The sequence below is a fragment of the Sebastes umbrosus genome, chromosome 18, assembly GCF_015220745.1.
Source record: "Sebastes umbrosus isolate fSebUmb1 chromosome 18, fSebUmb1.pri, whole genome shotgun sequence".
NCBI classification, from domain to species: Eukaryota; Metazoa; Chordata; class Actinopteri; order Perciformes; family Sebastidae; genus Sebastes; species Sebastes umbrosus.
In genome coordinates, this window is record NC_051286.1 from 15,272,388 (window position 1) to 15,344,476 (window position 72,089).

The 72,089-nt window shown below is 40.3% G+C and overlaps 3 protein-coding genes and 3 non-coding genes across 13 annotated transcripts in view; 5 read left to right on the top strand and 1 right to left on the bottom strand.

Moving 5' to 3' along the window:
* Positions 1-621: 621 nt before the first annotated feature.
* Positions 622-6,675, top strand: rps12 (ribosomal protein S12). The gene is made up of 6 exons (XM_037751687.1): positions 622-725; positions 852-900; positions 4,341-4,463; positions 4,669-4,771; positions 5,213-5,314; positions 6,587-6,675. Exons 2-6 carry the CDS (start codon positions 878-880, stop codon positions 6,647-6,649), a joined length of 414 nt encoding a protein of 137 aa, XP_037607615.1. The 5' UTR covers positions 622-725; positions 852-877; the 3' UTR covers positions 6,650-6,675.
* On the top strand, positions 4,170-4,246 carry LOC119477621. Its single transcript, XR_005204277.1, has one exon. It is a non-coding gene; the product is annotated as a small nucleolar RNA SNORD101 (small nucleolar RNA).
* Positions 4,518-4,600, top strand: LOC119477624. Its single transcript, XR_005204280.1, has one exon. It is a non-coding gene; the product is annotated as a small nucleolar RNA SNORD100 (small nucleolar RNA).
* LOC119477625 lies at positions 4,984-5,067 on the top strand. The gene has a single exon (XR_005204281.1). It is a non-coding gene; the product is annotated as a small nucleolar RNA SNORD100 (small nucleolar RNA).
* Positions 6,676-7,084: 409 nt separating the features above from the next.
* On the bottom strand, positions 7,085-60,635 carry eya4 (EYA transcriptional coactivator and phosphatase 4). 8 transcript variants are annotated; one of them, XM_037751642.1, is made up of 20 exons: positions 60,261-60,634; positions 54,736-54,796; positions 33,617-33,666; positions 30,723-30,844; positions 26,207-26,290; positions 25,532-25,609; positions 24,800-24,866; positions 24,533-24,675; positions 22,930-23,073; positions 22,636-22,718; positions 21,475-21,649; positions 19,064-19,200; positions 18,794-18,877; positions 14,948-15,037; positions 14,284-14,342; positions 13,839-13,999; positions 12,531-12,645; positions 12,178-12,299; positions 9,821-9,921; positions 7,085-7,958 (listed from the first exon to the last, which is right to left on the bottom strand). In XM_037751642.1, exons 2-20 carry the CDS (start codon positions 54,766-54,768, stop codon positions 7,878-7,880), a joined length of 1,929 nt encoding a protein of 642 aa, XP_037607570.1. In that variant the 5' UTR covers positions 54,769-54,796; positions 60,261-60,634; the 3' UTR covers positions 7,085-7,877. The 8 variants fall into 8 exon arrangements, with proteins under 8 accessions (XP_037607570.1, XP_037607572.1, XP_037607571.1 ...); XM_037751644.1 differs by having other exon boundaries at positions 9,774-9,921; XM_037751643.1 differs by lacking the exon at positions 9,821-9,921 and adding an exon at positions 10,004-10,104.
* Positions 60,636-71,560: 10,925 nt separating this feature from the next.
* Positions 71,561-72,089, top strand: part of LOC119477156 (zinc-binding protein A33-like) — a 4,351-nt gene continuing 3,822 nt past the window's right edge. The window contains exon 1 of the mRNA XM_037751066.1: positions 71,561-72,089. This exon is cut by the window's right edge and continues 122 nt beyond it. Coding sequence (XP_037606994.1) covers positions 71,807-72,089 — 283 coding nt within the window. The 5' untranslated portion in view covers positions 71,561-71,806.

The window sequence follows — 72,089 nt, forward strand, 5'->3', positions numbered from 1 at the left end:
CCTACTCGTTTTTGGACACTATTACTCTTGTTTTGTTTGTTATTATTTTGTATCTGTTTTGATTTATGTTTATGTTCGAAATAAAGTCTTTCATTCTTTCATTTATTCACAATGATAAACGGAAACATTTAAATTTGAATCATGTTAAGATAAGATGAGATAATTATTTGTTTGTCCGGCAGCGGGGACATTTGCAATGTTATTGAATGTTAATACCAGTTATATACCTTTAAACAGAGGGTGATGTTAATCAAATTGCATTTGGACTCAACTTGACAGCATTTATAGCCTACACATTTCAAGTAATTGATCTTATAAGCTTTCAGAAAATGAACAGTAGCAAGTCTGGCAGAGTCCTAATAAATCCAGACATTCATAATTACCAGTCTAAGTGTGAGAAGAAGTGAGAAAGGGGTAGGGAAATATAAGTTTTACTTCTACCTACTCCTTTTCGGACACTATTACTCTTTTTTTGTTTGTTATTATCTGTTTTTATTTATTTTATGTTCGAAATAAAGTCTTTCATTCATTCATCTTATATATTGAGTTTTTTTGGGTACTCTTTCACACTTATATTGCATGTATTTATTCATATGCTTATTTGAAACTACAACAGGCAGATCATTGGACGCCACTGTGTAGCACAGATGGGGTCCTTTGTGTTGATAAAGCAATGACGCTGGGTTGTGACGTCCTCTTTAACCGCTACCCGAGAGGAGGAAAGGGTGCGTTTCTCTCCTCAACCGGCTACAATCTACCGGATTAATCAAACATCTCAATACATAAAGTCATTCTAGTGAGCTGTGTGTGTTGGATAATAACTCTGCTGTCATTTCTGTTCTTTATTGCAGAACTTTAAGTCCAACATCCATCATTAATGTCAACCATGGCCGAGGAAGGGTGAGCATGACGCCTTTACTTTGTCCACTCGGGGTAAAAACGGATTTATAACTAACAAAACGCTGCTGACTCTCTGTGAACACACGTGGTGGTGGTGCTATAACTTTATGGTTATTCTAAATAGATTATCTGTCGCCCTAAATGCCTGCTGCGGTGATGATATTCAGGTTGTTATTCTGCATGAGGCCGAGCTGCATGTTGATGGGCCACTTCATGTAGCTGCCTGTGTAGCACTGCAGCAATCAGGTGCAAGAGGGCTAGGGGTAAATGCTTGTGTGCAAAGTTGTGCTTGCTTCTGCTCTGCTCTCTTGCTGTGCTAAGTCATTTGCATTGAATATTGCAAAAAGTAATGATGTAAACAACCATAGATTAACTTGTAGCTATTGAAATGAATGAGGACAAAAGGCAGAATTGTAATAGTCTGTGTGTCTAGAGCAGGGGTGTCAAACTCCTTTTAGTTCATTGGCCACATACAGTCAATTTGATCTCAAGTGGGCCGGACCAGTAAAACCATTGCATTATAAATAACACCTCCAAAGTTTTCCCTTTCTTTTAGTGTAAAGACGTACAAGTACATTCCTGAAATGTTCACAATTAATGACCAAAATCCATTTACAAAAGAGATGGACGGTCGGTTACGACTAAAAATGAATTTATCTCTCTGTTCTCCCTGCATGTTTTTGTATTTTCATCATGATGAGTCCAAGAGAGACGCCACATATTATATTTCTTGAGCACTGAAAGGTGCTGTGAACACACCAAGCACACCGGCTTCCCATTTACCTCTGTGAAGAAAGATGAACTGGTCCGTTTTTCTTGGAAAACCCGACATTCTGAGTCCGTTTTACTCCTTTTTGACAAAGATATTTTCCATCGGCGGCTCCTGCATGAAGAGTAGCCTACGCTTGATAGCGTTGTGTCATGTAGCCTGTACGTGAGCATGTGGGATCTGTAATAGCATATCCAGCATAGGGCTTGCTACTGTTATTAGGACAGCGACGGAATTAATGACTTCTCTGCACACTTTGCAAAGTCATGTGGGCCAGATTGGACCCTTAGGCGGGCCGGTTCTGGCCCTCGGGCCGTATGTTTGACACCCCTGGTCTAGAGAGAACACATGGGTCAGACATTATTCATCAATTTAAGAATAAGATGGCTGAAAATTGTAAGCTATACATGATGATGTGCTATTTCAATATTTAGTAGTTAAACCCAAATGGTCTCATAAAGACCCACAGTGTTTAACATGATCATATATCCCATGGTTATAAATCAGTGCAAGATTGACTTATAACATTATTTACAAACTCAATTGATAGATTACAGGTGGGTGGTTTTGTTTCAATGACATAAGTGACTGCCTACTAGGGATGTCACGGTACCAGAAATCTAGTAGTCGATACCAATACCAGTGAATTTACACGATTCTCGATACCTATTCGGTTAAACCCCCCCAAAAAAACAATAAATCCCATGTAATTCAACATGCACTCCTTTATCAAAACATTTGAACGTTACTTTTTGAACGAGTACTTCAAGTACTGCCATCTTTCATGTCTTGTGTTGTTGTTTTTTTTCCGTGCTGTTACGGCGTTCTCCTTCTTCCTTCATTTCACGGCAGATGAGAACACTTGTAAGCGTATAAACCTCATTAGATCCGGAAGAATCGCATCTCCAGTACCTCCGCTACCAAATGACCATTACAGGCATCGTTCGGTACCGATGAAAACGAGTACCGTCACATTTTTTTAATTTTGGTACCGAAGTATCGGTTCTCGTGGCATCCCTACTGCCTACCAGTCTTTGCTATTCTGCAGATTGATCTTAGATTCAAATATCATATTAATGCATTAGGGGTGTAATGATGCAATAATTAACCAAAAGTAGAGTGCAACTGACATTTCTTCAGGTTGATGAGCAGTGGTTGAACCTGCTGCTATTCTTATTTGCAATACAAAAGGTAGTGCAATATTGAAAATGAGAATAGAAGTAGCAGGTTAAACCACTGTCAGTAGGTGCGTGGAAAGACTGGTCATGTTGCCGTTATATTTTGTCTGGCCTTTGCATATTCTACTAGCGGCAGACGATTTATCAAGGACATCTACCTTTTTTGCAAAAGCCAAAATGTTTTTCCTCTCGCTGGACCTAAAACGCGACTTGAAATTCTCTTGCTCTGGGTCATCGCTGTAGAGCGGGCGCCCCATGTACCAGGAATGAGTTGTTGCCGCAGCGGCCCGGGTTTCAAGTCCGACCTGTGGACCTTTGCTGTATTCCAACCCCTCGCTCTCCCCCTTTAATATCCATCTCTCTCTCTCTCACACTCGCCATAAAGGCATAAAAAAGCCCAAAAATAATCTTAAAGAGAATCTCTCGCTCGTCTGGCTCTTCCTCGCCATCAACATGCTTCCTTTTCTTGTCTTTCTGAGATTGGTGCTGCCGGCGCATGTTGATGACCTCATACACAGGGAGTGTGAACCGGAGTAACGTTTAACATTTCTTCACCATTACAAGTGCTAAAAAATACATCCATATAACATTTGTCATGCTTAAATACAAGTAGATAATTTTTAGTATCAATGCAATAGATTATTTACCCTGCAAATTGATTTTTAGGTTGACGTACAGTCCGTCCCCTGTGAAGGACAACTTGCCGAGTACCTATCGATGTAGTTGGATCGCAGAAATATAAATCGCCGCGTCGATGTAGTAGATGAATCGTTGCACCCCTATATAACGCATGCAAAATTATACGACATAGAACACTGGAAGCCATCAATGCATTTAATTTGTGGTATTGTGAATAAGTGACTGGAGAAATCCAACTAAAATGTGTCATTTCTCTGGGAAAAAGTCAGTGGCTGCAATAACGTTACAATTTTATTTGAAACGTAGCAAACTGGTTCCCACTTTGAGCTGTAACCTGAATGTGAGAGTACCATAGCTGAAGGGGCTCAAAGCATTGCATTTTCATGGCGCATACCAATTCTTAAAAAATTCGGGGCAACTTTAAAATGTCTTCACCAGTTGGACGACAGATGTGTCACATGTAGAAAAAAAATGCTCCCCACGACTCATGCAAATTGAGACACATTTGCTTAAAGAAACACACTTAAAAGAAGTATTACAAAAATGCAGTGTCATACAAAATGTCTTTAGATTTGCTTCCCCTCTATTTATTGTTTGGAGCAGTGCTAGATTTTGAACAGTCAGCTGTCCTGAGGCATGCAGCGTGGGTGTTAAAGGGTGCCATTCCTCTTGAGCTTTCTGGTGCTTGAATGATGACTTTACTTTCTTTTGTCGGATACCCCTTCACTCAACAATGAGTGAGATCCCACCTCTGACATGCTGGAAGCTCTACTGGAATCCACTAATTTGTCATACCCATTTTGGTAAAAATTTAAACAGATTCTTTTTTTTTCTTGTCCACTTGTTTTTGATAGCACCGTTGCTGCTGCTGGAGGTGTGATGGATGTCAACACTGCCCTCCCTGAAGTGCTCAAGACCGCACTCATCCACGATGGCCTCGCCCGTGGTATCCGTGAGGCTGCTAAGGCCCTGGACAAGTATGTTTAATTAGTTTTACTTCATCAATATTTTTGTTTGGTTCTTTTAGTAGGTGTGTCACTGATGATATCTTGGCTCCCTCTACTGAACTCTTATGCGGAAACCTGCCATTGTTACCCACTTTGTCTGAGATGTGCCGCCAAATTTGCGGAAATGGTGTATTATAAGCCCTTACTGCAAGTTAACCTCTGTGTTCTTTTGCAGGCGTCAAGCCCATCTCTGCGCCCTTGCAGGCAACTGCGATGAGCCCACATACGTCAAGCTGGTGGAGGCCCTCTGTGCTGAGCATCAGATCAACCTGATAAAGGTAGTGAGCCCGCTCATGATCAGACTGATTTAGTATCCGGTGTGGGGACATATGAAGGGGCAATTCCTTATTGCCAAATTGACATGTAAACATTTAAATCCATGAGACATGCAGTAGTTGTGTTTATAAATAAAGACTTTGGTGCTATTGTTTCAGATGCATCTTGTGCACTGAAAGTGGAGTTAAAGTTGGCATGATGTGTCATGTACCGCTGTATCACTGACGATGATTTGGCTCCCTCTACTGAATACTGTAAGGAGATTGCCACCGTTACCCAATTTCTGTCTTGAGATACAGCCAAGAGTACCCACATTGCTGCCGTTTTGTCTCGCTGCACAAGTATTGTTTGAAAGCTATGTGAACTACACTTCAGTGCACATTAGTGACACGTTTTTATCACGTATGACACCAGTTAAAAGACGCTGTTTAACTCTATTTCAGGTGGATGACAACAAGAAGCTCGGTGAGTGGGTCGGTCTGTGTAAGATCGACCGCGAGGGCAAACCCCGCAAGATCGTGGGCTGCAGCTGCGTCGTGGTCAAGGTAAATGATGCCCTGCTGCAGGGTTTTCTTAATGTTTGGCCTTCATTCAAGCCAAAAATCAAATGGAATTGACTAAACCCCCTACAGATTGCTGTTGACATAAAGACTTGTTACCATATCTGCCAGTCAAGTGCAGGTGCTGTGCCTCGTGCCATGCACCTGTTGTTGAATAACGCTTGGCTAGATGACAGCCAGGGTACGAGCCCCTTCATTTACCTGTGGTGTCTGGGGTCCCTAAGAATGGCTACAAATAGTAACACATGACAGCAAGTTCCATGATTGACGGATCATCGCTGTAATTGAACTCTGTTTTGTGGGGGCTATATTTGTTCAAATCAACATACTTTAATTTCTAGTTTCAAAAGATATTAATAGTGCTGAATTTTGGGGATAATTTCCACTTTATTTTAATGGGAAGGTATTAAAAATGTGGTATTTATTAAATTGCTTTAAAATGTGGGAACAAGTATAAATTAAGTTGTTTTTTTCTAAATGTAGAGAAATTTGAGGGGAAAGCTTAATGGGAAAAATTCAGAGTTTGTTTTACAGTGAACTGGTCATGTAAATTGTTGCTCAGCTTTGTCATTTAGAGCCCAAAAGATTTTCTTAAGGCTAATATATGTACAGTATTTGATCTTTGAAACACACTGATAATGCATTTCTTTTCAATACAATTTACCAACATGTGTCATACTGTATGTTTTGGATGAACCACCGTACAGTAGAAAATTACACTTGTCGGTGCTCTGTGGTGGGGAAACTGTTGAAGCAGTCGTTTCTGATTTAATGCATGATGGTTTTCTGTAGAGTTTTTGAGTAGCGAGTGGGTCCCCATTTGGTTAATCTCATGCACAAGGATGCAAACGCAAGTAACGTGGTACACATTCCTGCCATTGGTCTCGCTACTATTCCACTGAACAGTAGCGATAATGCTGCAATGCGCTAGCAAAGGCAGGGAAGAAGACTGCAAGCTAATAAACGTGGATGTAAATAATGCTGGATTTAAAATGCTTAAATTGGCTTTGCTATGTTCTATGAGTAAGGAAATGCACTCGACCCCGTTTGCTAGATCTCGCACACAATGTGTTTTTGATGGGCTACACTAGTCCCCTTTTAAAAATAAAAAATTGATTTCTAAAGTACCTCAAACACCGATGCATGGCATCATCGGCATGTCTGTGCTTATATGTCTTGTTACTTTTTGGTTGACATACACTGAGACAGCTTCGTCGAGTCTCTAAACCTCATCTCAAACTCTTTTTCTGTCGACAGGACTACGGCAAGGAGTCTCAAGCCAAGGACGTGATTGAGGAATACTTCAAGGGCAAGAAATAAAATGTCAATAAAAAGTGGAAATGGAAGCAGTTGTCTAAAGTGTTCTCTTTTTTTTTTTTTTTTTCCTCTTTTGGATATTTAACCGAATACTAGAAAGTCAACTACAACAACTGGCAGTGACTATAAAATCATTCTGTTCAAATATGTAATTGTATGTATTTCAGCTATTATATAAACTGCTCAGTTCATGGTGGTAAACATCAGCAACAATGACGGCTGCTGAAGTGATTTGAGGACAAAATTGTCTGATTTCACACCATTTACTATCAGAAAATTCTGTCGGGTATTTTTGATTTATAAAATGTGTGCTTAACCATTAGCTAACAAAAAAAACGGTGACATTTTCAATACTATTCAGCAGTACATGAATTTATATTGTTATAATCTGAAGTTCGAACAGTTAAAAATGTCATTAAGGAAGACAAGATGCATAGGTCATTTGGATAAGTTTTCTCCTTTATATCTACATACATAGACATTTCTGAATAAAGAAAAGACATTCAAACACATTAAGGCACAACACATCATGACGCACATCCTCAATTTCCCCCCGCCCAACAATTACAAAAATCCAGAGGGAAAAAAAAAAAAACCAAAGACCCCAAAACTTGAATTTCCTTTCCTTGACAAAAACATCCACCACTGCCCTTAAGTTTATTGTAAATAATTTACACAAGTTTCTGATGCAGACTGCATTGTGTTGTGATTATTATACCACCAGGAAGAAAACTTAAAAAAAAAAAAAAAAAAAGCAGCTGTTATCCCCGCACACTTAATGCCTGTACAGAGAAGCCCTCGTTGTTTGAAGATAGTTCGTCTCAGGTGACCCACAACGGGTCTGATACTAGTCTGGGTGCCCCAGAACAAACAAAACATCAAGGAGTTGCCCAAGAAACATCCTCCTAGGACAAGGGAGATCTTCAGTCTGCTACAGCTGCAAGGACAGTAGACGGGGGTTTTCACAGCGGTCTGTTCCCAGCATTGGGGCCACGGGGGGGCTGAGCTGGGTACTTGAGTCATCTCTTAACCCCTCTCTTTTTTGCTTCTTAAGACCGTTCAGAGTTTGTAAATCCAGACGTTCAAAAAGACAAGACAAAAAAAAAAAAAAAATCACAAAAACAGTTGCAGTGTATTGAGTTTGTTCTTAAATAGTTATACAAAAGAAGGGGGGGCTGCCTGGCTGACCATGTCCGCGGTAACATTGCATGAGTCCATATTGCTATAATAGTTACAGGTACTCGAACTCCAGTGCTTGGTGTAGTGCCAGCAGGTCAGAGTGACTGGATATCCTCCAGAAAGGCATGTTGTGCTGCGGAGTGAACACACATTGTTAGAGAACCAACAGTCCTGTTTTCGTAGCTGCACACCGCCACCTTAAGTCATGCAAGCTACACTACAGTAGCTTGTAGCTGCTTGCTTTGCAAAAGCACTGCAAACAAAACCCATGCAATACCTAAGGCTTAAAGGAAGAGTTCAGCATTTTGGGAGATGCACTCATCCGCTTTCTTTCTGAGGGCTAATTGAGATGAGAAGATCGATATCACTCGTATCTGCCAGTTCAATAAGGCTACAGCCATTCGCTTAGCTTAGCATAAAGACTGGAAATGGGAAAACCGAATTAAAATGCACCTCTAAAACTCACCAATTAACACGTTATATCTCGTTTGTTTAGTCTACAAAAGTGTAAAAACGACAATTTGTGGTATCACGAGGACCGACAAGCTTAAGTTAAGCTAACGGCAAAGAGTATAGAAGTAAAGCGGTGAAACTCGGGTGCTTTTTTTCATGTGGTTGTTTTCCATTTTCTATTTGTACATCGATGTTGGAGGTCCTTTACATGAAAAACATTGAGATTGCTCTCAAAATCTGTGTGCTGGATTTTTCTAACTTCCATTCATGTCCATTGCTCACTTTATACTCTCTAGGGAAGCGACTGGGCAAAAAAGGTTAATGAATAAGTAAGTAAATAGTGATAATAGTATGCATATTTATATTATTTTTTTTATTGTTCAACACAGGCCATTTCGGTAGAGACATTAAAATTATGACAATAGAATTGAAATATTGTTTTAGTTTTGTACAGCACTTTGTAGGCGGACGTTTTACCGGTGTCCGGTAGTCTCTTTCAGTCCAAAATGGGCTGGGCGCTGACGTTGCAATGGAACGAACAATTGAGTTTCACTTCTTAGCAATATATTATATTAATAATATATATATATATATAAGTTCTTTGCTAAAAGGGCTTTTGTCTTCACCACGAGGTTGCCAGGCAACCGGAGTAACTTCAATGGCACATAGCTCCCCGTAAAATGTCTAATTGTTGTTTTCACACTTCATATTTTGTTTGAATTAAACAAACAATGTATAATCTATTAATATGTGAGCTTTAACGATGCTGGTAAGCTGACTTTGTTACATTTAGACAGGCTAGTTGTTTTCCTGTTTCCAGCCTTTATTCTAGGCTAATCTAAGTGGCTGCTGGCTGCAGCATTATGTTCAAGGCTCAGTAGCAATCTTCTCATCTAACTCTCGGCAAGAATGTAAATATGCGCATTTCCCATAATGTCAAACTATTCCTTTAACAATCCCAGCACCCAGCGTCATGAATGAAACCCAAAGCTGGAGAAGAGATGGGATTTATATCCACACTTACACAGGAAATATGTCATAGTATATCACTACTTGTCACCTTATTGTTGTGATATAACGTTTCTCTCACATAGTACCAATGAAAAGTAAGACTCCACACACCACTGGATAAAAAAACAGCATTATTTGCTCTAAACAAATGAGATTATTCAAAAGCTTAATCACCGTGTACATTTTGGCAACCATTTTTCAATGTCAAACATGACACAAACCAAGTTGAGTTAGAGGAAGTATGTGATCCAAATTAGGCTGCGGGTTGCTCACAAATTTTGTATATTTGACTCTCAAAAGTAGGTTGCAAAATGTACATTAGCCAAGCCTCAATCTCAAGTTTTCACCCTGCAATCAAGTCTCCTGTCACTCCATAAAAAAAGGGGGAAAAAAGCAACAGCAAGTAGAACAGAAAAAAAAAGTAAACGACCAACACAAATCCTCTACAGCAAAGAAAGGCAGGCTTCGTCCAATCAGAGCTCACACTGTGTGGAGTAGGCGGGGTCACGGGTGAGGTTGCGGGTCCATTACCTTTTTGGCCGCCTGCTCCTCTTCCACACCGTCCCCAATTACAACATACACTACTTTCCTGCCAAACCTTTGCATTATGCGCTCAAAGCAACTCTCTTTTCCTGCAAAAAACACAAATAAACAAGGGGGAGGAAGGAGGGTCACAAGGTCAGAGGGGTCAAAGTTCAGAAGTAGTTTGTTTACCTGGCTGGCCGCATGCTCTTCATCCTTCCCATCGCCAACCACAACATATGTAATGTTAGTGCCAAAGCGGGAGACTATACGCTCAAAACAGCTCTCTTTGCCTGGAGACAAACAAATGGCTTTCACAGGTTTTTTTCCTTTGTTATTTAGATGGAAATAAAACACATGAAGGAAGAGGCAGAGCTGTGTGCATCAAGGGTGTGTGAGGGAGAGGAGGCTTACACACACACACACACACACACACACGCACACACATACACATAACAGATAGCTCACACTGATTACTGACTAGCAAGGCTAACTAACATCAGCTTTAGTGGGAGGCTGCTGCAGTAATACAGTCTTACATTAACGTTATAGCAGCATCAGACTGTCGTCTCCAACTAAATCGCAGCCTATAACATCTAACAGTTGGCTATTAACACGTTGGTTATGCACAGACAACACTTAGCCTAATGTGATTCAATCAAATATGTATAGATGTCTGGATTAGCAATATCTGGTCGATCAACCTGAATTTGTCAAGGTATCGGGATCGCTCAGGTGCAGGCAAGGTTGCAAAATAATTATTAGAAATGTGTATGAAACAAACGTTTGTATAACAAGAGATGAATGCATAAAAATTTGTCAAAATTACAATTCAAACACGTCAAATTGCATTGAAGTCTATGGGGTCTTCGGTTTTCTTCCTCCCAAAAGGGGGCGCTGCCTTGACTTTTTGCGAAGTTCCCGTATGTGCCGTATGTGATGTATCCTTTATCCTTCTTCCTATACAACATACACAATGCTAATTGTATACAGAGTAATTCCATATGCAAAATGAGCTTGTGGGATATGGCATCTGACCTGAAACCGTTACACAGTCTGTTTGCGTCTTAACTCTCAGCCGTTTGTCACTTTGTTACTACAACGCTACGTCCATTTCAATCAAGGCACCATGGGGTTGAACCGGGTGTAACATAAGATCACAGACACACACACAAACTTTGGCATTGAGTTTTCTTTCCTGATTGTTTTGGCTCTCCTATCCAAGTTGTTTTGTTTCCTTTGCTCAGATTGATGTGCGGTTGAATATGATTTAGTGTTGTGCCACAGTTGCGGTACGTAACGGTTGCGTAACGGACCGGCTGAGGGTCAGGCTAATCCATTCAGAATGTGGGCATCCGGCCTGGAAGATCCCACGAGTGTCAGAGTGGTTCAAGGCCAGATCAGGACCTTGTGTGAGGTGAGGACGCATAATAATGTTGTTTAGGTCAGCGTGAGCTGGAGAATAAGTCTGTGAATAAACATGACATATTAAAGACCCGGCACAACCATATTTCAAGCTTTCAATTATTCTGGTTGATTAGACTTCTGCTCAGGTAGAAATCGGGTGGAGCTATGCTGGGATTACATGAGGTCATTCGCATGGCTTAATTATATTCACTGTGCATAGAAAATGTATGTAAAAAAAATAAACAGTCACATATTGTGATCAATCTTAAATCATAAATACCCATTGTTACAGGTAATGCCTGTCAGTCTTTTTTCACAGTGCACTTGTAAATAAATACTTTAAAATTGTATAAATTGACACTGAGAAATACCACATAACCCTGAATCAAAACACTTACTAAGGTACTGTAATGCTATACGCAAGAGGGAGCACTGATTAAGGGAGAAGGATGTACTATAATGCTAGCCGTGTAGCTATTATAATAATTGTATTTATAAAACTACGCTGAATACTATATTATTACTACTACTTGATAGCCTCTTGCTCAAGGTCAAGGTGCTGTGTGTGTTTGGCCAAAGCGTAACCAGCATGATCTGTTGATTTAATGTGTACTGGGTTCAGTTGGACTTTTTCTCTCTCTCACATACACACACACACACACACACACACACACACAGGGTATAAAATAAAACATACTGTAACTCAAATATTCCCAACCAGCGGCACAGTGAACCTGAGCCCAACTAAAGCAACAAGTTTAATATCATAAAAAGAAACCGGATATCAGTAACATATGGAGTAGATGAACACACATCAAAATAATGGATAACCAGCAAGATACATGTGACCTTTTGCACCGTTAAATTACCAGTCAAGTCAAGTTACTATTCAATTACTTCCATTCCACATCAAATATTGGATTGTTATTTAGAATTTATGGAACGTGTGTGTTCCTTACCTATTTTTGTTGCACTGTAAATGTTCTCGACGGGGAAAACAGATCCCAGACTATATAAGAGAACTTTAGCCAGCGCTGGTATGAGCTGCGTTGTGGTCACCATCACGTTTACACAGTTACTCCTGTGGGACACAGACAGAGAGCAGACCTTATTACGTAAAGGTGGGCGAATGATGGATGAACAGATCGATAGAGGGAGGAATGGATCATGAGTTAATGTCCCTTGATGCTGAATATGGATTAGTTCCCACACTCTTCCCTAAATCTTGACCTTATTAATTAGCAGAGGGGAGGACTAGGAGAGCGATAACACAGGATCTGTGAAAGAAAGAATACATATAACAAAGTGGCACCTGGAGCTGATGATGGACAGGGACTTGAGTGCGTGGGTGAGCCAGGAGTCAGTCAGAGCCTCCACCTCTGCTCTGAGCTGCAGCCAGGCGTCTCTTTTAGCAGGACCCAGCAGGCCTAAAACACAGCATGACTTTAGTAAACCCTCACAGCACCAGGCATCACACACACACACACGGGTAAATAACAGGAAAGGTAAAGACACAATAAGTTCAGTCCACTAGGGTTAGACCCATGTGTAGTCACTGTTATGTGGGCCTTTAATGTAATATTGTATATTGGCTTTGGTGTTATCTATTACAAACTGTAATGTGTACATAAATCTGTAAATGTGTAGACAAATCTGTAAATGCGTACAAAAATCTGCAAATGTGTAGACAAATCTGTAAATGCGTACATAAATCTGCAAATGTGTAGACAAATCTGTAAATGCGTACAAAAATCTGCAAATGTGTAGACAAATCTGTAAATGCGTACATAAATATTTAAATATGTAGACAAATCTGTAAATGTGTACATAAATATTTAAATGTGTAGACAAATCTGTAAATGCGTACATAAATCTGTAAATGTGGAGACAAATCTGTAAATGCGTACAAGAATCTGCAAATGTGTAGACAAAAATCTGCAAATGTGTAGGCAAATCTGTAAATGTGTACATAAATATTTAAATGTGTAGACAAATCTTTAAATGCGTACGTAAATCTGTAAATGTGTAGACAAATCTGTAAATGCGTACATAGAGATAAATAGCTGAATTAAGTATTTTTGCTTCAAGTCATCAGTTACAACTCAGGCAGGCATTTATAAGCCTGATTACGCACACACAGATATTCTGAATACACATTTGCAGATTCCTGTACACATTGACAAATCGCAGTGCGCATTTAGAGATTCTTTTACACATTTACAAATCTGATACGCACACACGGATTGAGATACAGTTAGACAACTCTCCACACACATTGGCAAATAGTTCTGCTACAATAATGGCCCCCATAGTTTCCTCACATAATTCATTTGCGTTTAATATTTGTAATGGTTTTTGTTGTTGTATTTATACAAAGCTGCATTTACAGGGCCCTTAATGTCCTACAGTCTGAATACTGTTTTAGAATAGCTTCCACACTACCATAAATAAATGTCAAGAGGAAACACTAAATGTTTTTCATTTTGGCCTGAAACTGGTTGAATAAAAAATAGTACTATATTGAGAATTAGCCAAAAGTATTGGCCAACAGCAGTTTTGTTTTTAATATCTGCTCTGGTCTACCCCTGGTGTCCAGCAAACTCCCGTCAGATTGGCTTACCCCCCACATTGTTTTTGTACGAGCTATACAACTCTTTGACTCGTCGGTAGCGGAAGGCCAGTTTCCTCATCCAGTCGACCCCGCCGCGGACACCCGTAGCCAGGCACAGGTTGGCGCTGGTTGCAGCTGCATGGAAGCCATCAGTTGCAAAACTGTAAGTACTGTCAATAATAATGATATGTTTTATTTGAAAAATCTGCTCTGTTAGAACAAAAAGATCAAATTATTATTATTTTCATTATTCAGTACTATAAACATAACTGTCAGTACGTATCTGTAAGAATGCAATTCATTACTACCTTTAAAATACAAAGAATACATTTTACTTTAAGAGCCAATCCACAGAAAACAAATATTTTAATTATTAGCCGATGAAAAACAATAACTCCATAACATGTTAACATTGTACTAATTATTAAACAAATGTGAATTGTTAAATCCTCACCTTAAGTCCTGGCCATTGTCGTCTGATGAAACATCATCAATATGTACCTGATCACACTCCTGGGCACACACACAGACACAAACAACATGCAAATAAGATATTATTGATTCCACACAAGGAAATTGTGTCACAGCAGCAGAAGTACAAGAGCAGATGCATGGATAAGTAACTTTTTTTTTAATAAAAAAGTATGCTATATACATTATGAGCATTTGCTTCATTCAAATGAAGCATGAAAAAACTAATTAAAAAAGGTACTTAATGCTATACAGCAACATAAATAGTAACTATAAACTGTATTGAGACAAATAAAGTCACAATAAACATTTACTCTGTTTAAAAATATGTTTCCAACATATTCTGGTTGGTAGTATATAAATGTATTAATCCATGCAACATAAAAAAATATACCAAAACAGCATGCACTAAAATTAGAATATAAACATGGTGCAGCCCTGACAGTAAGTGGTGTGTTACACCACTTTACACCACTAGAGGGCAGTAGTATTATAGTATAGTAAAGTATAGTATTTAACTGAATGACAGCCTGGCCTCAAGAAACTTTTAAGTGCTTAATGTTGTTTTCTTTGTGATGAATTTGAATATGTCCTTAAAAATGAACACATGGGTGTTTTTGCATGTGTCAGTGTGATGTGAGTCTCACCTCCAGGTCATTAAAGAATAAGTGCGTGTCAGCCAAGTTGAAGATCATCTCTTCCATCCTCAGACCCAGCGTCACTGCCATAGGAGGGTCCTAATGGAAGAGGAAGATCATCATCATCATCATCACAAAATCACCATTATGACAAATTATTGGCTTATCCGAGGGACATCACTTCCTCTTCTTCCAAAAAAACATTTCAGTTTTTACAACCCCCCCAACTTCTTCCCAATTCACACCCCTGGCCCCCCAACCCTACTTTTAGAGTTGGTACGCTCCACTCATCACAGCAGATGCTGACAGACAGGTTGCACTTGTTCTGTCCCATCAACATTCCTCATGCTTGGTGGTGGTGGTGGTGGTGGGGTGTTTGTGGGGGGCGAGAGGAAGAGTGTGTGACTTCATGTGTGTATTGCAGAGAGTAGGCACCCTCAAAGGGAGACGCTTGGAGTGTATGTGGTATGTGAATGGTTTGTGTGTGAGTGTGTGAGTGTGTGTGTGTGTGTGTGTGTGTGTAAGCCCGGGGCTCAGCTGCAAAAACCATCATCTGTGATAGGTCAGCAAGGGACGACAGCTTGCCGCGCGATTCGCTGACGCCGTCAGACGACCAGAATAGAAAGAAACTAACAGGAAGGAGAGTGAAAGTGAGGCACAGAAAGTGTGTGAAGCCCTCCAGAACTTGAGAGCTGTGAACAGTGATAGCAGTGATTTCTTTCCCTGCTTCCCCTGTCAATCACAGAGACAAGAGGCACTTATGTCTCTCAGGTAATGATGATGCTGGCCGCCAGCCAAAGGAGAATCACTGACATCAGCCTGTGTCGAAACACTCACAGTTTTTAAATGTATTTATTCCCTTCGAACGGTTTGAATTCGGCTCCAGAAAGGCTGAGGTGGCTTTTTTTTTTTTTTATATATATATTTTGCCAGACAAGTTCAATCAATCATGGATAATTGCAAGTATTACTTTGGCCTGAAACAATTCTACTCTCCACCTCCGCTGTTATCATTTGAGCGCTGGAAACTCAACACCTCATGATGATGTGAGCATTATCCCTGGTTAGAATAACTCTCTGTGTATATATGTATAGTTATTAAAAAAGTGAAACATCATTTAGAGCAGAATCCCGTACGAGAAGGGTACTTGTGGTTGCTATGTCAACAGTGTAAACACTATTTTGGGGCGAGGTGCGAACAGACACAGCTGCCACTACATTTCTTGAGGGCAGCGGCAGCAAATGAGGTGAACAAATGCTCTTGCAATTATTTTTAATACAAAACATGACAAGTTATCAGAGGTTACATGAAAACCTAATTTAAGCCATTGACATCATTTCAAGTCAAGAGGAATGCTACTTCAGCCAAGACTTGTGATATTATCCTTTGGTATTCAGTATTTCTCTACTATATAAAACAATGCAAGCTGAATTAACCACAAGGCCACATGTGCTCTCTTTCTCATACACACACACACACACACAGAAATTTACAACTCACCAGGGCCTTCCTTTTACCCATTAAATCCCAATTGCCAAACATTAAATTCCACGACTGCAGAGCAACTCGGAAGTACATCAGTGCCCACAACCCCTATCTGTAAAAACGCCTATGGCCCGATGCGAGTCTGGCTCCAAATGTTGTGTGTGTGCCGTGCCAGCTTTTGTTTGAGTGCCAAATAAGAATTATCAGAACGGATTCTGCAGGCTGCGGAGTGGGACGGGAAAGCCCGTACAGGCAGGCTGGTGGCTTCGCCGGTGCCCACAGGAAACGACATCACCCAATAAAAAAATCTGTATCCGTGGGCCACATAGGGTGATCCCAGATCAGAGCCAAGAACTATTAAACATAAAGGGAACTATAAGCGGTGTAGCTGTTAGGTGAATAGGCGAGACCACCAAAGTCCATCCCATCAGTCCAAGTACGAAATTAGCATGTTAAATTATGATTCAACTAATGTAAGTAATAGCAATTATTATGGACTTTTAATGTATTCTTAATATGTAGTGCATTTACAGATTTGTTTTATGTATGTTGTCATCATACTAAATTGACCGTAACATTCCTGAAGTAGTTGATGTTGTAATGTTAATATAATATACTAAGGGGAAATTAAGCTTATTTGAATGGTGTGCTCATTGTGAGAGGCATTTTATAAAAGATAAAATGCATAAAAGTCAAATTTAGAGATAAAACAAGTCCTCTCAAAAGTAAGGGCGTGGGTTTGGTTTCGGAGGTATATAAATAATCCAGTATCCCTACCATGAAATCACATTTAGCCTCATTGGTAGATGATTTTGTATTTTCATCTGTACAAAATAGAGCTTTTTCCGGTGCTGCTTTATCTTTGTTGGTGTTTATCTTTTTAGGAATTTATTCATTTTTAGGAGAATATTAACTCTATTTTTTCTAACACATTATACAAAACAAGAAGGGGGAAAATAAGATTTTTTTTCTGCTCTTCCTGACACAGGTCTCACATAGGCCCCAACAACCTCTACCAGGGCTAGGCGACATGGCCAAAATCTTCCATTCCGATATAGGTAATATCATATCTCAATAATGATATATATAGCACATTTTCTGGTAATTCAATATAATAAATAGTCTATATAAAATAAGTACATGGCAAACCCTTTTTTTATATACTCCTGTGGGTATTCAATACTTGACAAATGAAAACGACTGAGTATTTTCTCATTTTATTCAGAACTTTAGTGCAAAGTGATCATTAGTTATGAGTTAGTTATTATCAATTAAGATGACGTAATTGTGTATCATGATTTTGATCACGTGAGGTTGACACGGGTTACCATGGTTACACGTCTCCAACCGGCAAGGAGGCTCTCAGTAAGTGACGTAGACGTAACGTAAATTACTGCTCAGTGCGTCCGAAACTAACAAAATGCTTGAAATGTATTATTGTGTTGCCAAAATGCACGGTGAACATTTTTAGGTGCACTTAAATTATGTGCTGGTTTGCCTAAATGAAAAAAGTTAGGCGCACCAGTGCAACCAATGTAAAAGGTTCTGATCTGGAGCCTTGCAAGGTGTCAAACTAAACGAGATTCAGCAGTGGCATTGCCTATTTCTCCCTTAAAATGTTTTCAAAAGTAGATTTTGGTGGAATGTTTAGACGGAATAACAGAAAGTTTACGAGCAGGCCGCCATGTAACAACATGGGAAAATCAAGCACCAATCACATGCATTTCACGATAGGGTACGTCACCGCTTGAACAGCCAGTTGAGTCGAGCAGCGCGCCCACTTGCGTCCTCGCCAGACCTCGTGGCATGTACCGCTGGATTTAACATTATAGAAATGACCACTGACTATTTGTGTAATAATTTAGCCACAAATTCACAGACTGACCATACACGGTCCAACCATATGCTCGGTTTTGACCGAGTCTTGTTAGAATAGACAAAAAAAAAACATTTATACTGCATTCAAAAAACTGCATGTTTTTGCCCAAAACTGCATGGGAGTAGTACAAACGTGGTCTGTAAAGGGGGGACTCGTGGGTATCCATAGAACCCATTTTCATTCACAAATCTTGAGGTCAGAGGTCAAGGAACCCTTTGAAAATGGCCATGTCAACATTGGAACATTATTTACCCTCCTTTCTGACAAGCAATGGATTCCTTAGGTTTTCTAGTTTCATGTGATACAAGTCCCTTCACTCTAAAAGCGAAAAAAAAATTTGCTAACATCTGGTGGGCCAAATCAAATCTGACGGCCCATGGGCCCCACTTTGAGCAGCCCTAAGACGGAAAGAAGTAGACTGGTGTAGTGCAGGATGTCTATAGAAATTAAAACACAATAATACGAGGCAGCCAGTGAAGGCAGGATCCTACCTTGCCATATTTCTGTGCGTAGGAGCCCGTGAGCAGAGAGTGGAAGACGATGATCGTCTCGTCCAGATCCCACACAAACACCCTCTGGAGAGCAAAAAAAAGTGAGATGGTTATGTCCATCCTTTTAGCACATATGGACATTCATGCTCAACTGGACAGTGACATGGGTGGTCGTGCTCTCTATCAGGGAATACCACATAACCATCGAGATTTGAGTGGAATATTCAGTCAGTACTTTAAGCGTCAAGTGGGTGTTTTTTGGTCCCTTACCTCCAGGTCACTATCAGGGGGAGGGGAGGGGTTGTTCTTGCGGCCCCTGCCCCGGGACTTGGACCCCCCACTCCGGCAGGCTCGGTCATCCAGCTCTTTGATGGGCGTGGAGGGGCTCTGCACTGTATCAAAGTCCCCTGAGAGTGTACACAAACACAGGCAAGGCTAAACATTTGAAACATTTAAAATTTACAAAATGATCAAATGTCCTTCTCAAAACTGCACAAGCAAATCACAAGCTGTATTCACTGACTGCATGAAAGCAGTAATGATGTGGTTTGAGCCGATCCCACAGGTGTTCTGGAGTATCCACTTCAGGAAAAGCGATAACTCAGACTTTGTACAGTAATAAGCCGTCTTGTCAGGTTTAATAATTCAAGGTAATTGGCACAACAGATCAACTTAAAGACTACCAATGAACCCAAACAAAAGTACCACTGGTGTTCTGACTGATTCATGATAACATGTAGAGATTTAACAGAGGAGGGGAAAGAGGGAGCTGTGCAATAAATCAGAAAAGTTTTTTGCAAAGATACGAAATTCTGCAGGAGCATACATGAGCGCACACACACATTCTTGTGCTCACACACACACACACACACACCCTCCTAATGCCATATGCTCCCACTGCTGTGTGGTAACCAGAACCAGACTCTAAGCTTCGCCTCTCATATTGTTATGTCTCAATCAGGGAGAGACCAAGAGAGAGGGGGTGGATAAAGACACAAAAAAGACACAAAGAGCATATGAGCGACAAACCCCCCCCACCCCACACACACAGATACCAACTCAAGAAAAAAGAGAAACAGTGAGAAAAGCGACGAGAGGGAAAGTGCCAGTGACAGGAAGAATGATAAGCTCCTTTAATCAGGCTTCCTGAATTACAGCCAAGATAAACCAAAGGAAAAATGGGAAAAAAAAGAAACAAAAATAGAATACCAAGCCATATTTCTGTACATATGGGTTTACTTGAGCTCTTTCTCTTCTCTTTTCTCCGACTTGTCCACAAAAGTGCAATATTTAACATAACTTCACTCTAATCAAAGTCTCTGAGCGGCTAATGTAAACATATGCCGATCCCCCAATTAGCGAGTGCGATGCCAGGTAACTATGGCTACAGCCTGAAGTTACTTCCTGTGCTTCATCATGGGTGAAAGAGAGTTTTGAACTCAGTTACTCGAACTGTGGTATTTTTCTACTGGAAACAAGATTGTGGAGCCAGTATCGAGGAATGGTGAGAAATCTGACATTTGTTGGCATATTCATGGAGTTAGAACTGTGGTAGGAGTGTTCGTGATCTGCTTCTTTTTAAAGAAGACCTATAATGCGTTTGTGCTTTTTCCTTTTCCTTTCCTTGTTACATAGTTTTTTTCTGTATGTAAAAGGTCTGCAAAGTTACAAAGCCCAAAGTTGATGCCAAAGATAGTTACTCTCCCCCACGGAAACACTGCTCCTGAACTGCCTGAAATGCTCGCTTGAAGTCCCACCTTTTCTTCCGTAACGTGGTGATGTCACCAAGTAATGAAAAATGTAGAAGAAGGTCCGCACACTGTAGCTCCCTTTAAGTGCAATTTATTGGCACATCTAAAGCTGGGCATGCACTGTACGATTTTAGAAATGTTGTTGTGTAACTCCAACTCCTACTGCTGCAAAGCTCGCGATTTATGTGCTCACACTGTACGGTCCGATCGTCAGCCACAACCTGAGTGCTCACACTGTACACACTTGATAGCTATGCTCTGATTACTGTAAAAAGAGTAGAGAAAAGGCACTGACGTTGGGGAATCATTGGGGAAACCAAAAATACAAATTTCTGACATGTCAGAAATTCATCCGGCTGTCCGACGGCCGGTCAGGATGAGCTAATCGGTCTTCGATCCGACTCTAAAATGGGTCTTGCCATTCAAAATGCCGGCCAGAAACGGACTAAAATCGTAGAGTGTATACCAACCTTTAGTTAGTGACGTTTCGAGTAGATGCTCTTCTTCAGACTTAATAAATTTGCACAGAGATGCCATCTTAAAAGGTAAACTACATATTAGGTATATTTTTGTATATTATGTGTTTTTCTTAATATACATGTAACATGTGATTATATGTGGGATATTTGGGTCACTGGCGGTATCCTGTGAATATCATGTGACCAGAGCATTTACCTTTTAAGAAGAGCATCTGCTCGAAATGTCACTAACTAAGATGTGCCAATAAATTACACTTAAAGGGAGCTGAAGTGTGCGAACCTTCTTCTACGTTTTTCCTTGCTGTCTTCTACTGGTCCAGCACCGACCTACTACGGTTTTGGATGTGCATGACCATTTTACATTGGATGTCACCAAGTAACACATTTACCTGTAGTCAAAATACAAGTATGCACCTGAAAATGATCAGAATAGGTCCTCTTTAATACAAACCTGGGTGAAGTTCAGCAGCCTGTCCGGTCATGGCAGGGGCGGGATCTTGCAGCTGGTAGGCCGCCGTGGTGCCTGTGCCATCCACGCTGTTGGAGGTCATATAAGTCCCATAACTGGAGGCGGAATAATACTGGGCATACTGGTTTTGGCCAAACGTCGTATATGAGGGATAATCCTGCAGAGAATGAGCACACAAGAGTGCAAAGACAAAAAGGAAAAAAAATAAAACAGGGAAAATTGAGATGTTTCACTTGTCTGGAGAGGTTCAAACTGACTTTTGAAGAGAGATTTTACAAGTGTTCCTTTTCATTTCTGTAATCTTTTATTCCCTCGATTCTGTAGTTTATATCTCCAAAAACAATTAAAGCCTTGTGTTGCTGCTTTTTACTGACCCAGTGGAGATGGGCGCTTTTACGAGTCGGCTCTCTAAACCTGTCACTACGTCCATCTCTACGAGTCCTTATAAAGTGGAGCACACCACATGAATGCACTCACACGCGCACATTTTTGGTGTGTAGTCAGCAAAGTGTGTATGCAAATTAAAACATACTGTATACACACAGACTCTCTCTCTCTCTTTCCATCTCTTGCTTGCTTTCTCTTTTTCTGTTAAACTCATACATGCACACACTATATTCCCCTTAATCCACCCACACAAGCCAAACCTTGACTTTTCTCCCTTGAAACAGCCACATCCATCATAGTGGGACATTAAAATCCCCCTTTAAGCATTTTACTACCACAATACAATTCATCACATGGACATAGAGAAATATTCAGAACAAAACACTCTTTTCACAAATGTGTGTTTGTCCCTGTTGCGAGGTCACAGCGTAATTAGATTTTATTCCTTGAATGAGGAAAAGTTGCGTGGGAGCGTGACTGTAAAACCGCTTCTGGTCTCAAATACTATCGCAACTGCACCACTGTACAAAATCATCATCTTTAGTTTGAGCTAGCATAATGAGGAAAACAACATTCGTTTGACCACTCAGACAAACGTGAAGCGTGGTTGATCTGCTCTGGAGAGAACTCCCTTGGGAAATAGGCTTTCTTATTGGGCCTGGGAAAATAGGTGGTGCTTAAGCTAACTTCCAGCTGGACTGTATCAGTGGTTTAAACTTAAATGTAGGACAAGCCTACACATACACACTGCGGTACCTGCTGTGTGGCAGTGTAGTTGGCGGGGTTGGACACTGAGTTGTTGGTGGCGTAGAGGCCTGAGGAAGGAGTGAAACTGGAACCTTTGGACAAAAAGAAGAGGATGAAATCAGAGATGGACACAGAAAAACACACTTGAACTGTGTGCAAAGTCATAGCATTGAAATGTAAGATTATTTTCAGCAAGAATATAAAAATACTGAGGATAGTTCCTTCATTTTTGAACAGGAAAACAAATTCAATTGAGGTGGGAGTGACAAGTGAAGTGTTTGATAGTATATGTTTCCATCTGACCTGGCATCTGATAGGGTGAGTATGCAGTCTGTCCGGGCTGAGGCGTGGTGAAGCCGGGGCTGTAGCTGAGGCCCGTCTGCAGAGGAGACTGACTCTGGGCCAGGCCGCCCTCTGTCTTAATGCCCGGCAGCATCACACCGAGGTCTGTGACAAGAAAAACAAGAATATTATACAGTGTTTGCATACGTTAAAAACGGTTGACATTCTGGCTTTACTTGCATTGAGTTCCATTCATGACCCTCTTTGGTTTGGCTTCAAAAGATCTCTCTATGTCAAGTTTTGTTTGCTTGTAGCCAATCACATCAGCAAATTGAAAAACGAGAGTAAATTAATCTAATTTTAATTTGTGCATTTCCTTTTCCTATTACAATTTAATTTGAATGATGTGGTTTTGTCCATTTATAACCACACAGAAAAGACCCGACAATGTTTTCCTCTATTCCACTAATCTTCACTCGGAGTACATTAAGACCTGTAGTTCCATTTTAGTAAATCTTACCAAAGAGTAACACTTCTTAAGTTTTGTTCACAGTGGATTACAGAATACATGTGCTGCTAGGGCTGGGCGATATGGCCAACATTATGATATAGGTAATTTCATACCTTCATAATTATAAATATCACGTTTAGGGCTGTCAAAGTTAACGCGATAATAAAGCGTTAATGCAAATTCGTTTTAACGCCACTAATTTCTTTAACGCATTAGCACAATCGATCTCTCGGAGGTTGTAGTGGGCTCAGTTTTAAAGCTAAAGCATTGGTAACAGCCATGTCATACTAGATGGTTGCAAAGGAGGTTAAATAACGCTCCAAACTTCTGATAAATTTTGGTGAGGAAAAACTGTCATGGCCATTTTCAAAGGGGTCCCTTGACCTCTGACCTCAAGATATGTGAATGAAAATGGGTTCTATGGGTACCCACGAGTCTCCCCTATACAGACATGCCCACTTTATGATAATCACATGCAGTTTTGGGCAAGTGATAGTCAAGTCAGCACACTGACACACTGACAGCTGTTGTTGCCTGTTGGGCTTGAGTTTGCCATGTAATGATTGGAGCATATTTTTTATTCTAAATGCAGTACCTGTGAGGGTTTCTGGACAGTATTTGTCAGTGTTTTATGTTGTTAATTGTTTTCCAATAATAAATATATACATACATTTGCATAAAGCAAGCATATTTGCCCACTCCCATGTTGATAGGAGTATTAAATACTTTACAAATCTCCCTTTAAGGTACATTTTGAACAGATAAAAAATGTGCGATTAATTTGCGATAAATAAGATTGTTTTCTGGTAATTCAATAAATAAATAGTCCATATGAAATAACCACACGGTAAAGCATATTTTTGTATACTCCTGCGTGAATTAAATACTTGACAATTTGTTTCTCATTTTAAGAACTGGAGTGCAAAATGAACATACGTTTTAAGTGAAATTAAAGAGAAAAATAAATAAATACAGGCCTAGCCCATATCACGATAAAAGAAAAATATACGATAGACATTTTATATCGTTTTGATGATTATATATGCCCAGCCATAGCTGTTTATATGTGTTTGTTAGGGCAGCTACTGTATGTCACTGTGTGTTCATTGATACCATAGGAGGAAAGTCCGTATGCCTGTCCTGTCTGGGCGTAAGCAGTGTAGACGGTCGACTGCTGCATGCTGCTGAACTGGGGTTGCCCGGCGTACGTCGGCATGGGAGGGGCTGCCGGTGTGGAGAGGATGTGAGGGTAGGGCCTGGGAAAGGAAAGGAGATGACAGGCGATGGCAGAATAGGACGATAAGGATGAAGCATATGAGACGATGTGCTGATAAGAATTCTTAGAAAGCAGCCTCTGTTGTGTAAAAAAGCCAGACTTACTTTGATGGGTAGAGCGGAGGGGAGTACTGGTGGGCTGAACGAGGGCTGTACCCGCTGCTGGTGATTACTAAAAACAGCACAGTAATCAAAAACAACAAGGCAAACACAAGGTTACGGATGGTGTCAGCTCAAATCTTCTGTTTCCTTTCACATTGAACAAAACCACTCCTGAACTGCACAATTCAAGGCCTCGGGCTCGTTTGAGTTCCAGTAAACATAATTTGAAGCATTTTCAATGGAGAGGAGCCAAGTTCTCCCCCTTTAGAGAGCAAAGCAAGTCCATGAAAACCCCTTACAGCGGGCCTCATGGTAAAACACAATGTCTGTTTGTGGTCATTGAGATGTCAGAGCTCAATACTGACAAACACCCCGCTGCGTCTAAACCCTCACGGTGCGTTGCTTAATGGTTTTGCGTCTCAGTGTGTGTGTGTGTGTGTGTGTGAAGGAGCACGGGGTCGTGTGCGAGTCTAAAAAAAAAAAAAGAAGACAAGTGTAAAAATGTCCCTCGCTCTCTCTCATCCCCCTGCCAGCCTTTGATGACGCAATCCAAGGACAGGCAATACTTCACGGGATTAAAGCTTTCAGCGGGCCTACCGCGGAGCTGAAATGGATGATGGTGTTTGTGTGTGGCTGAGAAAACAGAGTGATACAGAGCTGACTAGTACGGAGAGACGTGTGAATTAGTTTTTTCCTCTAGATGAGGAAATGAGCGTATTTCTGTGTGTATGTTACCTGAGCCTGCGTATGTGTCCAGTGCTGTGTCGCCTGTCGTGGTGACTGTATCGCTGTTGTTCATAGGCTCTGTTTTCACTTAAGGAAGACGGAAAAGATCGGTGTTAGGGGAGGCCAATAAAGAAGTACCATCACTCACACACACACACACACACACACAAAAAACTACCATGCAGTTCCAGTATGGGAGCAAATGCCGTGTGCAGGGTTCCCACTATAATTGATGTGAACAGCTTTTAAATTACTTTTTAATGACCAAGTCAAAACACCACCATGACCTAAAACTTTAACTCCTCCTCGGTTATTTGAATGTCTTTCTTTGTTGTGTGGTAATGATTCAATTTAAAAAAATATAATCATGCACGGTGACCCCCCCTGATATTAACTTATTTCCCTAGCAAATTAAAGCAAATCAAATTCCCCAGCTTTTCATAAATGTGTTGACTGGTGGGAACCCTGGAACTATTTATATAACGACTCCACACACACTGTGATAAATCCAATGGGATCCAAAGAGCAAGGAACACTGCACAGCAAAAGAAAAAAATCACTGCAATTCTGGCACAAAAAAAAAACAAAAAAACACATCAGATCTAGGACCAGCCTGAACCATTCCTTTTGCATTTAAGTTAATATACGCTCTGGCCTTGGATTCACACACATGCACCTCTGTACCATAGTCCTTGGAGCCCGGGGCGGGGGGCGGGCTGCTGCAGCCCAACAGCCAATCAGCCGTGTTTAGAACTGTCATGTTTTCACCTAAAGGGGTGCAAGGTGGGAAGGTGGTGGTGAGGATACGACGCACTGAGAACCAGATGCCAGTCTCAGTTACTGTATGGGGACATGGTGTTGTTTATCTTCAAAAGTAGACATTTGTATTGTAAAAAGGTATTTTTTAAAGAAATTGTTTGACATTTGCTTTCTTGCCAGGAGTTATACGAGAATGTCAATACCACTCTCATGTCTGTACTGTAGGCTAAATATGAAGCTAGAGCCATAAATTGTTAACTTAGCTTGGCATAAAAAATGAACGCAGAGGGACAGTCTTTCTCTACCCAAATGTAAAGCATCTGCCTACTAGTAAGGCTACCAGCAGGGACTATGGTAACGTCCAAAATTCTATACTATTTAGTACGCTAAAACAGTATGTGAGATTTTTTAGTATGTCCGAAACCTTAGTATAGAAACCAATGATACGTGAATTGCATACTATTTACGGGGAAACATTATAGTATGCAATGCTAGACACTACAGCGGCACAAATATCCCACAATACAATGCGGTAGTGACGACGACATTCATAACGGACGTTGACGGACAGCTCTGTAACATCAATAGCGCTTCAATGTACGTGTAAGTATAACATTTCACTTTGCTAGGCATAATAGCCTATATGTTTTTATATTAGTTCAGACTTTGATTCTCACAAGTCGTTTTGGTCACATGAGGTTGGCACGGGTTACCATGGTTACACATCTCCAACTGGCAGGGAGGCTCTCGGGAAGTGCCGACGTAAATTACTGCTCTGTGCATCCAAAAAGGTACATACTACTGTTTATTCACACAAAAGTATGGTGAACGATAGTACACATATTATGTATGTAGTAGTGTGCAATTTCGGACGCAGTCTACATGAAGTCACTATGTCTGCCCAAGAAAAAAACACAACTTGTTGATTTTACACTTTGGTTTTTGCACAGATTAAACAAACAAGATAAAGCGTGTTAGTTAGTGAGCTTAGAGGTGCTGGTAGGCTGCTGTTTCCCCCTGTTTCCAGTCTTTATGCTGAGCTAAGCTAACCATCTCCTGGCTGTAGCTTCACATTTAAACCTGCAATAACTGATTTCTTTGGCCACTTGGGGGCAGCAGAAACAAGCTGTAAACACAACATTGACATATTGTTACCTTATAAAGTTAAAATGGCAAACTTTCTCAGCAAACAGCTGCCTATTTAAACATTCAGCGGAGACGAGCAACATTTCCTATGGAGTGACAAAGTTCACTCTCCTTTAAAGTAAGTTTAGCTCTGTTCTCCACCGACTTCTGAAGGAAATATCTGGCTTATAAGATGCTAAATGTTCCACTATGTTCACAAGCTAATCGCTAACTTTGTCTCTCTGCCATTTGATGGCAGAGAGACAAAGTCAGGATGGAAACTATGCTGATGAGAGTGAAGCAAAACAGTAAATTTGTGGGCTGTAAAACCAAAACAATGAGCTGAAAGGCACTGAAATGCTCCATACATACAGGTGAGGGGAAACTGCAGAGTTGGATGATAATTATCTGCGGGGTTAGTCACTACGGGCGTCACTTTTCACATACAAGTAGTCATGTGATGTGTCGTAAATATAAAAATATTGATTATAGCCGCTTTAACACAGCAATAAAGCGCATTTTCCCAAACTATTCTCAAAAGAGAAGCACACCTGTTAACCACCTTAACATCCACCATGCTGTTTTATGAAGTTACTTTTCTCTCTGAACATGATTAAAACTCATCATCGGTGACCATCTGAGAATTTAATTCTGGACAACTTAATCCCCTCGGGGAGCAATTCAGCCCATCGGACAAGCCCTGATGAAGACAAATGAGTTGCTATGGAGATGGCCCACGGGCCCGAGCTCTGTCTGATGTCAGGTGAGGGGAATGTTGGGTATGTAGTTTGTTTTGGCTGTGAGCGTGTAGTCCCGGCTCTGTCTGCTCAAACCATTAAGTGTGAGCTCATCAAAAATGATTTAACGTGCTCTAATATGGTCCGAATGCACTAAATTAAATCCACTCTGGGCACGGCTATTTCTGTGACTGTGTGTGTGTTGACACATCAAGTTGACTAAAAATGCACTATCTCACTTTTTCCATTACATTAGTTTCCATCGCCTGTTAAATTCAGCAATAGATCAAAGGATCGCCCTCAACAAAAGCACTTATATCCAGTGCGATTACATCAAACTGCCTTGTCAAAAACATATTGCAGAGGACAGAGACTGAGAGAGGAGGAGATCAAGGGTGACATGTAGAAAAAGATGAGAAAAAGGAAAGAGAAACAGACAGAAGAAAAAGAAAAAGAAGACAGAGATGAGAGCGTTCGCTGGTGTTGACATCTAAGAGAGCTGTGATGCTTTAATGCTCTCGTAGAGTGAATAGTTTCCAGGGGGATTTTGGGCTTGAACACACACACAAACACACATACACACTCACACACTTTGCTAAGCGGTTAGCGGAGGAGAGCAGAAGTGCTTCACCGTGTGTTTACACACATTCTCCAGTGGTTTACTCAAGTCCTCCTCATGCCAGCACAAGCTGTGTGTGTGTATGCGTGTGTTTGCATGTGTTTCCGTCTCTATAAATTCCTTTAAAAGTACTTATCTCTGCATGTTGAAAATCTTCCTGATTGATGATTTTGCAATAGATTTCATTACCTCACATTACACTCATCATTTCTTTTGCCGAAAGTGATTTACAATATGCACTTCCAAACTCTGCTGGAGCAGGAGCTAGAATCATAAAAAACTGGAAGTGCATCTCTCCCGGAAAAAAACAATGAACAGCATGTAGGCTACAGTAGAGGTGCTTACTCTTTATATATTTTCTTATTTTGTTTACAAAACGAGATTGTCTCCGATGTCCTGACTTCTAAGACATCACTCACTCTTTTACTGGTCTTCATTTCAGGTGAAAACAGATTGATCTACTTAATTGAATAATTTGACATTTAAGGAAATGTACTTATTTGCTCTCTTGCCGAGAGTTAGATGAGAAGATCGATGCCACTCTCATGTTTGTAGGGTAAATATAAAGCTACAGCCTAACAGCACCTTTTAAAGCTCACTAAATAACATGTTATCTCTTTGTTTCATCCGTACAAATAAAAAGTGTAAACAGTATTTCTATTACCTTTGGACAGAGCCAAGCTAGCTGTTTTCCACTACTTCCAGTCCAATCAGCTTCTGGCTAGAGCTTCATATTTATTATACAGACATGAAGATGGTATCAATCTTCTCATCTAACTCTTGGCAATATGTGTAGATGCACCCAAATCGACTGTTATCATGCCATTAAATAGGCGTTGTCGGTCGCCATAATCACCATAGATATGGGTCAGTAGGGGCCTACTACACTTGAAACTTAAAAGCAACACAAACAAAACGGCTTCTTTAGGTTTAGGCAACTAAACACTTAGTTAGGTTTAGGCAACAAAACTACAACTTCATTAGGTTTAGGCAACTAAAACACTTTAGGTTAAGTAAAGTAAAATCTAACTTCTTTAGGTTTAGGCAACTAAAACATTTAGTTAGGTTTAGGCAACAAAACTACAGCTTCTTTAGGTTTAGGTAACTAAAACACTTCTAGGTTTAGGCAATTAAAATACAACTTCTTTAGGTTTAGGCAACTAAAACACTTAGTTAGGTTAAGGCAATGGAACTACAGCTTCTTTAGGTTTAGGCAACTAAAACACTTCGTTAGGTTAAGGCAAGGAAACTACAGCTTCTTTAGGTTTAGACAATGAAAACACTTAGAAAACTTAACTACAACTTATTAAGGTTTAGAGAACAAAACTGCAACTTCTTTAGGTTTAGACAATGAAAACATTTAGGTTTAGGCAACTTAACTACAACTTCTTTCGGTTTAGGCAACAAAACTACAACTCCTTTCAGTTTAGGCAACAAAACACTGGGTTAAGTTTCGGGAAAAACATTGTTTTTGCTTAAAATAACTACATTTCAAAAGTGAAGTAAACGCTTGGAAACACAAAGACATTTACACATTGTTAGTTTCACACAGGATGCGAAACCTCCTCTCGAAAGCCCTAGTTTTTGTGTCCCATCTATCGCCCCCGGCTTCCACCACATGGACTTTCCTGCTGTCTACTACAGCACCTGACTTCTGCTTCTGTAACGGTCATAATTACTACAGTTGCTAGATGTCGCTGTCGTGTTCTTTTATACCTTCTTTCGGTGATCAACCATGTGAATAGATGATAAAACCTACTATTGGGTGTAGTAGGCCCCTACCGACCCACATCTATGGGGCTTATATTGACGGCTTTAAGTGTCATCAGCACATTTTGTCTTCATGATAAAAAAAATACATAAATAAAGGTGAAAACTATAGCTAAAATTAACCTTCCTACCATAAACACCACAACTGCCCATTCATTACTGCAACACCAAACACATTCTGCCTTCTCACCTCCTGTTCCATTGGTGGTGATGGAGGGGCTGCCAAGGTTGTTCTTGTCCAGCTTGGAGCCCGTCGAATCTCCACCTCCCACGCGGTTATGAGGACTGGCTAGGTCCTGCATTTCCATAGACCTACAGGGAGGGAGGTAGGAGGAGGAGGGGGGGAGAAAATAAAGATGAACTGCGATTTTTGAATGAATAACAGATCAACAGCAATATGCTCTCACAGCTGGGAATCTCCCACCTCTATATATTACGTTGAGATCTCGCTGAACACATTCAGTGACATATCCACACAGGAACCACACACACACACACACACACACACACACACACACAAGTCATAAACTCCATGCTTCTCCGTACCAGTTAGCTTACATGAGCATGTGTTCAGAGGCGCTAGACATTGTCTGCGGGCCTGCTGGCTCTTTTATGGAGTGTGTGTATGTGTGTGTGTGTGTGCACTTCTGGGCTCCAATACAAACCCACAGCCTGCCAGCATGCTTTAGTTTTACAATGTGTTCCACATGCATGACTGGAACCAGCACACAAGGTGGTAATGGTAAAGTGAGAGTGTGTGTGTGGAGTAAGTGGAAGTAAATAGAGACATGAAGATGCGCATTTATGGTTGAGTAGAAGTCCGCCTTTCATATATCAGTGTTTATTTGGATCCCGATTAGTTGTTACCACGGCAACAACCACTCACCCCGGGGTTCATAACCCCCGAGTGAGAGGTGTAAGTGTTTTTTAATAAACTTTCATGCATGGACAGTGTAAGAAAAGCAACATTAAACACTCACTCATGACTCTTCATCACTGTTGCCACAAACCCACATTTTGACATGTCCTTTGGTGGCGGACATAGTTTAATGTTGAGTCAGTGTGTGTTTGGACAGTACCTCATGTGTGTGTGTGCGTGTGTGTGTGTGTGTGGGTGTGTGTGAGCCCGCAGGTTGGTCACACTTGTGCGAGACATCAAAGCGAGAAATGACAGAGATGGAGGGAGAATTATACAAATGCGGGCTGCCGTTCTACCGCTCTGTGTGTACGTGTGTGTGTACATGTGTGTGTGCGTGTGTGTGTGCTAAAAGAGAGCATCTGTGTCGCGGTCTGGAAGCCGGCCATCTCAATGCTATGAGCAGATAGCATCGCCACACATGACTGCAACCCACAGTCAGATTGACAGGTATAAACATATAGCTTTCAGCAGAAGAGAGAGACGCAGCTAAAGGGCGCAAAAGAGAAACCGTACGAAAGATAAACACTAAATCAACTCTCTTTTCTATTTACAGCTAAACACTCGTTCTGCTCTTGTACATTTTGAACTGAAAACACTGATCACTGTTTTAAAATCAAGAGTGTGGATGAGATATTTAGCCAAGTCCTAACTTCAAACTAAAGCCTAAAATTATCTCTGGCAATAACAGTTAAGAACTTTCACAGTTTATGGTGCTTTTTTTTCAGTTTTTTTCTCTCTCTCTCTCTCTCTCTCTCTCTCTCTCTTGTGTGCTTCAACACTCTTCATCCATCCTTTTCTTTTGTCTCTCAACAGCAGGAAATGATTCTGTCTCCCCTCCTTGTCCTTTTTTTTTTTTCTTCCCTCTCTGTTTCGCTCCTCTCGGGAGGCGATGGCAGGAGTTGGTGTTTCATAAACTCTTTTCTGGTTTTCGCATTATGTCTGGTCAATGAAAAAAATATGCACTGCACAGTGTATGGTGTATTGTGTGAAATAAATAGTTTAAGGCGAGCAAGCAACGATTATATTCACTATTGATTTATCTGCTATTATTATTATTATTACTATATTATTATCATCATCATTCTTTACTGCATGAAATGTAAAAAAAAAAAAAAAAAAAAGACACCAATCACAACTTCCCAGAGCCTGAAGTAACGACTTTAAAGTAAACGTCTTGTTTTCTCCGGCCAAATGCCAAAAACGCAAAGATATTCAGTTGACAATGATATATGACAAAGAAAAGCAGAAAATCCTCTCATTTGAGGAGCTGGAACTAGTGCTGCACAATTAAATGAATATTAATCACGATTTTGGCTTCTCACAATGAAATGAACATGATAAACTGTGATATTGACCTTTTAAAGTGCGGGCTCTGCTGGAAAACTCTGCTGCATATCCAATTAAATCAATTCCTAAACTAACAGCCAGCCACCAGGAGGCGATCAAGTTTTTTTTCACTTTACTAAAAGGGAGCTGTACATGCGGCTGGTGCGCGCCATACAGCGAAAGCCTGTGAAAAACTTTCCTAAATGTTGCGGCTGCATTCCCGGAGTAGAAGAATAATATGCATTACTCGTTTTGCCCCTCTGCTCTCTGTTATACAACAGAAAGCAAAATGCAGTGAATTCAGGTACGTTCAGAACTTTATTTTAAGTCTTGTTGATGCAAAGATTTGTACGTTAGCAGGAACGTAGCACAACATGGAAATGAAAGCAGTGCTCTGCTCATAATGTGAAAGTGGAATAAAAATATGTCGATCCTAAGATCAATGAATAATCGTGATACATAATCGTGATCTCAATATTGATCAAAATATCACATTTTGGCCATAATTGTGCAGCCCGGTTATCCCCCGATTATCAAAATAGCTGCTGATTATTTTTCTGTTGCTTGATTAATCGACTAACAGCTCTAAATAAATGGCCGTGTGTACAGCATGCTTCGATTGGATAAGTACATCTTTTCCTCGGTGTGACTGTGTGTGTGTGTGTGTCAGACACTGAGGTCTTGGGAAAGTGTTGGTGACCTCATCATAGCTCGCAACTGCAGTGAAACCTCACCTCTCTGCACCAGGACCAGAGAACCAAAACATACACACACAAATAGAGCTTTGAAAAACCTAAAGTTGTTTGTCATATTATACAGACAGACACATGTGAGCGTACCTGGCGTCTGAAGGGTCTGGAACATGAGATTCACTGTGTGATTTCTTCACCTGCAGAGAAACCAGAGCAGAGGAAACACACGTCACGTTAGTGTTTAGTGTGTCATAAACCAGCCTCATAAAGCAGTGTTTATGAATCAGACAAATTATATTAGCATCACAAACTGTTGTGATAATCAACAATATTGATTCCCACTCTCAGCACTTCTAAGAAACTGACAAAAAATGTAAACAAAATGCATTGACTTCATATTTTCAGATTCTTTATATGTTACTAAAATCATAATAAATCAAACTCCACCGTGACAGAAGTGCTAACTGGCGTCTAAGTGACAGATATTAACTTTCCCTTGTTCACCCGTGACCCCGCTCCATCCGGAGCTCAAGGCCCCTTCCTCAACCCTTAAAGAGTTGAAAGGTCACGGCGGGGTCATGTTAGGTCACAGGGCTCACTCTTCACCCTTAAACGTGTCGGCGTAGACACTAAATCGAGCCTCGGATCGAGACATTTGGTCGTGTCAATCACTGCGTGCTGGAACTTTTCCTTCATCATTGAAAAAAAAAAAAAAAAGAATTAAGAAAACACACTTCAGCTTCAACGCCTTTCCACCGCAGCGTACGCTCACACACAGGCTGGTTTCATGTGCGTCGCCGTGTGTGAGGGTATGCGGCGCGAGACGGCCGGCCAGCGGTTCTCTATTAAAATTCCTCTCTCTTATTTGGAACAGGAACTAATTAGAACAGTAAATGCAGGGCGGAGCGAGGGCCAATGTGTACCAGCTGCCCTATAATCACTGTGTCAACACACTGTCGAGGTGTAGGGCACGCGCGAGGTGCCAAACACACACACACCCGCACATGGAAATGCAAACGCACACACACACGTGGTCAAATTCACCCAGGCAGCATATATTCAAGTCATTTGCACATTATCGCAATCACAGGTAAGTATACAGAGAAAGTGCTTGGCCAAGCAGACACCAAACTCAAGGTATTTGGAAACTAGGACGTGTGTGTGTGTGTGTGTGTAGGTGTGTGTGTGTGTATTTTGTGTATGTGTTGTGGTGTTATGGTTCTGATTAGAGGATCCTGCGGAGAGCGAATAAGAAGCAGCACTTAGCTGTTTAAGACAGGGTTCAAAGGTTAGCCGGTGCCCTCGTATGGATCACTTTACACACACACACACACACACACACACACACACACACGCAAGCCACTTTCATGTCACGTTTCATGCTTTACTGAAATTTAACAAGGCTGTCAGTCACGACATCAACAGCGTGGCCGTGAGAAACTGCAATCCACATGTAACGCACACGCAGGGCTACATACAAACGAGGGAGCGCACGCGGCCCGCATGTGCGTGCACACACACATGCAGGGAAACACACAACCCAGGCTGTTTCTGTCTCAACACGATCTGTGAAAACACAAGCACACGAGGGCTTTGATCCCGAAAAGCTTTTATCGTTGTACTTTATCCGCTGCACACTTTCTCTCAGTCCCGACCTCTCCGAGTCTCTCACATCTCTCACTGCTTTTATCTGCGTCAATCGGAAATACTCCATATTTAATACAATTCCTTACATGTATTTTGTTTCTTTATCATATCTTTTTAACACATGAAAACAATCTGAAACATTTATTTTTATCTGCTCAGTCCTAAAACGTTTTTTCCACTTGTTTTAAATGTCATTAATAGACATATCCAGCACACAAAATGTTTACGATCCAATCGAGACCCATTAAAACTACCCTATTGATGAAATACAATAATGAAGCTACAAAAACCTTCGTGCTCACTAACTCCTGCGTTTCAATATTCTGCGTCATTCTCGCTCTTTCCATATCTTGCAGTAAAACACGCCCAATTTCATCTCTAATAACAAAACGAAGGGCCTCTAAGTGAACCGTTAGGTGGCCACAATGCCTGAAGGACCCATTTGTGTCATCTGAGCCATTTAAATAGGTGACCTTTGACCTGGTTGGCCGGGTGACCGGTCTGGAACACAACCTGCCCGGTCCGGGGACTCCCTGAGGGACGAATACAGGTACCCCAGGTAATTAGCACTAATAACAATGATTTATTTAAGGGAATTACACACGGCTATGTTTGTGATATTAATCATCTAATGGCCGGAATGATAACGTGAGGCCTAATTTAACCCTTAAGGGCAGTAATAAGAAACAGTAGGCGTGAGTCAGAAATAAGCAGAAGTAGTCCAAGTTCTGCCCCTAAATGTGTTGCCTTGTTTTGTTCTTTTCATCCTCCCCGCTGTATTTTGCTTTTAACAAGCTCATTTAAGACTCAACATAAAAGGTGCATCGACAAAGTGTGTTGCTGTTCCTGGCGAACTGCGAAACACTTTGCAAGAAGAGAAAAGAGGGTAGAGAGGGAGAGAGAAGGAAGAATAGCGTTATGTGTTTCTGGTAATAACCCAACCCATCTGCAATGGGTCATCTGATACCATGCATAGAGCTGCACACACACAGACATACACACACAGACACAAATGGTATATGAAGGTTTTAAGGAAATCTGTTTTACAATTTTTACGCTTGTGCGGAAGGACATTAAGATTACTAACCAACTTTAAAAAAATAAAAAAAAATTCTTTGCTATAAACGCACTAATTCAACTTTTTTTTAATGCCAAAATTTCATTTAAATTAAATTAATTTTTACGAGGGAGATTTTTATTAGATAGATTCAAGAGCAGAGCCGTAATCCTACATCAAACCTAAAACTTTGCACAATTAAATAAGCAGATATTTAATAATAATAACAAAAGTATTTACATATAATAAAAGCCTGAAAAAATAAAATTAGATCCATACATTTTACATAAAGTGTTTTGATGTATACTTTGTATATTTAAAGAGTAAACTTAAACTTGGAATGGTACCCTGAAACAATTACAGTGCTGTCATCATAACCTACTAACCTTGTTCCCGGATGCTCTGAATATTGCACGCATTCTGCCAAATTAAATATTTTTACATTATTAAATCGCAATTTTCATTTTTCCTTTACACACAGCAGCGTTTATTCACTCAGAAGGGTGTCTAGCAAAATAGAAATATTCTAACATGACAGAAAAACACTACAAATTGAGCACAGAGTCAGAGATGTATTCTTACCTCAGGGTGTAATCAGGTCAGTTAGCAGTCCTATACTTCCACAAAGCATTACAGAGCTGTACGATCCACTGGCTTCCCCTTAGACACAGCAGGTTTGCTGGTCTGACACACACACACACACACACACTCCTCCAAACACACTTCAGCTCGTCTCTATCTACCTGTCTCTCACTTCATACTCCAGGTGTCACGTTTTTCTTGTTTTTGCTCTATAGGAGAAAATGCAATCTTCTTTCTTTCTTTCTCTCTTTCACTCAGCGGTTTGGAGGAAAGACACAAATTAGGCTTTGTCTCCTGAGGTCAATCCATGCACAGCTCCTGTCTTCCTCGACTCTAGTAATGGGGAACATTTCACTCGTCCTGTTTCTCTCCTCCTCTGCCTCCTCCCCCTCTTTTTCTCTTCTCCTCCTCCCCCTCCTCCTCCTCTCTCTCTCTCTCTTTGCTGTCACTCACTACAGACTCACTCAAGCTTACATTTAAAGCCAAAGAACTTCTTGAGATATTCTTTGGACACGAATAAAACCGAATTCCACATTGCAACTGGCCCGTGTATAAAAATATAACAAATAAGTCGGAGCCCCTGAAATTAAAAACATCCGCGTGCATGACTCAAACCCTGCTGCTCTAGCGTGATTACTTCCACAAAGCTAAGGCGGTAAATGGAGACGAGGTGTGGATGTGATCTCAATGTCTTGCTGTGCAGTAGAAAGTACAGGCCAGACCATAAACTTCACACCATGCATTTGACCCCCCCTCCACTCCTTTCCACACGCCCTCCCCCATGTCACCCACAACACACAGAGACTCACATGTACACCTGAGCACACGGACGCACACATTCAATCTGTGTTAATTGGAACCACACGGGCTGCACGTGTGCGTCGTATGTGGAGGGTAGCTGAAGGATTGGTGGTGGTGGCGGTGCGGGGGCAGTATGAACTAGGTGGATTCCCAGCTGCCTCGGTCTGAAGATGGCACTCTTTCACTGTGGTCGCCAAGGTGTTATCAGGGGAGGCACACGCCCAAACACACACACACGTACACACACTTAAACCAGCGTCGATGTCTTGACCCTTCTCATTCTAAATGCCATAACAGTAAACTTCACCACACTGATACAAATTTAAAGGGTCCTTCTTACCTTTAATGGTATCTAGTCAAGTGGATATTTCAGGTTTATTTGTCCAGGTTTTGAGATTTCTGTCTCCAATTTACAGAAACTCAGTTAAAGTTTTCAATGGAACTACTTTCTACCTATGAAAACTGTCGACTGTGTGATAGTACATCAGATTACAATTTGTGAGGCTACTAGGCGAACAGTAACCTGACAGAATGTATTTTGTACAGAAGGGATTAGTGAGCATCAATGTTAGATTTTCACAAAGTTTGTCGTTAAATTCCGATGATTTTGGTTTATCATACTGCTTTTAAGCACCACTCTGGTTTTCAACTTGGTCGTCTTTGTGCTGTTAAATGGCTGTGGCAATGTCACTGAGTTGTACTGATTTATGGTGGTGCAGGAATCAAGGCCTAAGGAAAGGAGGCTGGGTCACAGGCGGACTCGGGTCTTGGGGTATGGGGTATAACACATGCGCAGTGTAACTGAAGCTGCGGTCGTGCGTTGCGATTGGCTCTATTTCGGCGAGTGCAGGAGAGATTTTACTGCGCATGTGTTATACCCCCAAGGATATGACGCATGACCCAGCCTCCTTTTCATAGGCCTTGGCAGGAATGAGTCCTAAAACCCGGAAATTTGCATTTTAGCTCTTCCGGTTCCCTCGTCTTGAAGTCAATGGGTTTTGAGTTAGATGCCTGTAAAAAGGTCTGTGGTTGTGAATTTTGAGACTTTTACGTGTTTTTAAAAAGGTGGTTGCTAACAAGTGGCTAAATGAGACTACAAAACGTCATCACGATTAACACCAGTCCGCCTTTAGCTTAGTGGTGGTGACTTGAAGTCATGCGACCATGGTGTGGTTGGATTAAAGCCTAACGTTAGCTTTTTACATGATTGCATTCACACTTCAAAAATCATAAAAGTGGTGTTCATTTGTGAAGATTATTTTGCTGAACAAAACGTGTAAGTAACATAAATGTGACCCAATTGAAAAATCCCATTGGGTTTTTGTCGGGGGACCCAGGGCGATGCTAACTTCCTGGTTGACCTACAAAAATACGCCATCCCTCCAGCACTTTATTGCGTCAATCAGACCAAAAGTCACTTATGTATAGCATGCGTAAAGGAAAATAGCAAAGCAAAGATCTAATATGTACAGTGTGTATTTCCTTTTCACGTTAGTATGGCATCTTAAAATACACTAAATATCACAATGTGTTAATGAATGTTAATAAAATGAATATGGGGGTAGTGTACTTTATGGCCAATATCTAAACACTCAACTGGCAAATAAAACCAGAAAAAGATACCATCATAATTAGGTAAGATTATTTGAATGTGGGTGCAGTGACCGTTTAACAACATCGAGACCAGTTTGAATGTTACTGTACATCTACAAGGCAGAAAACAGCTGAGACGGGTGCAGTATGTATGCACACAGGCCGAGAGACCAATTTGGAACAGGGCCACTGTCTCCAACTGTGCACCCGCCACCTTTAGCTCCGTCACCATGGTGCCAGCATGCGGCCCTGTCCCACAGCATTTATCCCCCCCCCCCAACCCCAATAAACACCCTGATTGATAGACTGTCTGTGGATCTATGTGCATACATCAGTGCGAACGTCTGCTGAAAGTGTGTTGTACGTGCATGCCAACGTGCACTTGTGTGCGGGACGTTTGAGAGCGCATGTGGAGGACTAGCTGTCAGAACAGATTAGGGTGTTGCCGAAGCGCTTGACAACTCAAGCACTTTATTATTAGCCAGGCAGGACCCCCATCAGGAGGGGGTCGTCCAAAAACATCCCTGATGAAATATTTTCACAGCAAGAGGAGAAGGGAGCAGGGGAGGTGTCCCAAAACACGCCTGATGAAATACAAAAAAAAAGAAATGACAGAAAAAACAAAACAAAAAGTAGCGTTGCATGGGCACATCAGTGCAGTGAACTGAGCCAAGGAAGCAGGTAGTATATTAGACGGCTAAATGACAGGTCTCGGCTTTGGTTTTTGTTGACTTTAGGAGTGTTTTTAAAGTGTCCAACGGAGGTGTCTCGCTCCCTTTTAAGAGGCCCTCGAGAACAACTTTGTTCTTCAAGTGGAACAACAGCAGTTTGTCTTCCACTCAGCAGACAGCAGTAAGACAGATGGAGACAGAGTCTGCGGCTCTTTTTTATCTCTTTTATCTTGTTGCTTTTTTTTTTTTTTATTTATTCTGAAGTGAGATTTCTTGTTAATAAGCTTTTTAGATTTTTTAAAAAATTTGATCTCTACATAAATGCAGATTTATTATCTCTGTTTGAATTATTGTATTTATTAAATGTATTTTTAATCAATTAAATATACAAAATAGATATAAAGTATTATAATGGATTAGCCGAATTAATAATAGGGGTAAATCACAAGTTTCATCACGATACGATATTACATTGATTCTTTGGACGATATCACAAATTCTGCCACGATACGATCTCGATTCAATTCGGGAGCCTGCGATTGATATGAGATGATATCCTATACCCATTTAACACAATTAATTAAATTAGATCAACTCACAAAATGCAACTAAAATATGATTTGACAATTTTATTGGGCTCTTCCAGACATTTAAATGAAAGACTACCTATTCTTTTTAATAAAAAATAATGAATATAAAGTGTGAATTTCAAAATAGAGGCGTATCTTAAAAGTGATGATCTGCATGTATATTTTCACTTTGCATCGATGATACTGGATCGTTGATCATTGAATTGATATACAAATCCAGATCAATGTATTAATATGCTTACTTGCTTTCTTACCAAGTGTTAGATGAGAACATTGATACCACTCTCAGGCATGAGAGTGGTATCGATCTTCTCGTCTAACTCTGGGCAAGAAAGCGAATAAGCGTATTTCCCAAAATGTTGAAATATTCATTTATTATTATTATAAAAAAAAGAAAAGTCAGGAACAGACAGATGAGATTAGTTGTGTAGAGTAGACTCCCTAACACATAGCAACACAGGCACGCACACACACACACACCTGTGCAACGTGATCATCCAGCCATCCCTGTCTCTGACATCGACTGGTGTGTGTCGACCACAAAACACATTCATGACGGATGTTACTCACCACACAAACACAACCTCCATCTCCATCTCTATCTATCCTCCACATTCTCTCTCTCTCTCTCTCTCTCTCTCTCTCTCTCTCTCTCTCTTTCTCTCTCACACACACACCACACACACATTTACCTGTCCCCTGCTCAAAGCTCTCTGCTCTCCCCATTTGTATGAGTGGTTATCGGTGTGGTAACTCTATCCCCTTCCTTTCATGTAAAATACATTGTGCCGAGCCTCCTCCCTCCCTGCACCACTCCTCCTACACCCCCCAGTTCCCCCAGCCTGGGGAGGTGTAAAACTATCCCTCTCTTTATGCCTCCAAAAATGCCCCTTTTTCAGGTGTAGTAGGAAGCTATAAAAGAAAAAAAAAGAAGTGAGGGAGTGAAAGGGAAGAACAGGGTGAGTCTGTGGAGCAGGGAAGAGGTGGAGGAGGAGGAGGAGGAGGAGGAGGAGGTGTTTGGGTGAAAAGGTACTCTCCAAAAACATCTCTCTCTCTCTCTCTGGTTTTACCTGCCTCTACTCACATGAATTTGCCAAGAGCTGCCTGGTGTTACTCCCAATTTGAAGGGCACAGAAATTAAAGTATATTCACACACACAGTGACGTATCACATGTCTTCGAACCTTTGTCTTCAAATCGCCCAGGGAGAGGAGAAAAAAAAAGACAAAAATAGAGCTAAAACTAGACGCTGACCTCTACATTGAACCCCCGAGACAATACGAACAATCCGAGAAACGAGAGAATAACACACAGCATGGTCGCTCCAAGCTATATAGCACAGTGCTGGTACGCCACTCAGGACAAAGAAAGGAGTTACGGTGTAAAAAGGCCTCATCGGTTTCAAAAAGGAATACACATAACGAAGAAATAACGGTAACATAAAATACAATTTTGCAAAGACCTGTCTGTAAATTCTTGTATATTCAAACTACAAAAAGATTGATTCAAATTGACTGATTCCAGTTGGTCAAATGTGAATATACGCTGGTTTTCTTAGTGAATCGTAAACTGATCTAACCATTGTGGACGTAACAGTATGTGCTTTAAACACTGGACCAGGCCATTTTTTGTGAATTTTCTGGCATTTAAAGCTACAGTTGGTAACTTTAGTAAAATAGGAAGACTAAAACGAGGCAGAGGAACCTGATTTTTTCACAGATTATATGTCTCATGTACTACTGTCAGAATATGGTGATAGTTTGAGCAAATATGACAAAAAGTTATTTAAATTAAAGTTACTGACTGTAGCTTTAATACCCCGAATAATCTATCAAGAAAATAATCAGCAGATTAATCGATAATGAAAGTAATCATTGGCTAACAGTAAAAACAGTTAAAACATTACAGATTTCTGCTTTAAGGGAATAGTTCATTTTAGGAAATCAGATTTTTTCGTTTTCTTGCTGATAGTTAGATGAGAAAATTGATACCACTCTCAAATGGTCAGACGGTTAGCGTAGCTTAGCATAAAGACTGGAAACGGGGGGAAACCACTAGCCTTGCTATGGCGCCAAACCAGAGCACCTTTAAAGATCAGTAATTAACACATTATATGAGATTGTATTTCAGACTAGTGCTTCACAACTGAATAAGTTATTTACGCAGACTACTGTCAGAGGGGACGACTACTGATGATTAACTAAACATCAGTTTATCCGATGTCAATGTAAATGTATGATAAGATTTGACTACACAGGACACACTTGTTGGAAGTCATCAATTTATTGTTGCTTTTAGTTATTTTTTTTATACTTTATTTTTTCCCTTTTTTCATATATGTAATTTACAATTTGTAATTACAATAGTTTATAAACCAATTTTTTAAGTAGTTGAGCTTAGAGACAATCTCACTAAGTACACTAGAGAAAACAACTTCAACATTCAAAATTGCTTTTAGTTCTTTCCATGGGATTTATTGACAATAAGGAAAAAAAAAACATATCAACATGTAAGCATATTAACAGAAAGGTTTTAGAAATTAAAAGCAGATTTTGACACTATAGGTCCCTCTACAAGACAGGGGTCTCAGTCAAGATTTGGTAACAAAAAAATGACAGGATCTTCGTTATTTTAATTTAAAATGGTACATTTCCAAAAAACAATACAATTAATCAAATTGTCTAAAAGTGATTGCCAGGGCAGCGGCCCACTTGTGACCCATCAGTTTCTGAGACCTGATTAGGAAATTCAGCTATATACAAATCCAGGTTGAAGGCAGAAATAGACAAGTCACTATTACTGCTGTCACACCTCACTTGTAAATCCTTGTATGAAATATGTGATGTTATCAGCTGCTTCAACAACAAACTTCTTTGGGAAATGAAAGTAAAAGCCTTAAGCCTAGTCAGCTCCATGAAATTACCTTCCTAAATCATCATTAGATCCTCCTGTTTGAGATCGCATTCTTAGCGGCTTGTCGACAACGGACCGGCCATGCCTACATGGGGTCAATGGTTGGTATGGTATCCTTTGCTTACTTAGTACCCTGTTTCGTCGCAGAAATTCCACTGTTACATATATATGTTTCTAATTTTTATCGAACAATGCATTTTTTCTGATTACAAAGAAAATAATACAATTACTGGGTTTAATTGGTCATCTTTAAAAAAAATAATGTCTTGTTTTTTTCATCTCTTTGTAACTTTGGACAAAGAATGGTCAGTGCACTTTACTAATTTCAGAATCCCTAAGATTATTTTTATTGAATCAACTTGTAGTGAATACACATGTTTGAGGAGGAAGAGCAGAATAGAAGAGAAGAGTGACTCAGGCCTCCTCGCCGTCCTGGTGGTCTTCATATCTGCCATTTAAATTGGCTCCTCATTGTCTCCGAGAGTGAAGGGATCACAGACATGATTTAATGCAGCTTTACTCAATGGACACAAATGAAAAGTCACTGATGGATGTGTGTGTGTGTGTGTGCGGGCCGGTTCTGCGCTGTTAATTGTGAAGCGTTTGGCCTCGACTGCCCCTGCTCAGCTAATCTGATGAGAGTGATTAAAAAAACAACTGGGAGAAACCTAAACCAGTCCATGGCTGACCAGGCACACCCACACACACACTCTGGCCATCACTCTAATCAGTGGCACACAGATGCACTCAAGAACACACAACTCAATATGAAATGTCTAAAGTAGGAAGACACTGGGACAAATAACTGCAGAGGTGTAGTGTAGTGCAGAAACAACTAGTTGATTAAGCATTAACGTTTCTTTAATATTTATCTGCAATGTATCTGCACACAACGGTACGTATGATTTCTTATGAAAAGTTATTCCTCATTTTTCCTGTGTTTTCCTACAAATGTCCAGCAACACGTGACACACATGTCAATTTTCTACTCGAGTCTTTTCAAAATACAACTACTTAGTTAGGATTAGGAAAAGATTGACTTGAAAGATCGACTTCATTAAGTTTAGGCAACAAAACTACTTAGTTAGGTTTAGGAAAAGATCATGGTTAGGGTTAAAATAACTCCCGAAGTGTTGACTTCTGGGTAAAAGTCCGTTCTTTTTTGACCCACCCGTCCACCCCGACCTCCTCCATACGTGGCGTTTGTCGCTCTTTATACTTCCTGGTTCACGAATACATAAATTGCATACAAATTGATTTTGTGTGATATATATACGAATTACGTTGCATTACTTTTCATAGATATATAGCTACGAACGGTGTATGAGAACAGCCTGCGTTCATCTACAACATTTTATAGACAATATGATTAATCTATTAATTGAAAAACCAACAGCCCTAAATAATTCATGTGAATGATTCAGTACGTGACTCCCAGCTCCATGCTGAGTCATAGCACGAGTGCAGTCACAGATTAGTCACCTAGGTAGAAGTTGTGACAGTACAAAAGGATATCATATTACAGATGTGGACCCGCTCTGAAACTTTAACTGCTTGTTAACAATGCTAATTTAAGTTAAGGCGTGATTTAGAAACTTAGAAGAACAAAAAGAAGAATCAAGATATTTAGTGATGGATCCAAAACTGTGTCTTCTTGGTGTTAGCGCCTGCAAATAAATGCAAAGTATCATGTTGTACGCCGCACGCCTTTCAATCCTGCATGTTTGGCTTGATGTACATCCATTGACGTTATCAATGCGGTATGATAAATTACTATCAATTGTCCCCTATGAAAGGTTAGCAAGGGACCTTAGATGAGTTTGTCAATGAGTGGTCGCCCCTCGGTACGTATTTTGGTAATGAGTAGCCCGCAATATTCTGTATTGGAGTAGATTGTGCTTAATATACTCAATAAGTTTTTTTCTGTTAATGCAAATTTCTCTCCCTGGTGTTTCATCCTTTTGTTTTGTTCTACTGTTTGTCTTATGTTGTTTAGTATACTGTATATGTGTTCATGCCGGGACAGCAATGTAAGAAAGATGGTGTTGTTTAATTTGACAATATGTGTTTGTTGTCTCATGATACGTTCTGTTTTGTTGTTTAAAAATAAAAAACAAAGTGTGAAAATAAAAGATATTTAGGACAAATCTATCTTAGACTTAGTAATTTCAAGGGACAACAACAGTGGGACAGTCATTACAATCTCATGCTGTGCAGTCAAACGTAGGTCACATGACTTGATTTCAAATTCTAGTGTAGCTGAGGTTCAGGCTAAATGAATGAATATAAAATGATATATAAGATGATTTAAAGAAACTACTTTCAGGGAAATACAAGGGGAGAAAGGGATGTTAAAGGGTTGACCAACAACTTAAGACAGTAGGTTGTCCAAATACATTTATTAGAGTTTTTTTACTCCATGTTTTGTGGCAGAATCCAACTTGATGAAACGGAGAATAGAGTGAGTGGACCAGAACAGTAAGAGCTCCTCTCTGCTGCTGTGAGAGACCTGAAGAAACACAACACCATCCTCCTGCAAACCCCCCTCCACCCCCCATCCTCCTCACCCTTCCTCATCCCCAACCCGACCGCAGCTACCGCACCCCCCGCTCGGTCCCCATACCGCAGCCTTCCCCCTCCGAATCCACCAACCCACCCCCCTCCGAGCACCTCCACATCGCACCGAAATCAATGAGATGTGTGTGTGTGTGTGTGTCGGGGAAAAGATCAGTTAAAAGAGCAAAGAATCGAAAAGCAAAAAAAAAAAAAGTGAACATGTAAGTGTTTTAAGACTGAGAGTCTAACTCTAGGAGAGTGTCCGTGGGGTCATAACTGGAGTGTGTGTGTGTGTGTTGGTGTGTAAGTGCGTGTCTGTGGCAGCAGCAGCAGCAGCAGCATCAATAATTAAAGCTAATCTCATTAGGCCTCAGATCCCTTTCAGACGCTTTTAATTAAATGATGAATGGCCTCCCAGCTGCCTGTTAAATAATGCTGCTCATGACATCACAGCGTGTGTGTGCATGCGAGAGGTACAACATAAGGTAGATATCCTGCAAAAAGAAAAGACACACGGAGAGACGTTCAGCAGACAGATAGGTATGCCCTCACATGCCATCTGCTCTCAGATTCAACATTATTAGAAGTTACTGCTGCCCTTTTTTACGCGCCGACGAGAGTGTCTCGAAATTCGCAAGCTGTTCCATCGCACCCGGCCTTGAAACACTTCATATCATCTTCCTAATAAAATCACTCACAATACCATATGTCTGCGAAAGAAGGACGACGGCAGCTTGAGGGAGAGGAGGATGTGCGTAAGTGTGAAAAAGAAAAAGAGGGACGGCGGGCAGGGAGAGCAAAAAAAGGGACAGCGAAGGAGCTCGGGGGTGTGTGAGAAAGATAAAGATAAAGGAAGACAAAGAGAGCAAAATCAGAGAATGAGAGCAACAGGTAAAGCAGAGGACAGGTAAGGGTTGCCAAAGCGCCGCGGGGCTCCAGACAGCGTGGACCTGGCCATGAGAACACCCATAATACCTTGTGTTTCTCATCCCCCCTCTACTCTCTCTTTCCCTCCCTCCTCCCTCTACCGTCCACCTTCCTCCCCCTCCTCCTCCCCTGCTCTCGGGCTGGCTCTGTATCGGATTGCTGACTTCACAATAGGCCCTGAATCATCACTCTAGCCAGAGAGACACAGGGAGAGACGAAGAGGCGGGCAGGCCGGCGGAGAAAGAGAAGGTGGGACAGACAGACAGACAGACAGACAGACAGACAGACAGGAAGAATCAAGGACAGGGAAAATGTGTCTCTCTGGGCATCAACATTGAATAGATCTATTTCAAACACGATCAGATGGTGCTTCCGTATAATCTTAAATACATCGACAAATAAATCTAGCACTAACCGAAAATAAAGAATTTAAATGGTCTCAATGATACAGAAAAGCTCGCAGCATGCTGTTTGTTCTATTACATTAATGTTGTACTGTAGCTTTTAATCCTTATAGCACCCACTGTTCCACCTGTGAGATGCTAGTACTGTGTAGAACTGTCACAGACTGCAAATACTACACGAAAAATGTATCTATGAATACTAATATAGGCTGTGTCCTAAATCCCAAACTATGCACTGCATACTCAATATGTATACTATCGTTCACCATACTTTTGTGTGAATAAACAGTAGTATGCGTCTTTTCGGACGCACAGAACAGTAATTTACGTCGTCACTTCATGAGACCCTCCTTGCCCGGTTGTAACCATGGTAACCCGTGCCAGCCTCACGTGACCAAAACAATGATTTGTGAGAATCAAATTCTGATTATATTATACTATATTACGCCTAACAAAGTAAAGTATTATACTTACACTTAAATTGAAGCGTCGCTGATGTCACAGAGCTGTCCGTCAACGTCTGTTATGAACGTTGGCGTCACTACCGCATTGCATTGTGGGATATTTATGCCGCCGTAGTGTCCAGCATTGCATACTGTAATATTTCACCAGAAATACTATGCAATTTGCATACTATTGGGTTCATACTAAGGTTTAAGACATACTAAAAAATCTCACATACTATCTCAGTGAACTAAATAGCATGTTAGTATGGAATTTGGGACGCAACCCATCATGTATTGATAGATTCGACTCTTGACTTGTCGGTTATTGTGGCCATTTTCAAAGGAATGCTTTGTAAAAGTATTTGTTTTTTAAATTTCATGTTCAAATTCATGTAACAATGAATCAACCATCAACAGCGAATTAGACAATTTTGCAAATCAATTAATCTTTAATTGTTAATTTATCAAGCACAAATTCCACATTTGTTGTTGGTTCCAGCTTCTCAAATGCTGCTTTTCTATGTTTTATGTCATTCAGAAAACTAAATATCTTTGTATTTCTGATGCTCAGACAAAACAGGAATTATGAGTGCATTATCTTGGGCTTTTCTGCAATTCTATAATATAAATTCAACTTCAACTTTATTATTATCTCAAAGAAAAATTGGTTTTCAGCCAGGCTTTAAACACATATGTCACAAGAACACACGAACAGCGATGATCTATAGAAGAAAAAGAGGAAAAAAAATCTAAAATATATGTATATATGTTAAAGGTGCAGTGTGTAGGATCTGGCGGCATCTAGCGGTGAGGTTGCAGATTGCAACCAACTGAAAATTCTCCCATGTGCCACGCATGTAGGGGAGCTACAGTGGCCGACACGTGAACGTGAATGTCCCTATCTAGAGTCAGTGTTTGCTTTGTCCATTCCGATTCTTATTTTTAGGTGATTATACACTAAAGAAGACACACTTATCAATATTATATTCCATTTTTGCCAATAGATCCCCCTAAATGTTACACACTGTTCCTTTAACAAAAGGAGTAATCAATAAATTGAAAGAAGGAATTCATCGATAATGAAAATAATCATTAGCTGCAGCCTTATTGAGTCAGGACAGAGACCCATGCAGGTCACAGCCCATTTGGCCTCGGCGACCCCTCGGCTGCCTCTCTGATTCTACGCTGCAGAGACAGAAATACAATCTCCCAGCAGAGCTGCACAGGAAGTTCTCGCGGCAGGCAGAGCGAGCAGGTTCCTCCGTAACCAAAGCACAATTGTTGCAATTTCATTTCCTTCCCAGCAAAATGAGGAAATACGCTCCTTTTTTTGTAACCAATGACAGATGAGCGTTTGGCCAGAAGACCGGTCCGAATAAAAGGTGGGCTGTGCTATCAACGGTCTATTTATGGAAGTTACCGGGAACCAAAAAATTTGATGTTTTACTACTTCCGACTTAAATTCATATGATTGTTAAAATGTTCAGTAGAGAGAAACGTAACATCTGGCAATAATGCGATTTCCCTTGAAAACTCTTTGAGTAATCAATAAAGTGAGGAATCTTGGCATGAGATTTTGTGCCTTGATTGACTTCCATTAAACAAGCATGGTCACAATATGAGACCGTCTCCACTCAGATGACCTCAGCCGTCCCACACCACAGAGAGTATATGTGTATAACAGAGAAAGAAACACCTACACACACTCATACGCTCACACAGACACACTAAAGCACACATATCATGTGGTTTCCTGTCTGGTGCGTTCCTCTAGAAAGCCCACGCCGGTTGCTCTGGGTTTCTAGATGGATTCTCCAGTCTGTTTGGGGGCTTTGACTCCGTCAGACTGTGATTGGCTCACAGGCCGTCTGTGACCTGCTCACCTCACACCTAGCTGGCTTTCCCTGGCCGGCCAGACTCTCACTCCACTCTTTTATATATGAGTTATAGATTATCTGAACCAAGGCAAGAACTGAATGGTGAGAGACAGATGTTTTGGTTGTTTCAATCGCCGAAAATAAAAGGAAGGTCAAAATAAAGAGGCTGTAGAAGTTCTTTTTCCATTTTTCACATGAAAATAGGCTCCTTTATTGGGCTGTTTCCAAATTCCAAAAGTAATAGTTTGACATATTGGGAAATACACTTGCTCTCTTACTGAAAGTTAGATGAGAAGGTCAAAAGCACTTTCATGTCTGTGTTAGATACAGCCAGCAGCTGGTTAGTTTAGCTTAGCTTAGCATAAAGGCTGGAAGTGAGGGGAAACAGCTAGCCTGGCTCTGTCCAGAGGTACAACACCTGTAAAGTTCATTTATTAACATGTTATATCTCATTTGTTTAATCTGTACAAACTAGAGTTACTGCCTCGTGGTTGTATGCCTCTGCGGACCACCCAAATTGCAGTTTACATCCAAGTCTGTCCAAAATGTAATCACTTCATCATTTTATCCCATTAGAAATTTGTGTGAAATTGTCATAATTAGGATAAAAATGATTGAGTTATGTCAAAATCAGGTTTTATGACCTCTTGACCTTTGACCACCTACATCTAATTAGTTGATCTTTGAGTCCAAGTGGACGTTTGTGCCAAATTTGAAGAAATTAGCTCGAGGCGTTCATGAGATATGTCGTTCACAAGAATGCACCGGACGGACGTACAATACGTACAGACGGACGGACAACTGGAAAACATAATGCCTCCGGAAACAGCTTGCATTAAAACAAAGTCTAAAAACAACAAGTTGTGGTTTTATATGCCTGACACCTTTTGGCTGGGGGTAGTGACTTCATCTATACGCTGTAGAGGTGCTGGTTGGCTGATTTTGCTACCTTTGGACAGAGCTAAGCTAACCAGCTGCTGGCTTAAGCTTTATATTTACCAGACAGATAAAAGAGTGGGATCAAGCGAGATGTAACCTCTATTGAAGCATTCGGTCCCTTCAAACCTCCGTTTGGCTGTCTCTGTTCTCAGAAACAGCTGTTTTGGCCAGACAGCAGAAATTTACTGAACAAAAATAGTTTCATTTCGGCTCCATGGGAAGAAAGCAGCATTGGTTTTACTTATCATTGGCTCCCAGTGTCGCTCATTGCGCCTTGATCAATCATCCCAGATACCGTTCAGAACATATAAACAGTCTTGGGGCGACACACATCGCAGAGTTAAATGATCAAATGGATGTGTATCTCTTCCGTGACACGGGTGAGTGACGGATGTCAAAAACACTTGTAAAAACGCCGTCTATGTGGATTGGCCATCGTTCTCGGCAGGAATGTGAATTTTTCTCAAAATGTTAAACTATTTATTTAACGTATGAACACCAACATCTTAGTTACAGCGTTTTTTTGCACGCTCCATATTTTGCTTCTTTTGTTAACTCGTCTGCTTCTGTTTGACTTCGTTTCCTCCTTTGCAATAGTTCCCAACCCCAATGCACTCAAGAATAATGGCTTTTATTTCACGACGATATTGTCTTACATATTTTCTTCCCTCCGTACATCTCAGACTGACCGGCAGCCTCTCTCAGCTGTCAACTAAACATAAATCTTACAAGAATCACTGTACACCGAGCTGAAATTGAAGTGCACCTTGGTGCCACAACTAGGATGCCAGCCTACTAGAGGGATGCCAGGGGGGTAGCTGTTACACTCCGCGCTCCTGTGATCCGTCCACATGCCTTGTCGCCGGGCAGACTTTGAAACGACTGTCTATGACGCCAATGCAATCTTGGCAATCGGGGTTGGGCCGTGCTCGCATTTAGCTACTGCTGCTGCATGTAAGTTTGTGTGAATGTGTCTGTATGGGGTTGTAGGGGTGAAAGAGGGGTGCAACCTGACCCCTTTCCTCCTCTAACTTGGTCTCTCCGTCTTTCTGTCTCACACACACACACACACACACACACACACACACACAGACTGGGACAGCTGCCATACTCGGGGCCTCTCCCAGCGCACCAGAGGAAAAGGCTACGGCTAAAAGAACCTTTTTTCCCCTCTTTTTTCATCCTTTTTTCCTCCTCCATCTCTCTTACTTTTTTCTTCTGGTGGCCATACATTTAAATCCTGCAAGGCTCCCCGGGGTCAACAAACGCACCCCCCCGTCTCCCACTGCTTCCTCTACTAGCCAACGGACTGGAGACTTCAATCAGGACTCTGTCGGATCAAGAGCCAGTGAGGGACTGTGTGTGGAGTTTGTGTGTGTATATACCAGGACTCACGCTGGGTCTATCTTTTCTAAGTATCTGCTTAATGCTTACACAAATTCATACTTAGGATTTAACTAAATTCATAATAAAAAACAGGCACCATCTCTTCATTGTTATGTCACAAAAAAGCAACAACAACAAAAGCAGTTATCACCTTTTTTTTCTCCAAAGCTAAACAAGTAAGTGACAACAGGTGGAGCGAGACACTTAAACAAGCTAAAAGTAGCATTACGGGGATAACCACCGCCTCAGGCTCCTTCCAGCGCTCCCCGAGGACCCCAGACGGCAGGCTGGCCCTCGGCAGGCAGGCGGCCAGAGAGGACGCCTGACCATAACCCAGATGACGTGCGATGGATGTGGTGGGAAAAGGGCGGGGTGGAGGAAGTAAGGGACGGGGAGGAGGAGGGGGGGACTTTAAAAGGGTCGAGGGGAGGGATGGAGGTATCAGGTATCAACAGACAACTCCCCGAAACTTTGTGTGTGAGGTCTGCGCTGTTTTCTCAGTCACCCGAGACACGCCTATTTCAATGAAGCAGTGCGGGGAAAAATAATTAGCCACTTTCAGCTTAAATATTAAACAAGAGGAAAGCATTGCAATTATAGAATCAATTTACAAATTAAAACCTACATTTTTTTAAATCAAGTATAATTGACTTTGTGAAAGCTGTCATTTGTACTTAGAACTAGAGGTTCAGTTGTAATCAAAGTGAGACAATGAGCACAAAACCGCAAAGACAATTTCAGCTGAAGAGTAACTTGTAAACAGAGCAGGAAGACACATCTACTGTGTGCAATACTGATATTGATATATGTTGGGAATATCATCTCGGATTTGGTTAAGCTGCATAACTATAGAGTTGAAGTAATGAGTTGATCAATTGTGATCATTTTGATCTCCTATGATATTAAATTAAATATCCTTGGGTGTTGGAGTATTGGTGGGACTAAACAAGACATCTGTTTTGGGAAAACGTGATTGGCATTTTGCTCTATTTTCTGACATTTTATGGGCCGAATGATTGAACCGATGGATGACTGAACATTATAGAATGCTCCAGTGATGACGTATTTTTGTAGGCCAACCAGGAAGTTAGCATCGTCCTGGTTCCCTCGAAAAAAGCCAATGGGATTTTTCCATTGGCTTTTGGATTATTGCAGAAAATAAGCTCTGTGGCAAACACACGTTTATGATACTTACACGTTTTGTTCAGCAAAATAATCTTCACAAATTAACACCACTTGTACGATTTTTGAATGCAATCGCCAGAAGTAAAAAGCTAACGTTACTACACCACGGCCGCATGGACGCGAGTATACACAACGAGGCTGTAAAGGCAGATGAGTCGACGTGATGATGTTTTGTAGTCTCTTTAGCCACTTGTTGGCAACCGCCTTTTTTAAGACGCATAAAAGCTTCAAATTTTTTTTTTTTTTTCGTCGGATATTTACTGACGGATTTTATATCGTAGAACAAAACGTTAAAATCTCTTCAGCTTGTGTTAACCACAGACCTTATTGCAGGCATATAACTAAAAACCTATTAAAAAAAAAACCCATTGACTACAAGACGAGGAAACCGGAAGGGCTAAAATGCTAACTCATTTCCGGGTTCCAGGACTCATTCCTGCAACACTATAACCTTTTAATCGTAGGACTTTGCTGGGCTGTTGTTTTAGCTGCATTCATTTTAGCTAAGTGCCTAATAAGCTCAACGTACGTCGTACACTGTATACCTAAAATACTGATTCAAAAATAGATACAAAATAACAAAACTATTTTGATTCAGCTTCATGATTGAAGCAACTTGAATACTTTCTAGCGAAAAAAGTAAAGAGCAACCATTTGCAGCTCTGTAAGCCTATAGCTCTGTGTGGTATGATTAAAATCTCTGTCCTTGCTCTGAGCTCTCATTTCCAACCTGAACAATTAATCAATGTCTTTGAGCCGCAGCTCAAATTCACATTATAAATGATATCAGTGCCCTATTTAAAGCAGGTGAAGTAATTGTGGAATATGGACATCAATATTTGATATTTGGATGGCAGCAAGACAAGATGGATGCTCTTCTCGTCCTCTTTCTTTCTTCGTCTTTTTTTCTGTGTGTTTTTGTTGTGTGCTGTACTGATAGTACTCCGCCGGGGTCAGCCCCGTAATCCAAACCCAGGGCGAGTCTGACAGAGCAACACAAAAAAGTGGGGGGAAAAACAACATACTTCATGCGCCTCTGTCCCACTTCGCGCTATTATTACTGTCGAGGCTGGCAGGTCAGAGGGAGAGTGAGGGAGAGAGAACCAAGCTTGATGGAGGAGGAGGAGGAGGAGATGAAATTACACCTGTTCTGGTGGCTGACTAACGACTTTGAAATGCGAGCGGACCTCGCTCGCCGCCAAAATCATTTTCCCAACAATACGGCCTGATCTTTAAACAAGCAGAACTGGGACGCGGCGCTGACGGGACGCAGAGACTGCCTGCTGTGCTGAGACACTAACAAACCCTCAGGCTCAGTGGGGTGTTTGTGTGTGTCTGCGTGTGTGTTTGAGCTCTTAAAGATATGGTGGAGATAAAAAAAAGACCTATTTTTTCAATTAAGTTAATCAGTCTGTGGATTCAGTTCACACACACACACAAAGATCCTAAACTGATGTCTCCATCCAGCATTGTCTCTAAGTCTCATTCACTCTGACTGCTGCCATATGGTTACTGTACACTCACTGAACCACATCTGCTGTGTGTTATCTCACACACACACACACACACATCCCTCCAATGCACCCATACCTCAGACTTGTGTGACCGATACAAGGTATACACTCACCCACTCACACACACACACACACACACACACACACACATACACGCATACAGTAGCGTTTTAACTCACCATCTGTTCGTTGAGGTCCTGTGAGGCCTCCATGGCTTCTTGGGTTGTGATCCGCCACACACTTGAGGGGCAACAAATGAGAAAATTAAATGTGGGTCAATGGATATAAAATGAAAAAAGTCACCTTTTTTCTATTTCCGTATCACCTGGGCTAACTTTGTTTTCCAGGAATGGTGCTTGAACTGGGGTTTGATTGCCAAATTTAATCACTCACACTCATGAAACCACGCACCATACTGTATTCATTTCTTCTTTTTTTCACGTCTATGTGCATCTGCCGGTCAGACCTTCTGTCAGTGTGTTTATGTGTGAGCAACAGGAGCCTGAAGGAGGGAAGCGGCAGCGGTAACTTCGGCATATCATCTTCAGCCGAGGGTGAAGTGGAGAGATAATTGCAGAAGTAAATATCAACAATGAAAATGGAGAAGTGTAAATGATACGGCTGCTTGGCTGGCTCTGGACCACAGTCACAGTGGTTGGCGAGCACGAAAAGACAGCGAGTGACCCTATTAATACTAGACAGGAGACAGGTTGGCGAAGCGACGGAGAGGCCGAGGCGATTGTCTACAACTTGAGTGAGATTAGATGTTGCGATAAGGAAAAAGACAGATATTACATTCTGCCCTTTTTTTGCCACTGTCACGCAGAGGGTGACGCTGCAAATAAAAGGCCAGCTGAAAGAATGGAAAACAATGGCTTCATCCCAACAGAGCGGCACAAAATGGCTCCTCTCTCTCTCTGTCTTATATTGTTCAAAAGTTTGACAGTTGAACAAAGGAGTAGGCAGCAAAGACACGCACTCACATGCAAACACAAAAGTCCTTCCCTGTCATTAGATCTGTGGTTCCCAGCAAGTGTGCTAAGGAGTGCCACTGGACCAGTTCCAGCTCATTTTCCCCATGAAAATGTTTTGATGCATTTGCTCTATTTCACCTCAGCTTAAGTAAATGAATATTTCCTGCACCTGCACTTTGAGCCAGTGTCAAGAGCAAGCTGCAAATGTCCTTTCTGCACAGTGTAACCAAGGCTTTGAGTCATACGGTGTGTCGCACAGTAGTTCGTGAAAGAGTCACAAAATTGAATGTATTGATTTGTGTACATAGACACAAATTTCACATTTTTTTATGATGGTCAGCACGAAATCCAAACGTATATAATCGTCGTAATTGTGAACCGGGTGGGTGGATTCAATAAACACAGGACTTACGCCCAGGAGACGGGTATTCGTGTCCCGTAAGTCAAAGTTGATTTATTTGCCACGTAACTTCCCTATTTAAGTAAGAGCACTTCCAGAGTTATTTTAACCCAAACCAGGATCTTTTTCTAAACCTAACTAAGTCGTTTTTGGCACGGAACTCCCGTACTTAAGTTACGGCACTTCCGGTGTTATTTTAACCGAAACAATGATCTTTTCCTGAACCTAAATAAGTAGTTTGTTGCCTAAGCCTAACCAAATCAATCTATTTCTAAACCTAAGAAGTCTTATTTTGAAAAGACTGGAGCAAAAATGTACACGTGCATCATGTGTTGTTGAAAGTGTCATGAAAAAAAAGAGAAATTTGTGTCTATGTACACGAATCAAATAGATTAAATTTCATGACTATTTCACGAACTGCCGTGAGACTGTGTTGCATGTTAGCAGCTTCATGGACAAGGGTACATCAGAATTTATGCATGGACACATAAGACTGTTTACTCTTCTACAAAGGCTGGTCAATATATCCGAAATGCCAATTTAATCTAAAATGTGTCCCAAAATGACAAGTAAGAACATTAAATTAGAGTAATATAATACTTTTTTCAGTTTGTTCAGTGTGTGTGTGTGTGTGTGTGTGTGCGTGCAAGCTCGTGCCCTGTGGACTTTTCTGGCTCGATCCTTTAAACTAACTGGCATCCTTTTAATTTTTCATAGCGTTCAGCTCCTCCTCAGCCTGAAACCGAAGACAATAATGCGTCTCTCAGGTGAATTGATTTGTGCCCAAGCCTCCCTCCCTCCCTCCCTCGCCTCCACCCTCCCTTCCTCTCTGTCTCCCTCTCTCTCTCTCTCTCTCTCTCTCTCTCTCTCTCACCTTTGTGGAGGACAGAATCAGCCTTCTATCTCTTTGCTTTTCACTCTCCCCTTCATGATTTATTCTCCTTTAGTGAGGACATAAACCCACTTTAAAGGTCCCATATCGTGCTCATTTTCAGGTTCATACTTATATTTTGTGTTTCTACTAGAACATGTTTACATGCTGTAATGTTAAAAAAAACTTTATTTTCCTCATACTGTCAGCCTGAATATGCCTGTATTTACCCTCTGTCTGAAACGCTCCGTTTTAGCTCATTTTGACGGAATTGCAACAGAACTGCGTTGCTAGGCAACAGCTTGGGTCCATGTGTACTTCCTGTCAGCTGATGACATTCACATACACTGCAACCAGGAAAAAACTGGGACACATTTAGAATGTTTAAGTTTGAAATGATGTCAAGGGTCTAAATATTGTATATTCGTGACATCACGAATAGGCAGAAATCCTGACAGCTTGTTTCAAATGCAGAGTTTCTGAATACGGGCTGTGTGTATTTCCCTGTGGATTGAGTGTTTCGATACTTTCACAGTATTTATATAGGACTTAAGCCTGCTTTATAATAAAAAAAAACATGAAAATCTCACTTTTTTATAATATGGAACCTTTAAAGTCCAGATTACCAATCATTTAATGATTAGAGCACTTTTGGGGCTATAAAGTGATGCATTCATAACATATTGGACACTCATAGTGAGTATTAAAGTTTGGTAGCTTAGAATAAGTCCATAATATAAATATATATGTTGCTTTTTAAATATATTTAACTGCTTGTGACTAGATGGTTTGCACAACTCTGAGGCTATATGTGTTATGTCTGCCTCACATAGGCCCCTAGAAGCAGTAGTTACCTGACACTGCAGCAGGGAATCAATAATGCCTGCCATTTCCTTCAGAGTCCCAGCAGAGAGAATTAGATTTCTCACTGTGGCTATTGACAGCGACATAGGAAACACACATATGGAGACGGAGGAGGATTAGAAAGTGGACTACACGGCTACACACTGCGGTAATTTCACGCTATTAAAGCCGAAGAGAGGAGAAATGTTGAACAAAACCGCAGACTGCTGCCGGCTGGAGATGGTTGTACTGAAAAGTCACATATTCAATTCAAACTTTTATTGACCGAGCAAATTGTTTTTTACGCACAGATGGATTTTCTTTTTCTTTGGCTACACCTTTTTTTTAATAGCCAGTTAAGAAATTGTCTTTATTCTAGACACGATTCTCTTATTCTCTTATATCTTTAACTCTGATGTTATAAATATTCCACACAGTATTGAGGATACACACATTATCATTTATTCGTGTGAATAATCATTTAAAAAATGTCTTATGTGGGCCGTATATATATATTTTGTTTTTACCAAAACTAGTATATATATTATATTTTTTCAACACAAAGTCGAATAAAAAATGAGGGAAATGACCTTGTAAAGGTGTGAAGATTTTTCCTAATTAGTGGCACATATATTATATATATTATTATTATTATATATTATATATTATAAATTATATATTTTTCAAGACAAAGTCAAATAAAAAATGAGGGAAATTACCTTTTAAAGGTGTGAAGGTGTTTCCTAATTAGTGGCACATATCTTATATATATTATTATTATTATATATTATATAAAATATATATTGTTTTTATTAAATGGGATTTTGCGCCCCTCTAAACCTCATGACCAAATTCTACGGAACTGTTTCTGAGTCTTACATTTAACTAATTAAAAGACAGATAATTACACTGAAACGTTAATTGAAAAAAAAGTATAAAATATTAAATAAAAAAAGGGCAGAAATTTACTGGAACAAAACTATCCCATCATAAACTGATATTTTTTTTCCAATATATTATATTGTTTTATATTATTATATATTAAACGTTTTTTTTTACAAATATTTTAATATATTTTATAGGACAGAAAATGTTATATTTGTAATATATTTGTTATATTTGTAATGCAAAACCGCCTATTTCAAATTAAGTGCAGTTTCCGGAATGAGCCTTATTCTAAATACCCAAACTGTTATTTAATATAAATAAAAAAAAAAAAAAAAAAAAAGGTCAGGACAATGATTTATTTCCAGCCTCTGTGTGTACAGGACTTTTATCATCTCCCCAAATCTCCACCAACCAAATCCCGTCCATCCGTCTCTCTTGCGCATTAATGCGCATTGGTTAAGTATGAGTCCTTAATGTGAAATCTAATCTGTATGGATTACGTCGCAGTAGACCTATCAGTAACGTTGTCATGTTGTTAGAGGCAGGCCAATAGCCAGAGGCCATTCAAGCCCTGAGAGCCAGTCAGTGGTATAAGATTCCCATTTCCTACATATCAAATATAAACACAAACTCCACGTGGGATGAGAGGAGAGATGGGGAGAAAAGTCGTGGACAGCATCCCACCGAGGACACACTAAATCCCTTCATCTGTGATGCCATCTGGATGAAAAGATGTACAGAAACCCACATTGACTTGCAGTCAAATCATCAAATAACCACCAGAATAAAGCTCATTTTTATTTTTTTTTATCAAATCATTTAAAAAAAACAAAAAAAACAAAAGAAAAGCTTCATATCGCACCAGTTTTTACAGGGATGAGAAAGATGAAAAGATGTAGAAACCACATTGACTTGCAGTCAAATCATCAAATAACCACCAGAATAAAGCTCTTTTTATTTATTTTTTATCAAATAATTAAAAAACAAACAAAAGAAAAGCTTCATATCGCACCAGTTTTTTTTACAGGGATGAGGCCTTTATTAATTTAATTCAAGTTAATTTACTGTTAAATGATGTGCCAATCTATAAAAGGGTAAAAGCTTTAGGGTGATCAAATGAATTTAAGTTTGTTTAACGTGCCGAGGTCTCGAGGATGAGATGAAGTTTGGACTCATCACCAAACTGAGTCATGTGAAAATTGGACACCAAATTAAATATTAGGATAAAATCATCTCTTTTGACAAACTTAAGGTATATTAATGTGTGCGTAATTACTTTGGAACAACAAATTTACCAAATAGATTCATTGTCATTATTGTAAAAAAAAAAAAAAAATGAAATTAAACTACATCATTCGTTTTTGGTGGATGAATCTTTTTTAAATAAATCACAATTTTAATTTATTCTTTAATGCTTCTTCTATTATTTAAGATTTAATTAAAATAATAAAACTGAATTACATTTTTTGATCTGAGCTGTACCAGTGTTTGTTTGTTTGTTGTTGTTGTTTTTTTTTATTCTTATTGTGTTTGTGAAAATAAGAAAACCCAATAAACATATTGTAAAAAAAATAAATAAATAAATAAAACTGAATCAAAGTCAATAACTGTGGCAACTTATCGAATTAAGAGTGCAGCCACCTAAAACTGTCACTGACCTGATGTTTTATCAGAGTAAAACCACAGACCTGGAACTGTCTGAGAATAAAAGAAACAAAGTCAACATACCTGTGTTGAAATTACTTTTGTCCAAGCAAGAAATCAGCTCCCAGATTTCTTCCTTCACTTCTTAGAAACGCTCATAATAATCAAACGCAGAGTGGTCGCTGCACAGCTCTCCCTGCTGTTTGCAGGCTGTCACTGACTGACTGGATCAAAACACTTCAGCCACTGCTGGCCATTACGCGCAGGCAGGGAGTCCCAAAAAAACAAGCCAAGAGGAGTTTAATCAGACTCGATTAAACACATTTTACAAACTCAAACCGGAGTCCTGGGTCTCGGCTTCGGTGAAACACCATTATTTTCTCTCTCCGAGTCCAAGTTTGAGCAGCAGGCTGTTCAGAGGCATTAGGCTCAACTTCATTATTGAGAACCCCGTGCGGCTGCGCATGCGCTCAGCTGCCATGCGGACACTATTGGGCAACTATCCAAAAGGACTAATGGGGTTCAGAGGAGAGGAGCAGGGGGGGGATACCAAAATGACATTCTTATTAATAGTTTGGCCCAAATGACGTGCTCACAGTTTTATTTATCCCATCTAAAAGGAAAAACAACATGCACCCACTGACCAGCCTGCACCTATCTATCTATCTATCTATCTATCTATCTGTCTATCTATCTATCTATCTATCTATCTATCTATCTATCTATCTATCTATTTGTCTGTCTGTATGTCTGTCTGTCTATCTATCTATCTATCTATCTATTTGTCTGTCTGTCTATCTATCTACCTATCTGTCTATCTACTTATCAATCTATCTATCTATCTATATATCTATCTATATATCTATCTACCTACCTGTCTGTCTGTCTGTCTGTCTATCTATCTATCACTCTTTCTTTATGTCTATCTATCTATCTATCTATCTATCTATCTATCTATCTATATTGTTTTTACAATATTCATGCAACTGTTCCATTATTACTCACACTTTCTTTTTTCATTTTTTCTTTTTCAAGAAAATAATAAGAATGAGATGCTTTTTTATGCTTTTTCATGATGATACTACAGTAGAAAGTAGCACTTAGGCTTTTGAACATTAGAGGGTCACTTGACCAAAAAAAAAGGCTGTCAATCGTTTTCAGAAGTATTTTCTTGGTAGTATAGTTCCAATAAAAAAAAACATTCACACTGTTGCCCCTGTTTCTTCAAAGACATGTTGCTGACAGATCCTCTACATCCCCCCATAAAGTCATTCAATCTCCCCCACATTTTCTAATTTATTAAATGTCGACTTTATTTCCCCAATGATCTTAATGGTATTTCAAAACCCTCTCCAAAGTGCCAGGATTAGGCAGTCGATATATTTTAGTGGAGAAACTCTATGCATTTACTTTATTTTACAGTATACTGGTCAAAATGAGTAGATGTTTTCTCACTATGGCAGTCAACCCCGGAAATGTTTCTTATTGTAGATACAAATCTCTCTTTTGTTTTATTTCTTGACACTGACTTCTTACTGTGCTATACCAGAATGTCAGCATTGTCTAGCTGAATGCTATTGTGTATCGCAATACTGTACAATACTGTAGTACACAGAAAAAGGGTATGCACATTTGTATGTATACAGTTATTTGTGTTATTTGTGTAGCAACAATGTGTTACATGTCATGCAAACAGAAAATTCATCTTTGATCTTTCAAAGTAAAGTCATACAGTGAACAGAAAATCTGCCACAAAATGGCATCTATGCCCAAAAACAATTTGCAGTAGTTCAGTAAAAAACAACTAATTGTACCTCCTCACAGTACATAACACCATGTCATAGATATTTATGGAATATACATGTATGTCTGCCAGATTTTGATAATTGAATGGGTCATTTTTCATGTTGATGACAGAATGTTTAGAAGTTGTGAAGAGTACGACAACTTCACTGAGAATCAACTCATCAGTTTTGATTAGCGAGACGTTGTGCAAGTGGTTGTGCAAATTGTAGACAATTGTACTTACTTTTTTTTGCACGTGCATGAACCAAAACACGTGCATTTACTTGAATGAATGAGAAATTGAAAACAGTTGTGAACAGCTAACTAATTGTTCAGAGATGTGAACTTAGTTGTTTTGAAAAAAATATTTGTCATTCAAGAACTGAGCCAAAGCAAGTGAGAAAAAAAATTGTAATCCAGTACATTTTTGTTTGGCCTAAAATTGTTAAATTATTTATTATTATTTAGTGTTATTGTTTATAATCTACACTGGATAATATTTATATGTTAACAGTTATTACTGTAACGAGAAATATAGGATAACATTTTTTTTAATGAATCCATAACCGTTTAAGACGAGAGTAAATCACAAGAGACTGGTACATAACCCAAAAAGAGGAAGAAGACAGTAATTTGTTAAACTAAAATATATTTCACATGCAGTCGAAAGCATTTTGGATTAAAAATGTATTTTATGTAATTTGGAAAAAGGCCCCAAGCATTGTACAAAACATTGTCTTTCAAATAATTTGTTTAAATCTGGGAAGATATCAATAGGAATGCTTCAGTGTATTTACTCAAATGATGTCTTAGTCCACTTGAAGCTCTTCCATTTGAAAATATACAGTAGTAGTACACATATCAGAGCAGACACGATAGCAAAAGTACAGAATCAAACAGACATGCAGAGGAAAAACATGGTGCTGGTTAATCTGTATACAGTTCTAGATGCAAAATGCAGAACAATTGTGCCAATAAAAGCCAGAGAGCATGCTGGGTGCACAAAACAAAATAACAAACATGGCTCAAATAAATCTTGTGAGAGTAAAGTCAGACAGCGCCGTTCCACAGTGGCCCCAGAAAGATGACAGATTTGGCCACGTAGCATAGTTTATTTGAAAAATTAAATGTTTGTTATGGCTTATGGATTCTGTGACTGTTGGATCCCGCTGGCCTCGGATCAGCGCTCTTTTACCATGCTGTCATGTATTTGGGATGATGATGTCAGCAGCCTGTCTGACAGATCCCTGATTGTTGGTTTCGAGATCCTGCTGACACACACGCATGCACGCAAATACGTTCTTTCCCCTGCTTTTCTGACCGTCTCATGCACACAAATGCAATTTGTTTATATTCAAAAGGCTTCTTGGTAATATTATGTGGAATGAAAAGAGCCAAAGTTTCCCTGGCATCACACACACACACAATCACTGAAAAAAAATCCAGTTCTTTGTGGCATTGGCTGACACTTCAGCTGGCAGACAGAGAGAAAAACCACTGACATACTGGCAAAGCGAAACATGAAAAAGAGGGATCAGAGAGAAAAAGAGGCTGTGATATAAATTTTCTTACCTCAGTGTTTATTCTCACGCCTTTCATCCTTTTATTTCTCTATCCATTCATTTTCTTTTTCCAAGTGTCTGTTTAATTGGGTGCTGGAGATTATCCCAGCTGCAGGAAAACATGGATACAGTATTAGTGGTGTCACACATGCATTAGTGGCTGGACTCAACTTTGGGTTTATCTGTTGCCTCTATCTCATTAGTTATAAGGAGCAAGAAGATTCAGGGAGCTGAGGCTGGTTGAGGATCTGGCAACCACCGTGACATTTTGCAATAAGTCCTCTAAAATAAACAACATAATACATCATTTGTCTATGGACCAACATAAAGAAGCATTTCAAAACCATTACACATCACTGTTGAAAAATAACTCAGTTATACGATGTGACAGCACTGTGGTTAAGGTTTGGTTAAGGTACAAAAACCACTTGGTTAAATGAAAGATCTTGGTTTGGATTGAAATTCTTTACGTTTGGGAAACATTGTGGTTTAGGTTAAAATGACTGCTTCGTTAAGGTTAGCGGAGATTCATCGTCATGGTTACAATAATAAACATACGGTTAAGGTTCGGGATAGATTGAGGTCATGCTTTAAAAAAAACACGTTAAAGTCCGATGTTTCTTTACAGCGATAAAGACATGATCCCTCTCTGGCTTCCCACCACATTGGAAGTAAGTTTTTCTTGCTTTTGGGCATGATGGGATGTAAAATCAAAGTGAATCGATGTGAAAATCCAGGTAAAAATCTATTTAAGCTGTACAACTTTAAGATGATCAAATATTTTCTTTAAAAAAATCAGGGTATTTTTTTCACAATCCAACTGACCATCCAAGCAAATATCTCTCTCTATATCTCATAAGATATTATTACCACGTTTGCTTCTAAGCCACAATTAAGAATAAGTCAAATTATCTACTAAAACTATATATACTTCAAATGAAAATAAACATTTGCTTTGTATTTCTAAGTAAAATGTGGGATTTTGTTTTAATCAGTTCAAGTACAACAAGACATTTCTTAAAGTCAGCATATAGCAGCCATCACAGAGAGTACGTCAGAAGACACAACATCATGATCACTGGATAAAAGGCAGTTCATCACAAAAACACAGGCTGATAGAATCACTTTGCTCAGCGGCCTGTGGACCCTGAGAGGAGTAAAATTAGGCAGGGATGCAAATTCCACTAAAACAGCAGATAATTGTGTCCTGGTTTGTCATCCTGTGAGGTGACACTGCTCTCCAACTGAGCATTTTAGTCACTTATTACATAAGCACTGCAAAGTCATACGATGCCATGCGTACTAGGCATGACATCACATGATGACTGATGTGTGTGTTTTGGCAACTGCATTGGGAGGTTTCAGATTCAAACCCACGGCATGGCCTGTGGACAGGCACTGGCATGGCAAACAGTGGCTGGACACTAAAAGAGAGAGAGAAAGAGAATAATAACCACTGTAGTCATTGTTGCTGCAGGTCTTCGTCATGGAAGCGTAGCATCCACCCTCCGGTTCCACCCAAGTTAAGACTGTTAGCTCTGTCAGCACTGTTGCTGTTGTTGTTTGCACTGTTAGCACTGTTAACTAAGAGGCACCGGCTCAGCCGTCACAATGTTGAGAGCCGTGGGGAGGCAATCCCTCTGCTCTGAATATCAAATTTAGCACATGTTAAGATAATATGAAGTTCATCTTTTTTATTTTATTTTATTAATTTTATTTATTTATTTATTTTACCAAGAATATTTCCCATTGAGATTCAAAATCTCTTTTTAAGGGAGTACTGGCCAAGACGGCAGCATAGGAAATTTCAAATAAAAGAAATAAGCAACAGACTTAAAAGTAACAGATATTATTAAATCAAACAATGAATAATCAGTGTTCAGTACGGGACACATGCATCTTCAAGCAGCTTTGACTAATTCCATTTCCACACCAAGACAGGAAACACACTTTAAACCAGGGGTGGAAGTAACAAATTACTTATTTACTCTTGTTACTGTAACAAAGTCATTTTTTTGTATTTTTTTAAAACAAAATGTCACATGAAAAAGTCCGGATAAACTGTGTGAGAATGGAACAGAGGAAAGGAGATAAATCAGCAGCTGCAGGTGTATCTGCGGCCGTACGAGGTCAGAGCTCCATGAACAGAGTTGTGACATTCCGGAAATGATGCGTTATAAATGTTGCATTGGCGGGCCGCCGAGTCCACGAGCCGCCAAGTCCATGAGCACAATCAAATTAAAGATCACATATGGGGTGTGGTTATAATTAGTATCATTATACCTCGGCATAGTTCAAACGAAAAGTTGCATCTATCTTAATGACTGATTTAATGAGCAAGTGACTCACCCACGATGTTTGTGACCTGTACAGGGCATGCTGGGTCTGGCTCACATGCAATACTAAATGCTAACATGCTCATTGTAGCTCTTCCAGCGGTGACTTCTGCGTTCACTGAGGAACTTTTACCAGTGAGGTGTGTGAGGACTTTTCTGCTGTTTGAGAAGTTTGACGCCTCATTTGGCTCAAAACGTTTTTGAGGAATTTGAGGAGCGCAGTGGGATCAGAGAGGCCAAGTGGACCGGTCATATTCTGCTTTGAGACAGAACGAGAGACATTGAACATAAAAAAACATAGAAATATGGGAAAAAATGTGCAGTATCTCCCTTGCTGTAATATGTGTGTTTGTGTCTGCAGCCACATGTGGAGTTTATATTGTATATACACATGTCCACGCTGTCTTGTTTGGTGATGTTTTATTCTACCGTTGATTCTAAAAGGTGATCATTTTTGTTTAATTGTCTGAGTTTTGTCTCTTTTCTGGTTAATTCTTGTGAGGCTACAATGAAGAAGGTTGATAATCAGTTGTATGCACAGACTGCAAAGTGCCCGTCCGTTGGTTTGGACAGAAGGGGTCTTGTTGTTGATGTTGTGTAATCTATTGCAATCTATTTGTGGCCTAAAGATGTTCTTTAATTTAACAGTAGTATCATATATCATCACCCCCCCTCCTCACACCAACTTATTTATGTAACGCAGTAATGTCTACTCAGAGTACTTTTGAACCTACCTACATTTTACTTTCACTTAAGTACATTTTTACAAATACTTTTACTTTTTTTACTTTAAGTAGCAGTAGCCTACTTTTACTTGAGTATAATACTCTTTCCACCTCTGGCTTTAACACATCACACTCAGCTATAGGGATGTTGGAGTTAGGTAAAATAATTTCTAATGTGAAAACATTTGAAAACATCAGTATCATTTGAATAAATGTAATGTATTGCGTGGCCTTGAGAGTAGGCTGTACGTGCAGACTGCAAATCTGAAAATACATCCGTATATTGTCTATGCAGAGACTCGATGTGGTATAAACAGAACCGTGTGTGCATCCGCTGTACGAGTCTGTGTCTGTTTTGGAGTATTAACCTTAACTCCTCTATTGGTTGGTGGGTAGGCCTGCTTATATCTGCCGTCTCATTGGGCCTCATGCAAGAACATTGCACACACACACACACACACAGTAGTGTCCCTGAACGCATCCTTTGTAGCCACTGACGGATGACTGAAGCTGCGGCTGTGGTAACGTGCAGCTTTCAGCTTCCTTTCATGCAAATGCCCCAATCAACAAATAGGAGTCACTAGCACAGTGACTCCTATTAAAGACATGATCCCCATCTGGCTTCCCACCCCATTGAAAGTAAATTTCTCTTGCTGTTCAGTGCAGACAACAAACTTGTAGAAAATGATCTGAAAATGCTTATGTGGGATGAAAAACACTGTGTGCGTAGTCTAGAAGTGAAGGCCGGGGACCTTTCAGGCAGAGTTTACTTTCCATCATAAAATCGGTTTGTTTTGACTCGTACAATAAGGCCTTACCCGCTTTGCCTTCTCCTTCTCCCTCCCCCAGCAGACTCAGGCCTGAACCCTGCCGCTCAGTGATTGACACATTCTGGCAGAATAAATTAAAACCTCAAGCTGTGACAGAGCCCGAAATAGCAGGAAGCTGTCGCTGACCTGCAGTCTCTAGTGCCACATGTCAGCAAGCTTAAAAAACTTGGCAGGACATTTTGCACAAAGGAAGCATGTACAGGTGTTTGTGCGTTTTCTACTGTACATGAGTCAACAAGCACTAATCTATGTTGATGCTTTAACTACACCTGCAGTGTCAGGAGTTAATGCTACAGGTGTTCTTAAACTGAATCAATGCCATAATGTTTGCTGCTTTTTACTAAGTCTTGTGGAAATCCGTTTTGTTTAATTAAAGTGAAACCATTTTGGAATTTGAAGACAGTGGCAGATGGATCTATTTTTTTAGCCAGCTGTTCTCCGGAGGGTGACGCTGGGGTGTGGGGGGGCTAAGCCCCAAGATGTTTAGTGGCGTAGGACTGCGGGTCCCTTTGCCAAGTCACAGAGCTCCTGGTTCTTGCCAAGCAGGGGGTGGGCGAGAGAAAATGCCATTTAGCTGGCTGGTATTTATAGATATGTGAGGAACTTGTGCTCAGGCTGGGCCGAGGTGCTGACGACGTAAAACGAGAGGACGCTTCCAGAAGTCGAGTGTCAGGGCACACAGATAAAAATACCCGGTGAAAGATGGGCCTGGTCATTAGTGGCGCGGGCTGGCATGTGACATGGCAGCATTTCAGAGGTGATTTATGATTATTACTACAGCTAACCTATACCTCTCCCTTTCCTACCCCCACCCTCCATCCCAAATTGGTTTGCCAAATGGAATAGCGCATGGGGTTTATTTCAGGGGCGCAGTGCTCTGAATTTTAGACTTTGGCAAAGTGCCACAGTAGGGTCTCAGATTTTATCACAATAAAAGAAACACAAAAGCGATGTTTGATTAATCTCTCCCGTTAATGAAAAGATGGTGGAGTCAAATGCATGCTACAGTCATGTGTCTGTCAACAAGACAAAGACGCAAGTGCAAAGGTTATTTTTTTATGAACATGTTAAAATGGTGATGATTCGCTGTTAGCATACGAAGTGACTTACTGTTGGAAGCATCAATCAATCAAGTAATTCTGCATAAAAGTTATGTTACAGATAAAGACGGAGGGATAATGAGCTCATTGCAGGCTGCTGCCTTCCCTAATTGCCGGAGCGAGCTGCCACAGGGAGGAACAAAGGAAACATTTAACACATCGTAAATTCCTGTAATGTCCTGCCGAGGAGCTGCCGATCCGGTTACACTTACAACTGTTTTTTCACTGACTGTCTGCTGACAGAAAGAGACAAACATAATACAGTAAAAAAAATATCTGCATGTTTTAAGTTTCTTTATGTGTGGCCTCCTGTAATTATTTATCCCTTTATTCTTCAGAAACATATCAAATAGCTCTATAGGGCAACAGGCGGGCAGGCAGTGGATTCAGTCTTCTAACCTTTCAATTTCAAATTAAGACATTTAAAAGCTTGACATATGCTTTTACAAAATGATTTCTGGCATTAACACGCAACCCTCCCTTTCATAATCAGAGCTATTTATCACATAAAGAACATGACTGATGTTTTCTTCTCCTCATTTGAAATAGTGTACATTTAATATCAAGTCCAGATTTAGACTTGTATAGTGTTTCTAGTGTTTCTCAGACAGGAAAGCTGTGCAGCTGAATGCTGTTAACACACACACACACACACACATGCAGCCCTTCTCTCCAAGAGTCTGCAGAGAAGTGCTGCAACGTCTCGCTGAATTCCTTCCCAGTCTTTTGTCCCTCAAGGCAAATGATGGAGCATATGCTTTACTCGCTGAGATGGTGATCAAGTGTGTGAGAGCAGTTGAGGGAAGAGATGGAAAGAGGGAGAGAGAGAGTGTGATTTTGTCCCACATTGAGCGTCCTGAGAGACGCCTCACTTGAGTGGAAGCATGATACAGTACAGTATGTGTGTGTCCCGCCTATACGTGTACACTGTGTGTGTGTGTGTGTGTGTGTGTGTGTGTGTGTGTGAACACAACAAGTACTGCATGTGTGTGGGGGATTTTTTTTGGGGTGGGGGCGGGGGGGATGAGGCATCAGGCCAACAAAATTAGTTTACCATCAGCTGTGCTCTGGCTCTCATTCGGTCCCAGCCTCTGTCCAGTATTTCTTCCAGCTCCCTCCACCTAATGGCGGCTCAGGGCGGTTTTACTGCACCACCCTGGGGAGGCTACTGTGGCCAGATCCAGAACACTTGGCTTTATGTGGATTGAATGTTTTATGGTTATGGACATAATATTTAAGTATAGGAACAGTCTCACATGAATCCACCCCCGCACCACTATCCCCAGCCCTAATAATTACACCAGCGTAGGAAAGGCAAGTGGGAGAAGTCTGTATACTGCAGGAGACACATTATCATGTTAAGTTATGTAACTGAGCTCATACTGTTAAGCAGTGGTGGGATGTAACTAAGTAGATTTACTCAAGTAATGTACTTAAATACAAATCTGAGGTACTTGTACATTACTTTTTCATATTTAGTATTTTTTATGCCACTTTTATACTTCTACGAAATATTGTACTTTTTGCATCATACTGCAATTATTTGGCAGCTTTAGTTACTAGTTACTTTACACATTTGCACACAAAACAACCCTAACCCTAGCCCCATAAACACACATCAGACATCACAGTGGATTTAATTCAAAAATTAAGATAAATAACTGTATTTATTATAATATAAATGAACAATTAGTCCCTGATATTGTTGGCTTAAAAGTATTTAGTCAGTTTCACTATATACACTTTAAGTGCAGCCGGGCAGATGAAAAATGAAAAAGTGTGAGACAGAGAGTAACAGGGGTGAAAAGTGTATTTCTTTCTATATTTATTCATTTGTTCATTTGCTACCTCAATACAAAAACTAATATTGGCAGGGCTTTTACTTCTAATGGAGTATTTATATAGTATGGTATTAATACTTTTACTTAAGTAAAGGATCTGAATACTTCCTCCACCACTGCTGTTAACTGTTTCCTAGATATGTACTGACTATAGTCAGTTTGATAGCTAACCTCAATATTGTTGGTAGAAGTTTTTTACACACAGACACCAAAACATATCAACCACATTGAACCAAAAGTGATTAAGACTGAATGTTGGTGCAGAAATTATTAAAAAAAAAATAATATTCTACAATTAAGCTTTTATCTATTGAGATGTTGAATAATTGGAGCAGCTTAAAATCCACAAATCGTGTTGTGCTGTCAGAGGAGACTGAAAGGGAGAGGACACAGTTTGCACAGTGTAGGACAGATTCATGAAGTGTTCTCCTTTAAAGTCTATGTGTGAGACAGTGAGAGAGCGAGAGAGAGAGAGAGAGAGAGAGAGGATAAAGAGTATACCACATCAGCTGGCCACATGGTGGTGTGTGTGCTATCATGTTAAAGCAGTTAGCCTTTGATAGCTATTGCTGCAGCGGTCAAAGGGGCAAATCACTTGTGATTTTCACTGCTGTGAGTTTGATGTGTGTAGCTGATGTGTGTGCTGTAATGTGAATGTGTGTGCATGAGAGAAAGAGATGTGTGAGAGTACTGCCAAGAAAAAGATGCTGAAATAAAATGTGTGTATATGTTAAAATGTGATCAAATCTCTATGCGTTAATTAGCCCTTTCTAATTTATCTTATTGTCATAATTAGCACATGAATTCTTGAGTTATGGCAAAAAACGTGTTTTGTGAGGTCACAGTGACCTTTGACCACAAAATTCGAATCAGTTCATCCTTGAGTCCAATTTCCTCCAGGCGTTCTGAGATATCGCGTTCACAAGAATGGTACGGACAACCCAAAAACATAATGCCAACATTATGAAAACACAGTGACCTTTTACCCTGATCTGTGTCTGCATCTTTAATCTCAATGTTACTCCTCCCTTACACTAGTGAGGTGTAAAAGGTTGTCTATGGTTTGCCATTTTGTGATACAGAAACCAATCAGATAAACAAGATCATTTCTTTCCTCATTAGGCAAAACCAGATGAGTGTGTTTCTATTTATTGCACAGGGCAGGGCACAACTGCAGGTATAATAAAGCAAAAACTCCTCCCTTATCACACAGAAGACAGGAAGAAGTGAGAAGTCAGCACCTAAATCTGCTCGCGGTAATGTATTTGAAAACAAATAATAAGCAAGACGATCAAGTAAAACGGACGTTTATTTTTATAACAGGGAATTTCTGAGTGTTTGCTGAAAGCGTTTGGAGCTAAAAGCACTGAACCTGAGCTCTGGCTGAGCAAATACAAGTGAATCTGTGAAAGTACGTTTGCAGTCTGACAGCCACAGGAAAAGTCAACAGAATGGCTGCTAGAGCATCACCGACAGAATTTGATTTCACCTGCCCTGTGTGCTGTGAGATATTTAAGGATCCTGTTGTGCTGTTGTGCGGTCACAGCTTCTGTAAGCACTGTCTTAAGGAGTGGTGGAGACAGAGTGGACTGCAGACATGCCCAGTCTGTAAGGAAATATTTCCAATGGCGCAGCCTCCGCGTAATCTGGCACTGAGAAACCTGACTGACGACTTGAGACAGGAGAAGATTAAGAGAGCTAACTCCGAATCCAAGGACATCTGCAGACTGCACA

Excerpts from the sequence above, each read along its gene's own strand:
- rps12 (XM_037751687.1), top strand. The coding sequence starts at position 878 with ATGTCAACCATGGCCGAGGAAGG. Across the intron at positions 901-4,340 it reads TCAACCATGGCCGAGGAAGG|CACCGTTGCTGCTGCTGGAG; the intron begins GTGAGCATGACG and ends TGTTTTTGATAG. Across the intron at positions 5,315-6,586 it reads GCAGCTGCGTCGTGGTCAAG|GACTACGGCAAGGAGTCTCA; the intron begins GTAAATGATGCC and ends TTCTGTCGACAG.
- eya4 (XM_037751642.1), bottom strand. The coding sequence starts at position 54,768 with ATGGAGGCCTCACAGGACCTCAACGAACAGATG. Across the intron at positions 25,610-26,206 it reads CCCGGGCTCCAAGGACTATG|TGAAAACAGAGCCTATGAAC; the intron begins GTACAGAGGTGC and ends GTCTTCCTTAAG. Across the intron at positions 24,676-24,799 it reads CCTCCGCTCTACCCATCAAA|GCCCTACCCTCACATCCTCT; the intron begins GTAAGTCTGGCT and ends TTCCTTTCCCAG.